General features: G+C 36.2%; 1 long non-coding RNA gene across 2 annotated transcripts; it reads right to left on the bottom strand.

Moving 5' to 3' along the window:
* Window positions 1-45822: 45822 nt before the first annotated feature.
* Window positions 45823-68764, bottom strand: LOC139032468 (uncharacterized). Of its 2 annotated transcripts, none has more exons than XR_011485022.1 (3): window positions 68245-68764; window positions 48851-49008; window positions 45823-48256 (listed from the first exon to the last, which is right to left on the bottom strand). It is a non-coding gene; the product is annotated as an uncharacterized lncRNA (long non-coding RNA). The 2 variants fall into 2 exon arrangements; XR_011485023.1 differs by lacking the exon at window positions 68245-68764 and adding an exon at window positions 53253-53392.
* Between the last annotated feature and the right edge of the window lie 3325 nt (window positions 68765-72089).

The raw sequence follows: 72089 nt of genomic DNA, 5'->3' as shown, positions 1-72089 counted from the left end.
TAATTTCATTCTTCTCTTTCACTTGGAAATGCTTTTTCCTTGATGTGTTTGAAAGGACAGTAGTCTCATAACCCTTTCAGAAGAAGGCTTATTCCAAGTTGGGTAGATGCTGCTGAACTCAGGCTTGGAGTACTGGGCTTGAAAAGCAATTCTAACTTACAAGTTTAAACTTCTGAAATTACCAGCAGAAGCAATTAGAGACAAAATATTGTAAAACTGAGATTTCCAACGGAATGTGACATTGCTTACACCATCTTGAATTGAAGATTGATTGGGTTTCTTTGTTGTAACAGCTTTAATATTACTTCTAATTCTATTTGTGAAAAAACTCATTTTTATAAGAATAAGGACTTCACAATGAAATAAATGAACATAACATTTGCTGTCTTTTTTCGGTCCATAATTGGAGAGATTAGAAGTTAATTTATGCCAGAAACCAAAGTCTAGACATGGTTGTACAATAAACATTATCAGCAGCAGTAATCACGCCGTGGATTAACTTGATCCCAAGCACTCACTCGTTTTGTAATCCAGGTTTCTGAATCCCAGCTTCAAGGACGTTTTATAAATTAAAACATGTGAGTACTGCCACAAAAAAAGAATATATCAAATAAATCAGTGAGGGAGGTAAGGATTCTGCTTTTTAAATCTAAAAATATATTCATATCTAGACCTCTCTTTAAACCCATTATTTCTGTGTGCTGCAAAAAAAAAAAAAAAAAAGGTGCAAATGTTTCCTTTGTTAGTCATGACAATTACGTCTGACTGCTTTGGAGTTTAGAGCCAATAGTTTCTCCTTTGTCTATTGTGGTGCCAGAAAACAATGTATATAATTCTCCCATAGCTATTGTCTGTCTTATTCTCCAGACTGTGTTTACTCTAGGATTACATAAAAATTACATAACTTGGTTTGTATGTTTAACTTATAACATATAAGTTGAATCCCCATTGTATGAGGAATGGGGCAGATATATTGGAGATTTATCTCCAGTATATAACCAGGGGCTTCCTGCTGGCTCAGATGGTAAGGAATCTGCCTACAGTTTGGGAGACCCAGGTTCCACCCCTGGGTTGGGAAGATACCCCAGAGAAGGCAATGGCAACCCAATCCAGTATTCTTCCCTGGAGAATTCCATGGACAGAGAAGCCTGGCAGTCTCTGGGGTTGTAAAGAGTTGGACACAGCTGAGCAGCTAACATATATATTAAAGATAAAGATACATATTTAATTGAATAGTCATATTTAACTATGATTTTTTAAAAAGAACTGCAGTACTTTCTCAAATTATTTGCCTATAAATTGAAATTGTCTAAAAATTTTCACATAAAATAATATATACTATAGAAACTATGGTAACTATGAAAAAATTTAAAAGAAAAAAATTTCAAAGTATCCAAGTAGACAAATTTTTCATGCTTTGATGTAGTGGGACAAAAGTTATCACTTTGTTTCAAGTCACAAATATACACTCATGTTATGTCACTATCATTCCAAAGGAATTCCAAACAAGAATCAGTAATGTGGATTAATCTCAGTAATAGAGAACAATATAACGACGCACTTCATTTTTGATGACTGATGATACTTCCTATATTAGTAGTGACCCACTTGCTATTATGTTTTTAGCCATGATTTTAAGAGTAAAGAAATTAAAAACTCCCTAGTAAATGATGTATTTTCATCATTTGTCCTCTGTTGCAGTATTGCGTTCACATTACTTTTATTTCTGCAATTCAGACACAGTTTTCTACATTTATATAGAGTTCAGATGGGTTTGAAACATATCCTACTCCTTCTCAAAGAAAAGTAGCTAATGCTCTTTTTGCTGGTACACCTAGTACTTTGATATTGTTTTGAAAAATATACTTTACTTTCTAGAGCAGTTTTAGGTTCACAGCAAGATTGACCAAAAGATACACAGATTTCTCATATATACCATGCCTACACACATGCGTTTGTTGTTTAGTCTCTGAGTCCTATCCAACTCTCTTGCAACCCTATGGACTGCCATGCTTCTCTATCTATGGGATTTTCCAGGCAAGAACACTGAAATTGGTTGTCCTTTCCTTCTCCAGAGGATCTTCCTGACACAGGGATTGAACCCGTATCTCTTGCATTGGCAGGTGGTTTCTTTACCACTGAGCTACCTGGGAAGCCCTTCCTTCACACGTGCCTATCCTCCCCCTTTCCAATATCCACCCCCCAAAGGTACGTTTGTTACAACTGATAAACCTACATGAAACCCATCATGATCATGCAATGCCCACAGTTAAAGTTCACTCTTGGTGTTGCATATTCTGTGGGCCTGGACAAATAATAGCATGTAGCCACCATTATGTTATCAGAGTAGTTTTACTGCCCCCAAAATTCTCTGTACTACCTTCCTCCTTTATCTCTCCCCACTAACCTCTTCCTCTGGTAGCTCAGCTGGTAACGAGTTCACCTGCAATGCTGGAGACCTGGGTTCAATCCTGGGTTGGGAGGATCCCCTGGAGAAGGAAAAGGCTACCCACTCCAGTATTCTGGCCTAGAGAATTCCATGGACCGTATAGTCCATGAAGTCACAAAGAATCGGACACTGAGCAACTTTCACTTCCACTTTTTCCCCAACCTCTAGCAACTGCTGATTGTTCTTTTTATTGTTTTCATAGTTTTTCTTTTTCCAGAATATCATATAGTTGAAATCATACAATGTGTAGCCTTTTTATATTGGCTTCTTTCACTTAGTAATATCCATTTAAGGTTCCTTCATGTTTTTTCTTGCTTGATAATTATTGTTTCATTTTTAGTGCTGAATGAATCCCACCATTAGGATGCATCACAGTTTAGTTATGTTCACCTACTAATGGACATCTTGTTTGTTTCCAGGTTTTACAATACTGAATAAAGTTGTTATACATAACCATGTGCATGTTTCTATGTGGACATAAGTTGTCAACTCCTTTGGATAGATACCAAGGAGCAGAATTACTGGAGCATATGGAATGAGTATGTTTACTATTGTAGGAAACCGTCAAACTGTCTTCCAAAGAGGATGTACTGCTTTCCATTCCCACAGGCAGGTGAACGATTGTTGTATCACATCCTCACCAGCATTTGGTGCTATCATGGTTCTAGATTATGGCCATTCTAATGGGTTTGTAGAGGTAATTCACCGTTTACATTTCATTTCCCTGGTAACATGTGTAACATTTTCATATGCTTAATGGCCTTGTGTGTCTTTGAAGTGTCATTTAAAGGCTTTGGCCTATTATTTGATCAGGTTGTTTTTTCTTACTGTTGTTTTTTAAGGGTTCTGTGTATATTTTGGATAGTGGTCCTCTATCATACATCTATTACAAATATTTTATCCCAGTCTGTGGCTTACCCATTTATTCTCTTGATAGTCTCTTTTCTAGAGCAGAGAATTTTAGCTCTAACAAAGTCTATCATATCAATATTTTCTTTCATTGACTGCCTTTATATTGTGTCTCAAAAGTCATCACCAAACCCAAAGTTAATTGAATTTTCTCCTATGTTATCTTCTAGGAGCTGTATAGATTTGCATTTTATATTTAGATCTGTGGTCAATGTGTAGTTAATTTTGTTTGGGGTATAAGTTCTACATTTAGGTTTATTTTTTCACATGTGGATGATCAGTTTTGCTAACTCCATTTGTTGAAAAGATTATCTTTGCTTCATTTTATTGGCTTTTCTTCTTAGTCAAATATCAAATAAGTGTATTTGTGTGAGTTGACTTCTGGGCTGTCTATTCTGTTCTACTGATCGATCTATCTGTTCCTTGACTGATTTCACACAGTCTTGATTACTATAGTCTTATACGAATCCATGGAGTCAGGTAGATGCAGTCCTCCAACTTTGTTCTTTTCCTTCAATATTGTGGTGGCTCTTTTGGGTCTTTGGCTTTTTCATATAGACTTCAGAATCACTTTGATGTCCATGAACTTGGAATTTTGATAAGGGTTGAATTGAACCTGTAGATAATACTGAGAGAAGCTGACATATTAACCGCACTGAGGCTTCATATCTGTGAACATGGAATATGCCTCTGTTTCTTCAGTTCTTCATTGACTTAGTGCATCACAGTTTTTAGTTTTTCTTATGTAGAAAGTGTACATATTTGTTAGATTTGTATATACTCATTTGGGGCTGTGCTAATGTAAATGGTAAACATCTTCATGACCTAGATAATCACCTAGAGCCAGACATCCTGGAATGTGAAGTGTCAAGTGGGCCCTAGGAAACATCATGAAGAACAAAACTAGTGGAGGTGATGGAATTCCAGTTGAGCTATTTGAAATCCTAAAAGATGATGTGATGAAAGTGCTGTACTTAATATGCCAGCAAATTTGGAAAACTCAGCAGTGGCCACAGGACTGGAAAAGGTCAGTTTTATTCTAATCCCAAAGAAAGGCAATGCCAAAGAATGTTCAAACTATCACACAATTGCACTCATCTCACATGCTAGTAAAGTAATGCTCAAAATTCTCTAAGCCAGGCTTCAACAATACATGAACCATGAAATTCCAGATGTTCAAGCTGGTTTTAGAAAAGGCAGAGGAACAAGAGACCAAATTGGCAACATCCACTGGATCATCAAAAAAGTAAGAGAGTTCCAGAAAAACATCTATTTCTGCTTTATTGACTATGCCAAGCCTTTGACTGTGTGGATCACAATAAACTGTGGAAAATTCTGAAAGAGATGGGATTACCAGAACACCTGACCTGCCTCTTGAGAAACCTGTATGCAGGTCAGGAAAAACAGTCAGAACTGGACAGTCTGGTTCCAAATCAGGAAAGGAGTACATCAAGGCTATATATTGTCACCCTACTTATTTAACTTATATGCAGAGTACATCATGAGAAATGCTGGACTGGATGAAGAACAAGCCAGAACCAAGATTGTGGGGAGAAATATTAATAACCTCAGATATGCAGATGACACCACCTTTATGGCAGAAAGTGAAGAACTAAAGAGCATCTTGATGAAAGTAAGTGGAGAGTGAAAAAATTAAAGCTCCACATTCAGAAAACTAAGACCATGGCCTCTGGTCCCATCGCTTCATGGCAAATAAATGGGGAAACAGTGGAAACAGTGGCTGACTTTATTTTGGGGGGGCTCCAAAATCACTGCAGATGGTGATTGCAGCTATGAAATTAAAAGACGCTTGCTCCTTGGCAGGAAAGTTATGACCAACCTAGACAGCATATTAAAAAGCAGAGGCTACAACATTGTAAAGTAATTAGCCTCCAACTAATAAAAATAAATGGAAAAAAAAAGCAGCGGCATTACATTGCCAACCAAGGTCCATCTGGTCAAGGCTTTTTTTTTTTTTCCAGTAGCAATGTTTGGATATGAGAGTTGGACTATAAAGAAAGCTGAGCACCAAAGAATTGATGCTTTTGAACTGTGGTGTGGGAGAAGACTCTTGAGAGTCCCTTGGACTGCAAGGAGATCCAACCGGGTGGTGTTGGAGAAGACTCTCGAGAGTTCCTTGGACTGCAAGGAGATCCAACCAGTTCATCCTAAAGGAAATCAATCCTGAATATTCATTGGAAGGACTGATGTTGAAGCTGAAACTCCAATACTTTGGCCACCTGATGTAAAGAGCTGACTCATTTGAGAAGACCCTGATGCTGGGAAAGATTGAGGGCAGGAGGAGAAGGGGATGACAGAGGATGAGACAGTTGGATGGCATCACCCACTCAATGGGCATGAGTTTGAGTAAACTCCGGGAATTTGTGATGGACAGGGAGGCCTGGCGTACTGCAGTCCATGGGGTCTCCAAGAGTCAGACACAACTGAGTGACTGAACTGAATGTAAATGGTAGGACTTCCCAGGTGGCACAGTGGTAAAGAATCCACTTGCCAATGCAGGAGACTCACGGAGGTGTGGGTTTAATCCCTGGATCAGAAAGATCCCCTGGAATAAGAAATGGCAACACACTCCAATATTCCTGACTGGAAAATTCCATGGACAGAGGAGCATGGCAGGCTACAGGCCATGGGGTCATGAAGAGTCTGACATAACTAAGTGATTAAGTACATAGCACAGTGTAAGTAGTATTGTATTTTTAATTTCAAATCCCACTTGTTCATTGCAGGTACATAGAAAAGAAATGACCTTTTACATACTGATCTTGAATCGTGCACCTTGCTATAACTACTTCTTCAGGAGGTTTTGCTTTTTCTTTCAGATATAGTCTAAATATAGTCATGATATCTGTGAATAAAGACAGTTTTATTTATTTCTGTCCATGCTCTATACCTTCATCCTGAAGCCTTTTTCTGTGTTATTGCATGGGACTTAAAGTACTATATTGAAAATGAGCTAGGAGAGGGGACATGCTTTGTTTTTAATATTAAAGGGAAAGCTTTTTGTTTTTCATCAATGAATATGTTTAGCTGCATGTTTTGTAGATACTCACTATCCAATTGAAAATTTCTTCTCTATTTTTGTTTTTCTAAGAATTTCTAGTACGAATGCATGTTGAATTTTGTCCTAAGTTTTCTACAGTACTATTGATATAGTCATGTGATTTCTTTTTTTGCTTGTTGTTGTGATGAATATCTTTAATTGACTTTTCAATGTTGAACCTTGGATACTTGCATACTTGGATAAATCCCTCTTTGTTGTTGTGTTTAATTTTTTTCTTGCTGAATTCAGTTTGCTAAAATTTTATTGATGGTTTTTGTATCTATGTTCACGAAGGAAATTGGTCTATAATTTTTTTGTATTTTATTAGTTTTGGTATTAGGACAATGTGGGCCTCATAGAATGAATGAGAAAGTATTTTCTCTTTCTGTCTTGTTAAAGTAGTTGTAGAGTGTTAGTGGATTGTTTTCCTTAAATATTTCTGAAAATTTACCTGTGAATCCGTCAGGTACTTTCTGACTTTGAAGGTTATTAATTATTGATTTAATTTCTTTAATGGATATAGGTCTATTCAGAGTTTATTCTTCTGTGAGTTTTTGCAAATTATGTACTTCAAGGAATTTGTCTATTTATGTATCAAATCTGTGTGCATAGAATTGCTGTATAGTATTCCTTTTCTGGTCCCTTAATGTGGGCTTCCGGGATAGCTCAGCTGGTAAAGAATCTGCCTACAATGCAGGAGACCTGGGTTCCACCCCTGGATTGGGAAGATCCTCTGAAGAAGGGAAAGACTACCCAATCCAGTATTCTGGCCTAGAGAATTCCATGGACTGCATAGTCCATGGGGTTGCAAAGAGTTGGACAGGACTAAGTTACTTTCACTTTCAATGGATGGTTCTGTAGTCTTGTCTGCTTATTTCTGATAGTAATTTTTCTGACTCCTGTTTACTTTTTAGCATGGGTAGAGGCATATCATCTTTATTGATCATTTCAAAGTATTTTTTAGTTTTTGTTGATTTTTTTTCTTTTACATTTCAATGATTTCTGCTTTTGTTTTTTATCTTCCTTAATCTGGTCTTTTTCTAGTTTTCTAAGGTAGAAAAGTTTGATTTTTTTTAGGCCTTTCTTCTTTCCTAAGCATTTAATATCATAAATTCCCCAGTAAGCACTGCTTTTACTGCATCCCACAAATTGATTAACTTTATTTTTTATTTAGTTCAAAATATTTTGTAATTTCTTATTTTGATTCTGTGCTAAACAGAAGTTGTTTATTTCATTTCAAAAAATGGGATTTTTCTACCTATTTTTCTGTTACTGTTTTTTAGTTTACAGTTAACCCATAAACAAAGTAGGAGTTAGAGATCTCAACTCTTCAAAGTTAAGTGCATGTAAACTTTATAGTTCATTTTCTGCATTCTCAAATTCAACCAATGGCAGATGGTATAGTGCTGAAGGTGGTATGAGGGTCTATGCAATTCAAACCTATGTTGTTCAAGGGTCAATTATAATTTCCTTGTGTTTTGAGAGCAGGCATTGTATGATTCATAGTCTTAAAATTAAAAAAAAAAACAAAAACTATGGCCTGGAATGTAGTCTGTCTTGGTGAATGTTCCAAAGGAGTTTGAGAAGAATGTGTATTCTGCTGTTATTGGATCAGGTATTCTATACATGTCTGTTATATGCAGTTGATTGTTGAATTCAACCATGCTGTTACTGACTTTATGTCTACTAGATGGGTTAGTTTCTGACAGACAGATATTGAAGTCTCTAACTGTAGTAGTGGACTCATCTATTTCTTCTTGCAGTTCATTTTTTTGCTCCAATTTGTTTTATAGTTATACACATACATGTAAGAATTATTGTGTTTCAGAGAGTTGATCCTATTGCATTACTGTATTGCCTTTATCAATCCCTGATAACTTTACTTGCTCTGAAGTTTGCTGCATCTGAAATTCTCCTGCATCCATTTTATTAGTATCAGCATGGAATATCTTTCTCTATCCCTTTATTTCTTTTTATTCTTTTGGCCATTCCACTCAGCATGTGGGATCTTAATTCCCAACCAGGGATTGATTGAACCCATGCCCCATACGTTGAAAACAGTCTTAACTGCTGAATCACCAGGGAATTCCTTATCCCTTTACTTTAAATCAATATGTCTTTATATTAAAGTGAGTTTCTTGTAGAGAACATAAAACTGGAATTTTGGGGTTTTGATCCACTCTTAAAAATCTGTCTTTTAACTGATGTATTTAGACCATTATATTCAGTAATTATTGACACAGTTGGATTACAATTTGCTGTGTTTGGTACTGTTTTGTTTTCCATTGTTTTCTGTCCATTCTTTATCTTTTGTGAGTTTTTGGTGTTTTTTTTTTTTGTAAGTTTTGATTGAATATTTGATAATTCCATTTTTCTCCTGTCTTAGAATAGCAATTATACTTTTTTAGTTGTTGACCTAGAGTTTGCTCTATACATACAACTACTGGAAATTAACTTTTAAATGACACTACACTGCTTCGTGGGTAGAACAATTACCTTATAAAAACAAAACAGCCCCAATTCTCCTTCCTATCTCTTGTGACACTGCTGCAGTTCATTTCACTTATGCATAAGGATACAAGAGTGAATAAATAATTAAGTGTTTTACAGTCAAATATAGTATAGCTGTAATTGTTTTGAATGAACCTTTAGCTCTTAAACCAATTAAGAAAAATAAATTTTTCTTTTGCCTTCATTTATTGCTGCTTTAGTGTTCTTCCTTGCTTTACATAATTCTCACTTTCCAACCTTTAGTTTGCTTTTTTCTATAGAACTTTTAACAATTCTTGTAAGAAAAGTCTACTAGCAAAACATTTTCTTCTAAAAAAGTCTTTGTTTTTACATCACTTTCAAAGAATGTTTTCATAGGGTACATAATTCTAGGTCAGCCGATTTTCCCTCTAAATCATATTTCATCCTACTCTCCTAGCTTGTGTGGTTTCTGAGGAGAAGTTGAATGTGATTTTTATCTTTGTTCCTCTACACAAAGGTGTTGTGGTTTTTTTTTTTTTTTTTGCCTCCAAGAATTTTTCATCTTTGATTCTGTGTTGTTGTAAAATAATATGCCTAAATATCTTTCTCTGGCATTTATGCTTGATGTTATCTGAGTTTCCTGGCTCTGTATTTTGATGTCTTACATTAATTTGAGGAAATTATCAGTCATTATTGTTTGGAATATGTATTTTGTTTCTCTTTCTTAGCCTTCTTGTATTACCATTATGCATTAGGTTTCAGTCTTTTGGTCAGCCTATGCCTCTGGACTGTGTACTTTACAAGCATTCTCAGTTCACCTCCTCCTCTGTCCCCTTAAATGGCACAAGACAGCTAGAGTGAGCTGGAGTTGAGCATTTCCCATCCCTTAGTATAATTAGGCTCTGATAAAATCCCAGCAGATTAGGCCTTGGTTAGATAGTTTCTCCAGAGGGAAAGCCTTGGTAAGAACAGAGAGCTCTGATGTTTTTCAAAATGTTTCCTTTTCCTCTCCCCTGCTGGAATCATGAGTGAATTTTTCTCTGGATACTCATTGTTGGGTCAAGTTCATAGATGTAAAACTCAGAAAACTGTGTTGTCCTCCCTCTGACTGGATCCTCCTGGAATTTTTATTTTTTACTCTCAGTACTGTCCTCACACACTGAGCATCCAACAGTTAGTCAGTCACAGTTTAAGTTTTCCTACCTGGCGCTGACTTCCAGAGAGGTTTCTCCTCCCATGTTTCTCCTTTGGTGAGTTGTGATCTCGGTGTCTGCCTGTCTGTCTCTCCAATTTGGGGGGGTTGGGGAGGTGCCGTGAATATGCTATAACCTCACTTTTCTTAGAGACCTAAAAAGAGCTGTTGATTTTTCAGTTTGTTTAACGTTTTCCTTGTTAAAACAGAGTAACGGCTTCCAAGCTTCTTACATGCCAGATGGGAAACCAGAAGTTCTGTGATATCTTTTTAATGTCTGTTTTACTTTGAGGACAATTGCAATGATAAACTATACTTTAAAAGAAATTACTTGAAATCCTTCCTCTATGTGTTTATAGATGATAGTAGAAAGCCTGATAAGTGACAAAGCATTTATCATTCCTCTGAATTTGAATACTGTTTTTACAAAATGATGACTATGGAACTGTATATGATCAAACAGAAAGCATTATCACTGATAGGCTTTATTTTCAACCCAAATATTAGTATATAGAATCTTGGTTGTATGAAAAATTTTGCTTATCATGAACTGACTTTCAAATAATGCATAATACTTAGATGTAGAGTTAAATATCAATGAACAATTAAATGCTTTTAACCAGTAATTTGAGCCTGGAGAAATGCTTATTATAAAGGAATCTTGTTTGATAGGACTTTTGATAGTAAAAGGAAATGATGAAATATCAATTTTATTATTTATATACTTGAAAAGGTAGAAATATATCTTTCTGCAGCTTACCTCTACTAACTTTTTTTGTTAAAAAGTAAATTATGCATATATATTTGCAGCTTCCTTTCTAATGTTTCCATACTATATTTCTCTTTTGTTTTCTGAATTATTTTTTAAGATTACCTAGTTTTTAATAACACTAAGTTTTGAAATAAATTGCTCTAATCAATTTCATAATTGGCATACTGATGTATTCCAGAATTTTTAATTCTTATGTTTCTTAAAAGTTCTCTGTTTTAATATCTTTCTATTCTTAATGTTCAATGCATAAATACATTTCTTACATGTTCTTTTCTTCTACTGTGATGCCAGTGTAGCATGTAGCATGAAAGGAAGAAATAAGCCTTGTTACATTACTCCATTCATGCACTCTGTGAACTAGAATAGTCAGGTAGGATCCACCCAATTCATCTATTTATGAATAACATATCTAGATAGGTATTTATGTATCTGTGGCTTTTTAAAAATTTTTCCCAATTAGCATTGAATGAGTAAAAACGTGGTAAAATGAGTTTCCTACACTTCCTGCACATGACACACGATGATTTTCAGTATCAGTAGCTAGTTTTTCTCACGTGAACTACTGATGAACTGAAGGAGGATAATTCAAGAGGGGTAGTCCAAGTGGTTTTCTTGCAGAGTCTAGGGAGCAATAAGCCTGTCCTCCTTGGAAGTCATATGTCCTGGATATCTGCCTCTTGCCTTAGAATATTGACCACCTATGGTGAATGGTGCAAGAGCACTTCATTTATACAATTTCTTAAAGTTCTGCTGTTGAAAATATAGTCATTAATTTCTCTGAAAATACTGCTTTCTTTAAAAGTAATGTTGCTAATATTGGCTGCTTTATTTACCTGCTATTCCTAGAATGGTTGAAGAGTGTGTGTTAGTCATTCAGGCGTGTCCAACTCTTTGTGACCCCAGGGAGTGTAGCCCACCAGGTTCCTCTGTCCATGGAATTCTCCAGGCAAAATATTGGAGTAGGCAACCAGTCCCTTCTCCAGGGGATCAAACCCTGGTTTCCTGTATTGCAGGCAGATTCTTTACTGTCTGAACCACCGGGGAAGCCCCAGAATGGTTGAGGAGTACTGGTCCTCTTTTTATATTTAAATCTAAGCTCTCCAGGCCTCTGATTTTCTTTTGCTTTCACTCTCCCACATTTTGGTTTTTGGCGATATGAGGGTCAATGTAAACGCATTTTGAATCATCTAAAGGATTAGTTATTGCTGTTAATAGGAAGGTACTTAATATCTTAAAAAAAAAATTAAAAAAACCTCACAACTTTAACTTCAACATCTGCCAAATTCATTCACTTCAATTCTAACACTTTCTCTTTAATTTTTTTATTTCTGTTTTGTTTTAAATCTAAATTAGTCTGGAGAAGATTCTGCAGTGGTTCTGGAGCAGTGGTTGTCAAACTTGAGAATTTGCTTTTCTAACAAACTCTCACATAATGTTCATGATACACTATCTAGGGACCCCATTTGGGAAGCCATACTTCTGGAAGAAGAGGCAGAGCAGATCTTTTTTTTTCTTTGAAGAGAAAAAACTCAGCCAATATGTATGTCAGTAGTGTTTCTTCTTTACATTTACTTGTTAAACTTGCTAACCATAAACTATAAAGCATTCATAGAGTTGTAGTGCTTTTAAAAAATCTTAAATTTCATGTTTTCTTGTTTGTTTTGCCTTAGAAAACTAGAACACTTAGTAGCCAGTTATAAATCTGAAATTAAACCAAGGTTTCTTGACTCTCCAGTTCATTGGCCTTTCCTCCCATAATTCTTTTTTTTGCTTTATGTGGTTACTACTGTGTAACACCAATAATAGATGAAATGCTAACTTTAATTACCATAATACTTTGATTTTTCCAGAGTCATAAAATGCAGTTTCTTGTCGGCTTTTAGACAGAGTCACTGTGAGGTTTATTGTGGTTCTCATCTCATGCTTTCTGTGAGTGATAAAATTAGGAAGGTTTACTAAAATATCTTTATGTAAGCTTTACACTGGAGATTAAAGGTCACAGTATTAAAAAAAAAAAAAGTTACTGCCCAGGTAAACTATAATACTAATTGGCTGTGAGAAATTAAATCCCTTTCCTGAGAAGTTTTACTTTTAGGCCCTGCTTGGTCTACTATATCAGAGGTGTTTAAATGCATCAGAGAAACCCAGAAACATTTCACCACATCTCCTGTCCTGTGTCTTTAATTACAAGTCAAACATAATCAAATGAGGTGAAGATGTGTCAGTTGTCCCTCTGAAAAATTGAAGGTGGACACTGCTTCAGGGTCTAGGGAGAACTTGAATGGGCCAAGTGCATGGATAAAAGGCAGACTAAATTGTCATAGCTAGGAGAGAGAAAGCCTTCCTCAGTGATCAATGCAGAGGAAAATAATAGATGGGAAAGACTAGAGATCTCTTCAAGAAAATTAGAGATACCAAGGGAACATTTCATGCAAAGAGGGGCACAATAATGAACAGACATGGCATGGACCTAACAGAAGCAGAAGATATTAAGAAGAGGTGACAAGAATACACAGAAAAACTATACAAAAAAGATCTTCATGACCCAGATAACCAGTGATGTGATCACTCACCTAGAGCCAGACCTCCTGGAATGTGAAGTCAAGTGGGCCTTAGGAAGCATCACTACAAACAAAGCTAGTGGAGGTGATGGAATTCCAGTTGAGCTATTTCAAATCCTAAAAGATGGTGCTATGAAAGTGTTGCGCTTAATATGCCAGCAAATTTGGAAAACTCAGCAGTGGCCACAGGACTGGAAAAGGTCAGTTTTCATTCCAGTCCCAAAGAAGGGCATTGCCAAAGAATGTCCACACTACTGCACAATTACACTCATCTCACACTCTAGCAAAGTAATGCTCAAAATTCACCATGCCAGGATTCGGCAGTATGTGAACCATAAACTTCCAGATGTTCAAGCTGGTTTTAGAAACGGCAGAGGAACCAGGGCACTAATTGCCAACATCCGTTGGATCATTGAAAAAGTAAGAGAGTTCCAGAAAAACACCTACTTCTGCATTATTGACTGTGCCAAAGCCTTTGACTGTGTGGATCACAACAGACTGTAGAAAATTCTTAAAGAAAGAGGAATACCAGATCACCAGACCTGTGTCCTGAGAAGTCTGTGTGCAGGTCAGGAAGCAACAGTTAGAACTGGACATGGAACACCAGACTGGTTCTAAATAGGAAAAGGAGTACGTCAACACTGTATATTGTCACCTTGCTTATTTAACTTATACACATAGTACATCATGTGAAATTCGAGGCTGTATGAAACACAAGCTGGAATCAAGATTGTCAGGAAAAATATCAATAACCTCAGATACGCAGATGACACCACCCTTATAAAGTGAAGAGCTAAAGAGCCCCTTGATGAAAGTGAAAGAGGAAAGTGAAAAAGTTGGCTTAAAACTCAACATTCAGAAAACTGAGATCATGGCATCTGGCCCCATCATTTCATGGCAAATAGATAGGGAAACAATGGTAACAGTGAGAGACTTTATTTTGGGAGGCTCCAAAATCACTGCAGATGGTGGCTGCAGCCATGAAATTAAAAGACACTTGCTCCCTGCAAGAAGAGCTATGTCCAACCTAGACAACATATTAAAAAGCAGAGACTTTACTTTGCCAGCAAAGGTCCATCTAGTCAAAGCTATGGTTTTTTCCAGTGGTCGTGTATGGATGTCAGTGGGACTATAAAGAAAGCTGAGTGCCGAAGAATTAATGCTTTTGAACTGTGGTGTTGGAGAAGACTCTTGAGAGTCCCTTGGACCACATGGAGATCCAACCAGTCCATCCTAAAGGAAATCAGTCCTGAATATTCATTGGGAGGACCAGTGTTGAAGCTGAAATGCCAATACTTTGGCCACTTGATGTGAAGAACTGACTCATTGGAAAAGACCCTGATGTTGAGAAGCATTGAAGGTGATAGGAGGAGGAGAATGCAGAGGATGAGGTGGTTGGATGGCATCACTGACTCTATGGTCATCAGTTTGAATAACCTCTGGTAGTTGGTATGGACAGGGAAGCCTGTTGTGCTGTAGTCCATGGGGTTGCAAGGAGTCAGACACGACTGAACAACTGAACTGAACTTATCATATTCCTTCTTGCATAGAGTATGATTGCGGTAGCCTCTTCCACAAGAAAGTGTCATTTTCTATTAGTATTGAGTGTCCATTTTTCTTGACTTTCATTATTTTAAAGGTATTCAATTCAACAAATGAATGTACATTCTCAATAGTAGCAGAAGATGGCTAAGGAATGTTTGGTATTATTAATTTATATTCTAAAATTTGTATTTATGTAGGTCTGGATGTAACATGTTTAAAGAATGATGCCAGTCTCTACATTGGTCACTAGATGAAAAACAATGGAACTGAAAGCTAATTTGTATCTAGTACAGTTAAATTTAGTTAAAAAGTAACTTTAAAACTCAATTATTTTAAATAATTACAAATATTATTAGCTACAAATTTATAACAATGGCCTTGGCTTTCTTGGGACTCTGTCTGCAAATGCAGAAGCTTACTCTATATGTGTGAATGTGCCATATATTGCATTTAGCTTAAATTGCTTATGGGAGTCATGACCTCAATTGTGCCTATAATGATGACACTTTTTGGAACAATTTGTAGATCTAGTATAACATAGTCTGAATTAAAGATGAGATATCTTGACAAAGGAAAGCATATATCAAATTTGATCTTACATACATTCACAGACACAAAATATGTCAATGAAATAATATTAAAGCAATTTGATTATTTTTCAAGATGCATGAGAAAATTTATAGAAATGATAGATGATTGTTAACAGCAAATTGTAGTTTCTATTAACTGTAAATTATGCTCATTTTTTTCATACTTAATATTTGTCTTCTTTAGTAATGAATTTACGATGTAGAAGCTTGTTGTGATACTTAACAGTTTATAATGTCCAGTAATCTTGCAGAACTGAGCCCTTAACATTCATTGTAAAATGAATTTTCTTTCCAAATCTAGGTATAATTATGTTAATTTTTAGATACTTCAAGTTGCTGTTTTCAGGATGTTTTATCATACTGAAATATTAAAAATCTGAGATCTATATAATCAAAAATTTTCTAATTGTCATTATTCTCAACCAAGTACAAGTTACACAGAAATCTTAATTAAAGCAAGAATTACATATTTTCTGAAATTAAATACCGCAGTTTAGTGGACCTATGAAACAAAAATATGAATTGTTTTTATTACTCATCAGACACCACCAGAATACCTACACATGTGTAATAATCATTAAATTCACTTATTTAGAATATTTTACCAAGGTTAATCATCTTAAAACTATAGGCATTAAAAGATTATTTTGACAGTTACATATTGTCCAGAAAGAAGGATAAAATATGCTTTACTTAAAATCTGTGGCTTCATTCATAACTCTTAAAGCTTTAGGTATATAAGGTTCTATATTTACATTTTTGTCCAAAGCTCTGCAAATGCTAAAGGGAAACTTGCCTTATATCTTCGTTTCTTCAGTAAAAGTGGTGTGTTTGATATTCTCTGTCTGCATCATACACGTTTTTTGTGTTCATAAAGAGAAGAATGTTATCCTTGGCCTTTCCTGAAGGAGCCAGCTGACTCAGGGCCTCAAACTTCTCATAGATTTAGAAGCATTTTAATTAGTGCCAACTAGGTCATGATGATTAAGTTCTCTCTTTCTCTTTTTCACCTTACAGTGTTGTGCCGGTCTCTATTGTACAGCAATGTCAATCAGTCATATATATATATGTACACACATATATACCCTCCCTCTTGGACCCCATCCCCCATCCCGTCCTTCTAGATCATCACGGAGCACCAGGCTGGTAATATACAGCAGCTTCCAGCCAGTCATCTGTTTTACACATGATAGTATATATATCTCAGTGCTGCTTTCTCAATTTGTCCTACCCCCTCCTTCTCCCATGATTAAGCTCTCTTCATCTTGCACATTTCTGGTTCTGCAAAACCCAACCATGCAGTTAATTGAAAAAATAAGATTCCCACTAACATTTATTTTTTCATGGAGATATCATGGGAAACACTCAGATTTTTTTGACTTGATATTTTTATCTACTGTGGAATAATCTCATATTTCTTTAAGTTGTTTAAGTAGTCTCAAATCATTTGCTTTTGGGTTCTTTCAGGGACAGTGAACTACCACAGCTTCAAGTCTCTGCCCCATCCTAGGCCTGCTAATAGTGACTACATGTAGAGCAGAGTATGAGTTCATTTTAGATATTTTACTTCAAAGGGTAATGACAAGTAAGGACTTTTGTACCTCAGGGATAAGTAAAAGTAAGATTTAAATGGGGTGTTTTCTATCAGAGACTGAGTCTCATTCTCCAGCTTCCGATTCTGGAAACAAGCAAATAATCAGCGAGATTTCCTTCTTTATTCGAAATTACTGTATCCTCCTGGGATATATTTCCATAGTCTTACTATCAAGCAAATTGCAGAACTAAGCCATTTTCTTTGAGCATGTCAATAGAGAAATAACTAACTTCTTGTGGAGTGGCTTCAGGACTCTCGACACAAATGGAATTTTCTGATTTGCTGCCAAGAATAGCATCCCCAAATTAATACCCACTGAATGGATCCACTAGTTGCAGATGATTCCATTTTTATTATATGAATTTTTAATATCATTAAGAGACTACAGGTATTTTTGTTGTTTGAGATTATCACACTGCTCTGATGATTGAAATGACTTGCACTTCAGCCTTTACTCTTGTAAATATTCTATGGAGACAGAGGAAGGCACTTACTGTCAATGTCTTACTGCTCAATTATGAAGCACAGAAATTGCTCCTATGTGGGTAGTACAAGAACAAAATGGGCTCATACATAATAAATCAGGAAACAGGTCCTACTCATGTTGGTAGAATTCACATACAAAAGAGAAATTATACATTTATTTTTTTAGTTAGAGAATCTGCATGAAATCAACTTTGAAAATGAAAAAAAGTATATTGGTACTGAAACACTGGTAGATGTATCACTGTGCGGTAAAACTTAAATTAACAATTGTGTTCACTGAAGAATCACTAGGAAAGAGATGAGATAAAAATGAATTCATATCTTACTTTAATTGTAATAAGCTACATTACTAATACCACTGGACTCAATTTCAGAATGATAATCTTTTAAAATCCAAAAGTCTGCTTTGCAGACTACCTAGGAAACAAGTTCTAGAGTGGAATATAGTCATCTTTCAAAAAGTTTGTTTCATGAACTCATGTAAAGTCTTATTTATTACCTATTAGTGCCTGTTTGGCCTGAAGCAATTTCAAGGAAAACAGTTTCAGGTCATGTTTTTCCCCTGTCATGCTAAAAGAGATAATGAAAGTCTTCTTTTCAGTCATGTAAGTTACCGGGGACCTGCAGGTTTTCCGGCCTGGTCAAAATTAGGCTTGACGTAAAATGAATTAAAAGCTAGAAACTTGGGAGTCTTTATTCAAGTGATCAATTAACACTTCCACAGATATTTGAATATTATGTTCTACTTGCTGAAATTTTAGTCAGCATTTCTCCCGTCATCATGAAGATCATGTTTGTTTTTGTTGATTTATTTAGTATTGACTGTTCCACCCAATACATTGTGAGTTCAATGTCTTCCTATTTGTACCAAAATTCATGGCAGTTGTCACAATGCTTGGCAGTGATACACTGATTAAAGTGAGTAAACAAATAGTGTTGTTAAAGCTACGATAATATTTTCCTTACTTTTCAACACTTTCATTATACTAAGATTTATAGCTATATTTCACTTAGAATGAATTCAGAGTTGATTTTTTTTTGATGCTGTTCCTTGGTCTTAGGCATTTCTGGCTGTGTACTACCAATTGGATCTTTTAAAGGCTTAGGAATTTTATGAGGGGGAGTTCTCCCTGCCACTGCACTATAATGAGAAGCATGGGGAGCATAGGTTTTTCCTACTTACCAAGATAGTATTTTTTTTTTTTATGTTACTGAAAGCAGACAAAATGCTAGAAATGTTTATATTTCCTAGAGTACGGATGAGTGGGAACTTAGGAGATAAGAGTTTCACTTCTAAACTGAAGTTTTCATGTTCCACACAGACAGAGCACAAATGATGTTAATCAGTGATGACAGTACATCCCCTACCACTGGGAGGATGTTCCGCATGAGATAGAATTTGCTCTAACTCCTGTGATATCAACAATACTCAGTTAGCTCATCTGTCCCATTTGATAAACTCCTCTTTATCCTTGGATCAGGCTAGACCACTGAAAAGCCTTGAATTTGTATTATACCAGTTGACTGTTTCATATAATTGCTTTTATCAAATTGAGTTCTGGTTTTATGTTACCAGCTAACACTGAAGGGCATGAAAAAAAAAAAAAAGTGAATGTTGTAAACTAGTAATTAGGTCTGTTATAGAGATGCTGCTGAGAATACCCTGCAGTGCATTTTTTCTCTGTCCTGAGGAAGATAGTGCAGGGTCTTTTTACCTCCATCCCTCCATCCAATATCACCGGTACCCCCTTTCCAGTATCACCAGTACACAGTTCTTCTACTGTGTGCTGGGTTAATTTCCACCATATAATTAATAAAAACACTTTCATCAAAGCTTTCTACCAATTATCTCTTTCTCTGTCACTAGACTATAAACTCTTTGAAGGCAGGGATTAAATTATCATGTATGTCTTAAAATCAAGAAACTTACATAACTCCTGGCATATTATGCATATTCAGTGTACTTGTCATATGAATACTGGGTTTATGAATGAATATATAAACGTATTATTAAATACTACAGAGTCTGTGTTAAGCATTGTTGTTGTTCAGTTGCTAAATTGTGTCCAACTCTCTGTGACCGCATGGACTGCAGCATGCCACGCTTCCCTGTCCTTCTCTATCTCCCGGAGTTTGCTCAGATTCATGTCCGTTGAGTCAGTGATACTGTCTAACAAGCTCATCCTCTGTTAAGCATTAAAGTTTTACTAAAATGAAACCAGAGAGTAGATGAATGATTGCTCATGCTGTGCTCCTCTTTCAGTCTATGGAGTATACTATATGGAAATCATGAGAACAATGACTGCTGCTAAAATATACTATGACACATATTGAAAGAACAAATTTATCTGCCTAATTCTAAATTTAAATATGAAATAAAAAATAATGTATTTGTGAATATATACACATAGGAATATTCAGTTATTGTATAAATGACAAAATTCATGTAAATTTAGACAGGACCCACCTATTACTAATGTTTGATTTCTTGGGGCTTCACCACCATCATATTTGCTTTTCATTTGAAGTCATCATTAGGATTGATGCTTTGACATATGTTGCTGAACAAAAATTTAGGGCTATGAAACCCAAATTAAATATCTGGGGTAAGGTCAGTCCTTGGTAGAAAGAAATGATGCATGTAAGTATATCTAAAATTTTTTATTTTGTAGAAAATTGATCTGAATTCCGTTATTCTGGTTTTCAGCTGTTTTCAAATATGGATAAGTAGATGAAACCATCAGTAAATATATTTCCAACAGATGTTTATTTGGGGACTTTCCTGGTGGTCCAGTGGTTAAGACTCCACACTTCCACTTCATGAGGCACTGGTTTGGTCCCTGGCTGGGAAACTAAGATCTTACATGCCATGCCACTGGTGCAGCCAAAAAAGAAAAAAAAAATTTATTTTAAAGGCATTCCAGGAATACACGGGTATGAATTGTAATACTACTGTATGCTAGAAAACATACAATGACCTTTTATCGAAATTTATGCTTTGTTCTAATAAATGTGATTTTTAAAGCTTTCAACAGATGTCTTTATAAAAATATATATTTACGACTGTGTTGCATCTTCCTTGCTGCTCAGTCTTTCTTTAGCTGTGAAACATGGGCTTTTCATTGTGACGGCTGCTCTTATTGCAGAGCACAGGCCCCAGGGCAGTCGCACCTCAGTAGTTTTGACACCCGGACTCAGTAGCTGTAGCTCACAGGTTCTAGAGCAAGGGCTCGGTAGCTGTGGTGTCCTGCAGCCTGTAGGATCTTCTCAGACCAGGGATTGAACCCATGTCCCCTTCATTGGCAGGTAGATTCTTAGCCACTAGACCACCAGCGAACTCCAACATACATAGTTTTCAGACTCCTGCAGTATCACCAAGACTCTGAATGTAATAGTTCTTCAATCGTGGATTGTGAAGATTGTGTGTGTATGTTTGCTCAGTCACTCGGTCATGTTCAACTCTTTGTGACACCATGGACTATAGCCTGCCAGGCTCCTCTGTCCATGAGATTTCCCAGGCAAGAATTATAAGTGAGATTGTATAATCTTACATTATTCTGTATTGAAGGAATCTTGTCACTCTTGCCTAACCTCCATTAATATTGATTTAATTATAACCCAGATAATTAAAACAACTGGTCAAATCTTTCAAAAATTGTATGGTTTGGGAAAGAAAAGTGAATTCCTAGCCATAGATAAATGCCTTAATTTTGTTTCATATGATAGTATATTAATCCATTCTTCATTCATGTAGTGTATCAATAAAGTTGTGTCACATATACAAGTCAAATTATCAATATATAATTTAGACCATAGGAGTAGGGATAATAAAGAACTATTCTCACTAGTACAAGATTTATAGAATTGACAATTTATATTAATATATGAAAGGTACGTATATATGTACCTTTCATATATATGAAAGGCACTCCATTTTGTCAAGATTAATGTTGTTCAGACTTTCTTTTTAATTCTTCTCTGAAAATTGAGAACTTCAGGAATTTTGATTAAAACTATCAGTAACTATTAAGCACACACTGAAATATTATTTTCATACTAGATTAAACAATTACAGTAAATATAATTAAAGAAGTTAATAGATTAGGGGATTAATGCCTATATAAAATTCTTGAAACTGGTAACGAATTATATAGATTAGCTACCCAGTATTAGTGATGGTCTTATATTTCCAAGTATATTTTTCTTTTATTTCTTAGACCTGTTAGGGCCATTTCAATTATGTTAAAGAAGGCAATGAGTGTAAAATTCATATAATTTTGAACTTGGTTTTTAAAAATACCATTTTTAAGAAGTAAAATTATCTTTTCATAGATAGCTTGATCTTACATGTAGGAATCCCTAATGAGCTGGCAAAAAAAAAAAATCCCTATTAGAAATAATAAATTCAACAAAGTTTCAGGACACAAAATTAACACACAAGTCAGTTGAACTGCTATACACTAATAATGAACAGTCTGAAAGGAAAATTAAGAAAATAATTTTATTTAAAATATATGAGAAAGAATAAAATAATTAGGAATAAATATGACCAAGGAGGTAAAATACTTGTATATTGAACTGGAAAAATTATTGAAAGAAGACATTGTTTTTGCATAAATTGGAAGATGTGATGTGATTGATAGTACCCAAAGTGATCTACAGATTGAATTCAGTCTCTATGAAATTCCCAGTGGCAATTTTTACAGAAATGGGAAATAGTAAATCTCATCCTAAAATTCATATGGAATCTAAAGAGACCAAAATAGCCATAACAATCTTAAAAAAGAAAAAAAATTGAAGGACTCATACTTCCTGATTTTGAAAGAAGCCTACAAAACAACAGTAATCAAAATAGTATGGTACTGGCATAAACACAGGCAAACAGATCAAAATAATATAATAGAGAGCTCAGAAATAAACTCATATGTTATATTATCCCCTGGAAAAGGGCATGGCAATCCACTTCAGTATTCTTGCCTGGAGAACCCCATGGACAGAGGAGCCTGGTGGGCTACAGTCCATGGTGTTGCAAAGAGTCAGACATAACTGAGCGACTAACACAAAACAGCAACAATATATTATACATTCAACACTGGTGTGAAGACTGCATCATAGGGAAAGGACAATCTCTTCAAAACACTCTTGGAGAAAACTGGACCTCCACATGCAAAAGAATGAAGATGGATCCATCTCTTATATACAAAAAATAATTGAAATGGGAAAATGAGATCTGTTACAGCTAAAACTATAAAACTCCTAGGAGAAAGAATATAGGAAAAGCTTTGTAACATTGGATTTGTAAATTATTTTTTTTGGATGACACCAAAACAAACATAGACAAATGGGACTATATGAAACTTAAAAACATTTGTGTTTCATAGGATACAATAGGTAGAAAAAGCAACCAATGGAATGAGATAAGATACTTGCAAATTGTATATTTGAGAGGTACTAAATATCCAGAATATATAAGAACTACAACTCAAGAAAAAAAATTGCATTAAATATGGTTAAAGTGTCTGCACAGACATTTCTCCAAAGATGATACACTAATGGTCAGCAAAGATATGAAAATATGCCCAACATCACCAATCATCAGAGAGATGCAGGTCAAAACCATAATAAGATCCCACTTCATACCCATTAGGATGATTAACTGCTATCAATAAGCAGAGAATAACAATTGTTGACAAGGATGTGGAGAAATTGGAACCTTTTGTACTAGTGGTAATAATTGTAAAATAGTGCCACTTCTGTGGAAAACAGTGTGGGGGTTCTTCAAAAAATTAAAATGAGAGCTATGTATGATGTGGCAATCCCACTCCTGGGCATATAGCCAAAACCTTTTTTGACATCTGGGTCTTGAAGAGATGCCTGTATTTCCATATTTACAGTAGCACTAGTCATAATCACCAAGAGGCAGAAGCAAGTTGACTGATAAATGAATGAGCAATGTTGTGTATACACAAAATGGAATATTATTCAGACTTCCAAAGGAGGGAAAACCTGTCACATGCTACAACAGGTTGACCTTAAGACATTATTTTAAGTGAAATAAGCCAGTCGCAAAATGACAGTGTATGATTCTACTTACCTGAGGCATCCAAAGGGGTCAAGTTCACAGAAGCAGAAAGTAGAATGGTGGTTCCTAGAGGCTCAGGTGAAGAGGAAAGGGAGGGAGAGTTGTTCATTGGATATAGTTTCAGATTTATAAAGTGCTGGAGCTCTGTTTCGTAACAATGTGAATATATATAACATTACTGAACTGTACCCTAAAAAGGAATAAGGTGGGAAATTTTCTAATTTTTTTTACTATAATTAAAAATATATATTTTTATATGTTAATGCTGTACATATTTCCCCTTAATTCAGTATCATTGTTTTCTTGAAATATCCAGTAATCAATATAAACTGAAAATAATAATTGATTCTGTATATACTCATCTCATTGTAAAATATGTGGTACGAAGATTAACATCTAAAGGAAGCTCAAATAAGAAAGACACGTGTGCATCGTAAATTTTGTATCATGTACATTGTGGTTCCAGCTGCCTGATTACAGCATATTCAGTTGCTTAGAAAAATCCCTGAAACATTTTGTTTCACATGCAAAATTGGAATGGCTAGTAATCTGGAAATACAAAACTGTATATAAAAGCAACATGAAAAGCATAGAGAAGTAACTTAATTTTACACATACATGCACACAAAGTTTTTAAAAAATCAGTGTCAGGTACATGAAATAAAACTGTGATTGGAAAAATAAGCAAATTTGTTAAGCTGAACTATATCAAATTTACCAAGAAAAATATTTATAAATTCATCATTTCAGGCTTCAAATTGTATATATCAGCTTTCCTGGAAGTAATATGAAATCTGTAATTTAAATTTGATTGCTTTAGAAATCTTTAATTTTCTTCTTGAGTAAAACTTTGTAACAAGGAACTCTTAAATGAATTCTGAAAACATAGACATTGAGAAAATTTTAAATGTATTTAAAATCATACTTTTCTCTGACCTTCTACCTTTCTAATGCTGTTGACAATAATCAAATACAATTTATTAGCATTTGAAGCCTCCTCACATTCTGGGCATTTAAAAAAATTCCATTTGCAAATGGATTTCATATACAATCTGTGCTGTGAAACTTTTTAACATAAAAGTGAAACCTCTAAAAGTTCATAATGGGAGTCAATGCTTCTAAGAAAATCTTTCTTATTTTCTCCCAGCATCAGTTCCCTGTTACATGACTCAATTAGTGTTAATACTTATTAATAAATTGAATAGCATCATTTTAAATAAATTTTCTTGTGTCTTTGTCTATTTATTTTTTACAGAAAAAAAACAAACTTTTGAAATAGGTGGAAGTCCACAATGTATTTTTTGTAATCTTTTAATTTTTTTTTTATTGGAGTATAGTTGATTTACAATGATGTTAGTTTCTGCTATATAGCAAAGTGGGTCACCTAGACACACACACACACACACACATATATATATATATATCCACTCTTTTTTAGATTCTATTCCTGTACAGTATTGAATATTGTGTCCTGTGCTATACAGTATTGAATAAAGTGCCCTGTGCTATACAGTAGATTCTTACTAGTTTTCTATTTTGTATAAGCAGAGTGTACATGTCAATCTCAATCTCCCAAGTTATCCTTCCACAAACTTGGAACCCATAAGTTTTCCTTCTACATTGGTGATTCAATTTCTGTCTTGTAAATAGGCTCATTTGTACCATTTTTTTTTAGATTCCACACATGAGTGATATCATGTGATATTTGTCTATATCTGATTTATTATACTTCAATATTATACTATACTATGGAATTATTCTTTCTAGCTGAATAATATTCCATTGTCTAAAAGTACCACATCTTCTGTATCAGTTCCTCTGTTATGGACATTTAGGTTGCTTTCATACCCTGGCTATTGTAGTCAGTTCTGTATTGAACATTGGATTGGAGTGCTTGTATCTTTTCAAATTGTGGTTTTCTCTGGATCTATGCCCAGGAGTGGGATTGCTAGATCATATGGTACTCTAGTTTTGTTTTTTTTAACGGAACCTCTATGTTCTCCATGGTGGCTGTTGTTATTGTCGGTCACTAATTCATGACCCCATGAATTGCAGCATGCCAGGCTTCCCTGTCCTTCTCTCTGTCCCTCAGTTCGCTCAAACTCATGTCCATTGGTTCAGTAATGCCATCCAATTGTCTCATTCTCTGTCGTCCCCTTCTCTTCTTGCCCTTGATCTTTCCCATCATCAGGGTCTTTTCCAATGAGTCAGCTCTTTGCATCAAGTGGCCAACATATTGGAGATTCAGCATCAATCCTTCCAATGAATAGTCAGTGATGATTTCCTTTAGGACTGACTGGTTTGATCTTGCTGTCCAAGGGACTCTCAAGTTTCTTATCCAGCACCATGGTTTGAAACCATCAATTCTTTGGTGTTCAGCCTTCTTTATGGTCCAATTCTCACATCCATACAAGACTATTGGAAAAATCATAGCTTTGACTATATGGACCTTTGTTGGCAAAGTGATGTCTCTGCTTTTTAATACGCTGTCTAGGTTTGTCATAGCTTTTCTTCAAAGGAACAAGTTTTTTTTTTTTTTTTTTAATTTTGTGGCTACAATCACCATCTGCAGAGGTTTTGGAGCCCAAGAAAATAAAATCTGTCACTGTTTCTACTTTTTCCCCATCTATTTGCCTGAAGTGATGGGACCAGATGCCATGATCTTTGTTTTTTTTAAATATTGAGTTTTAAGCCATCTTTTTCCACTCTCCTTTTCCACCTTCATCAAGAGGCTCTTTAGTTCTTCTTTGCTTTCTGCCTTTAAAGTGATATTGTTTGCATATATAAGGTTGCTGATATTTCTCCAGGCAATCTTGATTCTAACTTGTGAGTCATCCAGCGCAGGATTTTGCATGATATACTCTGCATAGCACTTAAATAAGCAAGGTGACAATATATAGTCTCGATGAACTGCTTTCTCAGTTTTGAACCAGATTTGTTCCATGTCCAATCCTAATTATTGTTTCTTTTTCTGCATGCAGGTTTCTCAGGAGACAAGTAAGATGAACTGGTATTCCCATCTCTTTAAGAATTTTTCACAGTTTGTTGTGTAGCAGTTTACATTCCCACCAACAGTGTAGGAGAGTTCCCTTTTCTCCACACCCTTTCCAGCGTGTGTTTGTAGATTTTTTGGTGATGGCCATTCTGACTGGTGTGAGGTGATACATCATTGTAGTTTTGATTTGCATTTTGCTAAAAATTAGTGACGTTGACCATCTTTTCATATGCCTGTTGGACATCTATATTGTCATTTTGGGGAAAATGTCTACTTAGATCTTCCGCTCACTTTTTTGATTGGGTTATTTGTGTTTTTTTTCTTTTTTTTTTTTTTTTTTAACTTTTGCTGCATGAGCTGTTTGTATATTTTGAAGATGAATCCTTTGTAGGTTGCTTTGTTTGTGAATATTTTCTCCCTTTCTGTGAGTTTTCTTTTTTTTGTTGTTGATTTCCTTTGCTCTTCAAAAGCTTTTAAATTTAATTAGGTCTCATTTGTTTATTTTTGTTTGTATTTTCATTACTCTCATCAAAAAAATATGTTGCTGCAATTTATGTCTCTTTGATTTCTACTTTTAGAGTAAAATTTATCCTTAGGACTCAGTTGCTTATAAAGATGTATAGGAAAAGAAATTAGTATTATAAGAAGAAAATAGACCAGGGCACCTGAATAAAGGTTGCAAAGGAACTCTCACATTCTAGGGCTCTTTCCTTCCCATATTCTCAGAATGCAAATTTGAGGAGTGCAAACTTTCCACTTGATTAATCAGTGATTCCCTCAAGAGATATTTAAAGCAATCTTTTACCTCCATTACCAAGCCATTAGAGGAAATTTATAATTCCCAGACCTTTAGGTAATAAGCCACAGGCCACTTAAAGGTACTACTGAGAGTAGGAGTTTGGCATCAGAACATTCAGTCACAGATGGTAAATGGAATTTCCACTGTCTACTGCATCCCAGGTACAGAGATTAAATCGCTAACTTGTCTCCACATCTCTTAAACTATTTTTTGTCCTGTGAAGTTTATTTTGTTCTGCAGTATTTGAAGCTTCCGGAGAAATTGATATTTCATTTTCTGGAGGGAAAAAGTGATAAATTGCATTGTAAATGAAGACTCATGCTGTTATTGTCTACAGTACGTAGTAGTCATGTTAGATTGAACAGCATTGTGTTGTGGGCTTCTTATTAATTATGATGCTTCCTGCTGCCATGCTGATTCTTTTTCTCTGATGACTTCACTGTGGAAAGCACAGCTTCTTCAAAGAAGCCCATCACGATGCACGCAGCTCATTAACTTCAGCCTTCCCCCCGTTTTCTATGACAAGCTGAAAAACCTTCCCTAACTAACTTTAGAAAGAGATAATAAAGTTTTATTTCCCTTTCACAGAGTTTCAAGGGCAGTTTATCATGTACTTTCTTTCCAGACAGAATTTTGAACAGAAGTACAGGGACTGAGAACTTTATTTTTTAATGTTCTGGATGTTACTAAATTAGAAGTAACTGTAAATGACAGCTCCTTACATTTGGTAGCTTCCATATTTTAATTTCAAAAAGAGTAGGTATGTCTCCATGTGTTACTTGCTTCAGAGAAAAATAAATGAAATTCCTAGGACTCTCTTTCCAGATCCAAGTCCTATGACTATTTTTCTTTAGTTTTCTTTTGTTTGCTAACAAGGAGGAGAGTATTTACCTAATGTGAAACCCTTCAAATATGAATATTTTTTCAGTTCAGTTCAGTCGCTTGTGTCCAACTCTTTGTGACCCCACGAATTGCAGCACGCCAGGCCTCCCTGTCCATCACCAACTCCCGGAGTTTACTCAAACTCATGTCCATCGAGTTGGTGATGCCATCCAGCCATCTCATCCTCTGTAGTCCCCTTCTCCTCCTGCCCCCTATCCCTCCCAGCCTCAGGGTCTTTTCCAATGAGTCGAAGTGTTTGAGTCAACTCTTTGCATGAGGTGGCCAAAGTACTGGAGTTTCAGCTTCAGCATCAGTCCTTCCAATGAACACCCAGGACTGATCTCTTTTAGGATGGACTGGTTGGATCTCCTTTCAGTCCAAGGGACTCTTTAGAGTCTTCTGCAATACCACGGTTCAAAAGCATCAATTTTCAGCGCTCAGCTTTCTTCACAGTCCAACTCTCACATCCATACATATTCTTTAGTCCTCTCAAATTCCAAAAATTCACAATTAATGTTCTTTTCTTTTGATTGTTTCTCCAGGCAATTTCTAACACTGTAAACATCTTGGGATGTGGGTACATACCTGGATGATTTAGTGAATGCACTTGATTCAATCAGTATAGGCTGTGTTATACTGTAATAATAGACAACCCCTAAAATCTCAGTGGCTAAACACACATATCACACACACACACACACACCATACACACATACATTTCCCTTGCTACAAGTCTGATGTGGGTTGGCAGTCTGCTTTAGCCATCATATTCATTTAAGGATGGAAGTTGAAGGAAACTCCGTCTCCTCATGTGTTTTTCCATGACTACTAGAGCAGGAGAAGGAAAGACACTGAACTGAACACTGACTTTCAAAATTCCTTCAAGGAGTGGTTGATGCCTCCAGCTCACAGTTGGTCAGCCAAAGTGAGTCCCGTGACCATGTATCACTTTAAGATGGTTGGAAAGTGTGCATCTACCCAGAAAGAGAAGGAACAGCACATTTGTGAACGACCCCATTGATCAGCAGTACACTGTTGTAAATTAGTTCATTATACCACATTCTGGCTGATGGCTAGTGGGGTGAGAACTACAAATCTGTATGCTTCTGGATCATAAAAAGCAAACCTGGGAGGCAAAGTAGAAACATGAGGGTAGGCACCTGTCTCATATGCAGAAGCAATGTCCCCGTTCACCAGCCTTTGGTGTTCTTCTCTAAATAGAGCAATCTTCAACCATGGTAAATTTTCTGAGTGATCAAATGTAATGCACTATTTCAGTAAGACATATATGCAAGCAGTACAAAATAAATGCCACTTGTAAGGCTTTTTAAACGGGACCTTTCTTAGGAAGTAACACTATAAATTGTTGATGAAATGGTTGCAAACTCCTGACCTATGGTATAAGAGTTACTATTCCCTAGAAAGAGAGACTGTGTCTTACATTTCTCTATGTCTTCAGTTGCTAAGTTACAGCTGATAATATTCATTGTAGAGCATAAAAAAAAAAAATTACTGTGGGAACTAAGTAGCCTAAGTTTCGGTCCTTGCCTGGCTACTTATTTGCTGAGTAACTATGAGCAAGTAATTGCTTTTGGCTACTTCGCATCGATCTCTCCATCTGTGAGCAATGTCGTCATTCCCCATTCCTGTTTCTTAGATGACCCCAAACACAAATTTAGTCTCTGGTTCCATTGGAGTTCCATCTTATGGCTCATGGACTAGCGCATATCTCACCAGAACCCACCCCTGTGCTCAGTGATTTGTTTCAGAAAGGGGTATGCATTTTCCAGAGAGATTTTTTTAACAATTAGGAAAGAAAAACTGTTTTTATCTCATGGCTGCTGAAACTATATGATGCAAATCTAAAATGTTTGGCTGTCATATTACCCCTGAAAGGTAAAACCTGTGTGAGAAAGGAGGCAACACAGAAAAACTCTAAACTGAAATGTAGAAACCAAGAGATGGAGAAAATAGGACTAATAGACTGAAGTGATGGTTTGAGCCCTGCATGATTTGACCCTGTGCTTTCAACTACAGGACATAATTCATGCCCTTTTTATTAAATCTAGTTAGAGTGTAGGCTGTTTGAAATACCAGGCACCATGACAAATTAAACTTTCTGAGCCTGCTTCTACATGTATAAGATGAAGTATTGCCATAATATGTCGATTTCCTTAAAATAACTATACTTTCTTAAAAGTGCTATATGCAGTGAATTTGTGGATGAAGATTATAAGTCCAGTTTGTTGGAAATGTTGGGTTTGAGATGTCTGTGGTACACTTTAGAAGAAATAAAAATTTGAGCTGGATATCCTTGTCTGTAGCCCAGGAAATAAGTATCAGAGGGAGATAGAGATTTGGGAGTCATCAGCAGAGAAATGATAATCCAACCCAAGGTGATAAATAAAAGTCCCTTGTCAGAGTGTGTTTACACTAAAAGGCGAAGAAGGGAATGCTGTATATTTTAAGTTTGATAGAGTATGAGCTTCAGTGGGGCCCGGGGCAAAGCTACATTTTGATCTAACATTGGCAAGGAAGTACAAGGTCCAGTTTATTTATGACCTGGACCTGGTGTGAGTTGCTAAGGAGCTTATTTATCACTTATGCAAATAAATGAGAGTAAATCCAGGATTTCAAGCCAGAGACAGAATAACATAGCAACTTTTACTAAGATCAACCTTGTGGAAGAAGAGGCAGTGAATTATAAGTAGAGGTGAATGATGTCAGGTCATACTAATTCATTATTCCAATTCTTTAAATGAAAGATTATGATGACCTAAATTAAAGCAATGGCAGTGAGAATTAAGATGAGAATAAATTTGGAAGGAGATTTAGGAGAGAGAATCTTACACTTTTAAAGGTATTTTAGGGCTAAGGGAGAGAAGCAAATCCAGTGTAAAGGTTTTTGCTAGGATAATTGAGAGAAAAGTAACAATTCAATTAAGAGACAATACAAAATGAGTAAGTTTGGAAAAAAAAATTGCAGTTTTCAGCAAGGTGATATAAAGATCTGAAAGCAAAAGGATTTCAGGTTGATTTGTTAACAAATACATAATAAAACCCCTGAAAGATGTGAATAAAAAGGTCTAACAGGTGTTATGATAAAATGATAAACTCCAAGTTCTAGCAACAGCCAGGCTCTGAGGGTACTTAATAATAAAAGAACATGAAAGCAGAAGGAGAAACCAAAGATTTGAATGCCTCCCCCCCAAAAAAACACTAGAGAGGGAATCAAGTATAACGTAATGGCAGGTTTGGCTACTCTAGGTCCTGAGTAAGATTTAAATTGGGGGAGAAAATTGAGGAATCAAGCATTAGCTAATAATTTAGGTCATCTTTAGGGTAGCTATCATTCTCAAGTTTTTCCTCATTTACTCACTGTTTGCATAAACTTCTTTAAATGTTAATAAATCTGCCTATCTATGAGAAAAGGCTATACTTCTATAAATTATGAGATTTTTACATCACATTTTCTAAGACATTGCTCAACTTTTCAATCCTTGGGAAACTCCGTGCTCTCTCGTCTGCCCGTTGAATGTCAAATATCCCATTATCTGAGTTCTTATAACCTTCGTGCATGTCTTCTTCACACTTAAACTTTTGATTTTAATCATTGGCTATATTATTTTACTTTTCTAACAAACTACTAAGCCATTTAGGATTTATTTTCTTCATAAATTTCTTCAAGAGCACTAAGCTCTTGGCTCAGAAGAATGTTCATTGAATGTGTCACCCTAACATCTATGGTTTCTTTTCTAAATGCAGTGTCCACTAACCTACAAGGCAATATATTTTTGTTGTTCAGTCGCTAAGTCATGTCCAACTCTGCCACTCCATGGTCTGTAGCTTGCCAGGCTCCTCTGTCCTCAACTGTGTCCTGGAGTTAGCTAAAATTCATGTCCACTGAGATGGTGATGCTGCCCAACCAACTTATCCTCAGCCACCCCCTTCTCCTTTTGCCTTCAATCTTTCCCAGCATCAGGATCTTTTCCAGTGAGTCATCTTTTTCGCATCAGGTGGCCAAAGTATTGGAGCTTCAGCATCTGTCTTTACAATGAATATTCAGTGGTGATTTCCTTTAGGATTGACTTGTTTGATCTCCTTGCGGTCTAAGGGACTCAGAGGGATTAACTTTCCTCTTTCCTAAGTATTAGCCCTCAGATAACTTTTTTGTCATAAATCATTGCCACCACTAATGGTGGCCACTCATCTTCATGGTGTAATCCACTGAATAGCTCAACATACTTTATTCTGTTGAGCCCTGAAGAAGACTTGATGGAGCAGAAGCCAGCCATTTTATCATGTCAAATTTCATAAGACCAGTGATTGAACTGTAATTCAAATGTATTATTATTCATTAATAATCCATAGAACTACAAGATAAGAGGAACTAGGTAGAAATTCTAGTTAACTTCAGCTTTTTCTAGTACTTCATAAAGGTAGAAAGGTTTTTCCTTTTACTGGACTACAGTTGATTTACAATAGTGTATTAATTTCAGGCGTACAGCTGAGTGATTCAGTTAAACATATATATTGTTTTTCAGATTCTTTTCCATTACAGGTTATTATAAGATGTTGAATATTGTTTTCTGTGCTAGATAGTAAGTCCTGCTGCTGCTGCTAAGTCACTTCAGTCGTGTCCGACTCTGTGTGATCCCATAGACGGCAGCCCACCAGGCTCCCCCGTCCCTGGGATTCTCCAAGCAAGAACACTGGAGTGGGTTGCCATTTCCTTCTCCAGTGTGGGAAAGTGAAAAGTGAAAGTGAAGTCTCTCAATCATGTCCAACTCTTAGCGACCCATGGACCGCAGCCTACCAGGCTCCTCCATCCATGGGATTTTCCAGGCAAGAGTACTGGAGTGGGGTGCCATTGCCTTCTCTGATAGTAAGTCCTAGTTTTTATATATTCTAAACATAATGGTATTTATCTATTAAACCCATACTCCTAATTTATTCTTCTCCCACTCATTTCTACTTTGCTAAACATAAGTTTGTTTTCTATGTCTGTGAGTCTGTTTCAGCTTTGTAAATAAGTTACTTCATATTATTTTTAGATTTATGTAAGCTATGTCATATAATATTTGTCTTTCTCTGCCTGACTTAGTGTGACAGTCTCTAGGTCCAACCATGTTGCTACAGATAGCAATCTATTCATTTTATGGCTGAGTAATGTTCCATTGTATATGTGCACCACATTGTCTGATCTATTCCTCTGTTAATGGACATTTAGGTTGCTTCCATGTCTTGGCTATTGTAAATAGTGCTGCTATGAATATTGAGATGAATGCGTATTTTCAAATTAGATTTTTCTCCTGATATGTACCCAGAAGTGTAATTGCTGGGTAATACATAACTATTTTTGTTTTTTAAAAGAACCTCCATGGTGTCCTCCATAGTGGCTGTACCAATTTACTTTCCCATCAATGGCCTAGGAGGTTTCCCTTTTTTTCACACCCTCTCCAGCATTTATTATTTGTAAACTTTTTTATGATGGCAGTTCTGACCAGTGTGAGGTAATATCTCATTGTAGTTTTGATGTACATTTCTCTAATAATCAAAGATGCTGAGCATCTTTTCATGTGCTTCGTGGTCATCTGTGTGTTGTCTTTGGAAAAATGTCTGTTTAGATCTTCTCAATTTTTTTGTGTGTTGTTTGGGTTTTTTTTTTTTTTTTTTTTGTATTGTCGTTATTGTTACTGAATTATATAAGCTGATTTTTGGAGATTAAGCCTTTGTCAGTTAATTTGTTTGCTAATATTTTTTTCTAATCCATAGGTTGTCTTTTCATTTTGTTTGTGGTTTCCTTTGCTGTGCAAAATCTTGTGTTTGATTATGTCCCATTTATTTATTTTTACTTTTATTTATATTGCCTTTGGAGAGTGACCTAAGAAAACACTAGTATGATTGATGTCAGAGAATATTTTCCCTATGTTCGCTTCTAGAAGTTTTGTGGTGTCATGTCTTATGTTTAAGTCTTTAAGCCATTTTGAGTTTAACATCTCCAAAACATTGAATTATTTTCTCCTGATACATCATCATCTAGAAAAAGTAGTGTGAACGGCTTATTGTCTATTCTACCTGGGACTTTTAACAGGTAAAGCCGCCTCTATTTATTGGCCATTTTCTCATCAGAATCTATTTTGATTAAATTATTTTGATTCAGAATCTTGCAATAATGTGGAGACTGTTTACCAAATATGAACCCTGAGAATGAATGAATGTGTGAATGGATCTTTTTATGTCAGATGTATCTTATCACATTAAATAATTGTTATATACTTACATCTGCTGTTCTTTAGTGGTTGCATGTGATATTGGCACACCAATAACTCATTTAGCTGCAAGTACTCTGTCTCTAATAAAACTGGTCTTGGCTCCTTAAAAAAATGATTTAATGGGAGGGGACATTTATTATACGTGCAAACACACTTGCCTACTGGGATTAAGTATTTAAAAAGATGAGGCAGCTGTAATTGTTTGCATGCTAATTTACCATGAAATGTTTTCCCAGCCCTAAGGACACAAAATCTTTATGTTTAATGTTTTAGTCCAGTGTAACAGATAATTTCAAAATTCATTAAGACCAAAAAGTTTTTTTTTTTTTGCTTTAATAGCTTCATATTTATTACTACTATCTTTGTGTTGACTCTTAACTACAAGACAGAAATCTAAGATTTATCCTTGGCTCTTTGCTTTCTTTTCTACCCTTGTATATGATTATGCCCAGTCTACTTTATTTTCTTAATGTCTCTAGAATTGGTAACCACCTTCATCATCAGTGACCTACTTAATTTCATGCCCTTATTATTGACACTTGAGTTATTATATTATTTACTGGCCTCATTGTTTCTGATCTTATACATTTCAAGGCATTTTTTTTTTCATATAACAGCCTAATCACCCTCATATAAATCCTTGATTGTTGCCTTATGAATAAATCCAAAGTCTTTCATTGTCTGATTCCTTCTATATTCTCCAGGTTCCTTGTAGCAACCCATTAATCCTTGACTTTGACCTTGTTCTCCAGCCATACCAACCACGTGCAGTTGTCAAACACTGTTCTGTCTAAGAATTGACAGAGAATGACAGACAGAGAGTGGTCTCTTCCCCTGCTCTGTACTTGGGTGACTTTCTCAGTCTTCAAGATATTTCAGCATCATCCTCATTAAGAGGCTGTATCATACCTCCTCCTTGGTTCTTCTCCCATATTCTGCATTGAGCTGTGTCTTAGTTGTTTCTCCAGTATTATAATTGCCTATTTTCTCCTCTATGTAAGCAGTAGAACCTATAGACACTAGAGTTCTGTCCTATTCCACTGTATATTCACAGAGTTAGCAGAGAAATGGATATCCAAAAATGCTTATGTGTGAATCCATGAGTTAAAGAATGAATGTTTACCTTTTAAATATTTTTGTTTGTTTGTTTGATCAATACTAAGACAGTAGGAGCAAGAAATGGCAACACACTCTAGTATTCTTGCCTGGAGAATCACACAGAAGAACCTGGTAGCCTATAGTCCATGGGGTCACAAAGAGTTGGACACAACTGAGCGATTAACACACACAAGACAAAATGACATTTGTCTTAACCAGTTTAAATGCCCTTTCTCACTGGAAGATTTCTATGAAGATCTTTATTTAAGGGAAAGAGAGCAAAGAATTTAGAATAGATAAAAGTTTCCAAATATGTATATGTATCATTCTGAATTCATCTTTCTGTGTCCTATAGAAGTTTAACCTTTGGCCAAGGTTTCTATAAATTACTAGAGGGGGCTATATTCTCTTAATCACTTCAAGTTTAAAGGCCTCCTGCATCAGAAAAGTTGTGTATTACATCTTCATCTTGAAAGTTCTTTGTTCAATTCTGTATAAACAAGGTGCATATTTTAAGTTTTGTCTCAATTTCTTAAATTGAGATTCACAGGGCATTTGTGAATAGAATAGACTTCAGTGAAGTTTTGTTTTATTTTCAAGAGAGGGGGGTGAATAATAGTGGTCATAAGAATGCTTTTTTAAAAAATTATTGCAGATGACCCTCTTGTTCCTTCAGTCATCCCTCCACTATAAATATTTATTTTTTAGTTCATTTCACTCTAAATTGTTGCTCTATCTTTGTACCATTTCACTAACTTATTTTTCCTGTCATCTCTATTCTGTAAATTACCTAGGAATTCAAATTATTTTCTTAGTATTTTGCAGAATAAATAATATTTCTCTAGTTCCTACTGCTAAACTATTTTCAAAACACCTCTCTTTCATATTGAAATCTATTTAGGAGTTCTATAGAAGAATAGAGCTTTTCATTAAATAAAGTCTACCTCTGCATTAACTAAGTTTCAACATAAGAAAACTGCCCTACCTGTTCTAGGCAGAGAGAGATTTCATATAGGAAATTATGTACTTATACATCCATTGGAAAGAATGAAGAAATGAGCTCTAAACTGATGCTTAAGAATTATTGCAAATTCTACAGAATTAATACACCAGGGAGATTACATTGACTTAAGCTTCCAAACTACAACCATAGCAATAAACACATATTCTAACCTAAAGTAAGAAATTATGTATCACCAAATAAAAATATAATCTATTTCTCCAAAATGGTGTATACAAAGTTCCAATAACAAATTTATTCTTTTCTGGCTGATGTTCATCCTCTTCTATTCAGAAACATTGTTGTTAATTATTCTGGTTCAGTCACTAAGACGTATCCAGCTGTTTGCAACCCTATGGACTACAGCCCAACAGGCTTCCCTGTCTTTCACTATCCTAGAGTTGGCTCAAACTCAATGTCCATGGAGTCAGTGATGCCATCGAACCATCTCATCCTCCATCACCCCCTTTTCCTCCTGCACTCAGTCTTTCCCAGCATCAAGGTTTTTCCAGAGTCCACTCTGCATTGACTGGCCAAAGTATTGGAAATTCAGAATCAGTCCATCCAATGAATTTTCAGAGTTGATTTCCTTTAGGATTGACTGGTCTGATCTCCTTGCTGTCCCAGGGACTCTCAAGAGTCTTCTCCAAAACCAAAATTCGAAAGCGTCTTCAGCACTCAACCTTCTTTATGGTACAGCTTTCACATCCGTACATGACTACTGATAAAACCGTAGCTTTGACTATATGGATGTTTGTTGGTAAAGTGATGTCTATGATTTTTAATATGCTGACTAGGTTTGGCATAGCTTTTCTTCCAAGGAGCAAGTGTCTTTTGATTTCATGGCTGCAGTCACCATCCACAGTGATTTTGGAGCCCAATAAAGTAAAGTCTATCACTGTTTCCCTTTTTTCCCCATCTATTTGCCACGAAGTGATGGGACCAGATGCCATGATCTTAGTATTTTGAGTGCTGAGTTTTAAGCCAGCTTTTTCACTCTCCTCTTTCACCCTCATCAAGAAGCTCTTTAGTTCCTCTTTGCTTTCTGCCACTAGAGTGGTATCATCTGCATATCTGAGGTTGTTCATATTTCTCCTGACAATCTTGAGTCATCCAGTCTGGCATTTTGTATGATGTACCCTGCATAAAAGTTAAATAAGCAGGGTGAGTGTATCTAGCCTTGCTGTATTCCTTTCCCAATTTTGAACCAGTCTGTTGTTCTATCTCTGGTTTCAACTGTTACTTCTTGACCTGCATACAGGCTTCTCAAGAGACAGGTAAAGTACTTTGATATTCCCATCTCTTTAAGAATTTTCCACAGTTTCTGGTAATTCACACAGTCAAAGGCTTTAGCATAGTCAATGAAGCAAAAGTAGATGCTTTCCAGAAATCAGACCCATTAGTGTCTTTGTACCCTATTGCTTAAAGAGGAAATAAAAACAGTGCCCATATAGTATATAAAGCCACTAGAGGTGGAGGGGAATAAAATTGTTAAACATATTAAATAGGCAGAAACAAGGAAGGAAAGAAACAAATCAATGAAGAAAACAGCAAGAAACAAAACATTGTTATAAAAGTCCTCATATTTCAAAATGGCTTGAGAGCATAGCCAGAATTGCCATATATAGCATTCATCTTCTATCCCTTTTTTGTCCCCTTCATCTGCATCTTAAACCTCAACTGACCAAATTTCTCTACATCATAGTCTACCAATTTGTTTATTCTTAGTAAGTATGAGTGCTTGATATCTTTCCGATTTGCTAATTCTATAGATGTTCAAGCTGGATTTAGAAAAGGCAAAGGAACCAGAGATCAAATTACCAGTATCTGTTAAATCATCAAAAAAGCAAAAGAATTCCAGAAAAACGTCCACTCCTGCTTTATTGACTATGCCAAAACCCTTGACTGTGTGGATCACAACAAGCAGAAGAAAATTCTTCAAGAGGTGGGAATACCAGACCACCTGACCTGCCTCTTGAGTAATCTGTATGCAGGTCAAGAAGCAACAGTTCAAACTGGACATAGAACAACAGACTGGTTCCAAATAGGGAAAGGAGTACGTCAAGGCTGTATATTGTTACCCTGCTTGTTTAACTTATATGCAGAGTACATCATGAGAAATGCTGGGCTGGATGGAGCACAAACTGGAATCAAGATTGCTGGGAGAAATATCAATAACCTCAGAAATGCAGATGATACCACCCTTATGGCAGAAAGTGAACAACAACTAATGAGCCTCTTGATGAAAGGAGGGAAGTGAAAAAGCTGGCTTAACTTTACATGCAGTAAACTAAGATCATGGCATCTGGTCCCATCACTTCATGGCAAATAGATGGGCAAACCATGGAAATACTGACAGACTTTATTTTTTGAGCTCCAAAATCACTGCAGATGGTGACTGCAGCCATGAAATTAAAAGATGCTAGCTCCTTGGAAGGAAAGTTATGACCAACCTAGACAGCATATTAAAAAGCAGAGACATTGTTTTACCAACAAAGATCCACCTAGTCAAAGCTATGGTTTTTCCAGTAGTCATGTATGGATGTGAGAGTTGGACTATAAACAAAGCTGAGTGCCAAAGAATTGATGCTTTTGAACTGTGGTGTTGCAGAAGATTCTTGAGAGTCCCTTGGACTACAAGGAGATTCAACCAGTCCATCCTAAAGGAAATCAGTCCAGAATATTCATCGAAGGACTGATATTGAAGCTGAAACGCCAATACTTTGGCCACCTGATAAAAGAAGTGACTCATTTGAGAAGACCCTGATGCTGGAAAGATTGAAGGCAGGAGGAGAAGGGGACGACAGAGGATGAGATCGTTGGATGGCATTACCAACTCAATGGACATAAGTTTGAGTAAGCTTTAGGAGTTGGTGACGGACAGGGAGGTCTGATGTGCTGCAAACCATGGAGTCGTGAAGAGTCGGATATGACTGAAAGACTGAAGTGAACTGAACTGATAGATGTGTTGAAAGATTATTGCTGAGCCATGAAAGGTGCTGAGATTCTTGGCCTCTGGAGGAGAGGAATTCAGTCAGGGGCCAGTGACCAGCTTGATCATGTAGAGCTTTGAAAGAGATATAGAAAGCTTCTGACATAGACATCAGAAGGGGTCACAAAGAGTACCCCCTTGCTAGCCTCTAGCAGTATGTTATATAACTATCAGCAAGCTGTTAATTAGAGAAAGGAAATGTCTCAAATCTCAGAGTGGCACCAGGCCCCTCACAGCATGCATTTTGACATAACATTGGCACCAGGTGAGTCATCTCAGGCCATATAATGATTGACATGAATTCTTGAAGAAAGGCAGGTTTCCAAGTAAATAGATAGATTCATTAACATAGGTTAAGTGAACAATGTATGAGTAAAACAAACTGGTCTGTTGAGCCTTTATCTGTTCTGAGTCTGAAGCTGAAGGACTTGAGGAAACACAGTTCAGTTAAGTAGCTCAGTTGTGTCCTACTCTTTACGATGCCATGAATCGCAGCATGCCAGGCCTCCCTGTCCATCACCAACTCCTGGAGTTTATGCAACCTCATGTCCATTGAGTTAGTGATGCCATCCAGCCATCTCATCATCTGTCGTCCCCTTCTCCTCCTACCTTTAGTCTTTTCCAGCATTAGGATCTTTGCAAATGAGTCACTTCTTCTCATCAGGTGACCAAAGTATTGGTGTTTCAGCTTCAACATCAGTCCTCCCAATGAATATTAGGACTGATTTCCTTTAGGATGAACTGGTTGGATCTCCTTGCAGTCCAAGAGACTCTCAAGAGTCTTCTCCAACACCACAGTTCAAAAGCATCAATTCTTTGGTGCTCAGCTTTCTTTATAGTCCAACTCTCACATCCATACATGACTACTGGAAAAACCATAGCCTTGATTAGATGGACCTTTGCTGGCAAAGTGACATATCTTGTTTTTAATATGCTGTCTAGGTTGGTCATAACTTTTCCCCCAAGGAGTAAGTGTCTTTTAATTTCATGGCTGCAATCACCATCTGCAGTGATTTTGGAGACCAAAAAAATAAAGTCTGACAGTTTCCACTGTTTCTCCATCTATTTGCCATGAAATGATGAGACCAGATGCCATAATCTTAGTTTTCTGAATGTGGAGCTTCAAGCCAACTTTTTCACTCTCCTCTTTCACTTCATCAAGAGGCTTTTTAGTTCCTCTTCACTTTCTGCCATAAGGGTGGTGTCATCTGCATATCTGAAGTTATTGATATTTCTCCCAGCAATCTTGATTCCAGCTTGTGCTTCATCCAGACCAGCGTTTCTCATGATGTACTCTGCATATAAGTTAAATAGGCAGGGTGACAGTATATAGCCTTGATGTACTCCTTTTCCTATTTGGAACCAGTCTGTTGTTCTATGTCCAGTTCTAACTGTTGCTTCCTGACCCGTATACAGATTTCTCAAGAGGCAGTTCAGGTGGTCTGGTATTCGCATCTCTTTCAGAATTTTCCACAGTTTATTGTGATTCACACAGTTGAAGGCTTTGGCGTAGTCAATAAAGCAGGAGTAAATGTTTTTCTGGAATTCTGTTGCTTTTTCTATGATCCAGAGGATGTTGGCAATGTGATCTCTGGTTCCTCTGCCTTTTCTAAAATCAGCTTGAACATCTGGAAGTTCATGGTTCACGTATCACTGAAGCCTGGCTTGGAGAATTTGGAGCATTACTTTACTAGCGTGTGAGATGAGTGCAATTGTGTGGAAGTTTGGGCATGCTTGTCAATGCCTTTCTTAGGGATTGGCATGAAAACTGACCTTTTCCAGTCCTGTGGCCACTGCTGAAGAAAGACAGAGTCTAGGGTAAATACATAGTCATTAACATAGCTTAAGAAAAACATTTCCATAAGAAAAACGCATTGGTTAGCTCAAGGCTTGAGAAAAGTTCAGGTGCAGCCAGGTGTCGTCATGGCAACACAGAATACTAAGAGAAACCTCCTTTTAATTTTGTATAGAGAAGGTGCAAAAAAGTCAGACACTTGTAGTTTGTTTCCTCCTGCTGCTTAAGAGAGAGAGAAAATAACATGGGACACTAGCAGCCTGTTTCCTCCGTGTGGAGACCCCTAGCCTTCCTGCTGTTACCCGCTCCGTGTGAGCAGTTTGATCGTCTTGCACTAGATTTGACACTGACTGGGGACACGTGAGGGATTTTCCAGAAAACTGCTCAAGAAATACACATGATCTTCTCCCCTGCTCCCATATGTCGCAGTAATGGCATTTTTCCCTGGTAGAAGCAATAACCCCACCCTGATATTACTATTAGTACTTTTAAAGAATCAATCTGTGGATTTGGAAGCATAGGGAAATCCAAAAAGACCAGGTAGAATAATTGTTGTTATCTTGTTGGACTCACTGTTGAGTACTAACACCCCTAATGCAGAAAACCTCTAAATTAGAAAGACAGAAAGCAACAATTCTGTGAATAAATTATTAAGCGTAGCAGTATGAGGAAACATAGTTACATTCCCTTAAAAATTTCAGATTACTTAACTACCTCAACTATCCTTATTGATATCATCATTTTAATGATGTTTCCTATTGTAATACCTATTATAAAAATCACATGCACATTTCTGCTGGTTGTTAAGCTGCCATTTGTCTTCTGACATTCTAGAGTCTCTCATGCACAATGAAATAGAGATGCCTATTTCAGTGGTAGCATTGTTTGTCTACCTTCATACCTGTCAGCTAGAGGACCAGCATTATGGTGCTAGTCAAGGATGCTAGTGAACCCATCACCAGTGAATTTTTTCTTTTTAGTGCTTTGGTAAAATAAATGTCCTTTTAACCTTCTCAGGAAATAAATAGATGATGGGAAGGTGGATTGCATCCCTGCTGCCTAAACTTTTGACCTCTTCATTCACAGTAAACATGAATTTTTAGATTTCAGATCCATTTATTATAGCCACAGTTAGGTTTTTTTCAATTTTTGTTATATTATAGAAGTCTATTGCTATGCAATATTATAAATTTTGGGTATATGAGTTAGTGATTCACACTTTTAAAATGTATTCCATTTATAGCTCTAAAATATTGGCTGTATTTCCCATTTTATACAACATATCCTTGCACTTTATTTTATAATGAATAGTTTGTACCTTTTGGTTCTCCTATTGCTGTATCATTCCTTCCTCCTTCCCTCTCCCCGCTGGCACTACTAGTTCTCTTCATCTGTGAGACTGCTTGTTTTTGTTGTTTTTTTGTTACATTTACTGGGTTGTTGTATTTTTTTGACTCCATATATAACTGATATCATACAGTGCTTATCTTTCTCTGTTTGACTTATTTCACTTAGCATGATGGCCTCTAAGTCCATCAATCTTTCTGTAAATGGCAAAATTTCATCATTTTTCTGGCTCAGTAGTATTCCTTTGTGTATGTGTATCGTGTGTGTGTGTGTATTTGTATGTATATACTTCTTTATTCATTCATCTATTGGTGGACACTCAGGTTGCTTTCATATCCTGGCAATGATAAATAGTGCTTCATTGAACTTAAGAGTGCATGTGTTTTTTTGAATACATGTTTCTGTCCCCCACCCCACCCCAGATATACATCCAAAGGTGGAATCACTGGGTCCTGAAGTAGTTCTATCTTTAGTTTTTTCAGAAACTTCCACACTGCAGCTACACCAATTTACATTTTCCACCGACAGCGTACAAGGGTTCCCCTTTCTCCATATTCTCACCAACATTTGTTATCTATGCTCTTTCTGACGATAGTCATCTTGACAAGCCATTCAGTTCAGTTCAGTTGCTCAGTCGTGTCCGACTCTTTGCGACCCCATGAATTGCAGTACATCAGCCTCCCTCTCCATCACAAACTCCCAGAGTTTACTCAAACTCCTGTCCATTGAATCGGTGATGCCATCCAGCCATCTCATCCTCTGTCGTCCCCTTCTCCTCCTGCCCCCAGTCCCCCAGGGTCTTTTCCAGTGAGTCAACTCTTCTCATGAGGTGGCCAAAATATTGGAGTTTCAGCTTCAGCATCAGTCCAACAAGCCATAGTTAGATTTAAATTTCAGTTAACTTACCAGCCAAAGGCACAACTCCTACAAGCTGCTCTAGCTGCATCTCTAGTGCACCATTTTTAGGATGCACATGTGTCTTCCAGGATTCTACTAATATATCCACCACAGTTGAAAACAACTGTTTGGATATTTTAAGCCTTTGCTTCTTTAATCATGCTAGTATCTGATTTTAGTTTAAAATGTGGAAGAAATGAGATACAGTACAGAATAAGCATTAAGGAAAATAGAATTTGTTTGCAACCTAGTTATGCCCAGTATAATAATTTTGGAACCTTAAGACAAGTCAGGTCAGCCTTAAAAGATTGGAGACCTGAGGGATAAGAGTGAGAGTCTGCTTCTGCTGCCAGATAATTTGCTGGTTTTGAAATATCATCTGTATATATTCATCTTAATTAACCCAGTGCTTCATTCATTTCATTTCTGAGCACTTCAGTCATTCCCAGTTAATACATTAAATTTCACATAGGAAACCTTGGAAGAGTATGAATGAAATTGGTGTCTGATTTCCAGCTACATCAGTTTCTCTGACGACAAAGATAAGAGATTATGTCCATATAGTCACAGTAGCTCCTTGGACCTCTGTGTATTTCTCAAGCCAAGAACTTAAACCCCAATCAGGACATTTTCTTTCTGTACATTGATGAGCCATCCCATAGCACTTGTAATCACCATTCCTACTCTAATGATCTGTTGTTGCAACAGCCACATGGTTCATCAATATTTTGTCTTTAATAGGCACTTCATTCCAGGTGACTATGTAAGATAATCTAAGAAATTCATTAGCCATCTTATGCTGCGGAATTCTGGTAGAGTATATCACTTTTTCACATAAAGCAATGGAACACTATTTGTCGCTAGAAAACACATTTCTAATCAAGCACTAAATCAATCAGGTTTAGTAAAGAAAATATGAATCACTTTATGTATTTCAAAGGGGAGACAGTGTTAATGTAGGAGCTGGGTGTTTACAAATGTATTAAAAGGACTGGGAAAATGGAGGTTTCTTAGAATCATAGAAATGTGACATTTATCATCTAATCATCACTTAGTTTCCATTCTTTTCTCTAGCAGGCTGTCTTAAGTGGCATTCACTTGGGTTTCTTGAGTAGCCATTTTGGTTAACTTCTCTTTCCTTAGACTTCTTAGCCTTCAAATGTCTTGTTTACTTGGACTTTTACCCTTCAACCTCTTTTCAGACTCTACTCTGAATTTATATTAATGTAAAAATTAAAGAATTCTTTAAATATTTGCCAAGTACAGAGAGAGTTTCATTTTGATGTTGATGAAAGTATAAAGTTAAATTTTAATTATGAAATATCAGATGACCTTTATTTACTTCTAAAGTCATATCCTATGAAAGGTTCTCTTCTCTAGATACACATAAAGAAGCCATGTAAATTTCATTATATTAGGCTTTAGGATTTTCAATTGCATTGTGAATTTCTGATGTAGATATTATTTTAACTGTTTCCAAGTAGAAAGATGAAGTGAGGAAGGGTTATAAGGAAACTGGTTCTTTGATAATAATGTCCCTTATTTCGAAATCTTCAATAAATCCAATTGTTTTGATGTTTTGGAAGGAACTAAAATATGTAGGCAGAAGAATCAATCTCAGATCCTGAAAGTACTACCTCAGGAGGGTCATAAAATTTCTCCAACCATCACATTCCTCTTCATTAAATTAGCAATAGAAATATCAACTTCTGAGTCATGTTATGAGATATAATAAAATGGTTGTAGAAGCTGACAGCATGGTGTCTAGTAAGCTTATAAATACAAAATAACTGTTTTCCTAACCAGCCTATGCTTCTAATACACATCCCTAAGAGTAAGGAAGTTATCAAATAAGTATTTCTGGCTGATATGAGCAAGAAACTTAATGTTGGTGAATTTTAAAAGTAGTATATATATTTATTGAAAAACCTCATTTCCCTATGATGTACTTTTTGTTTCAGCTTACACAGTATGTATTTAAAATTCTACAAACAATAACAAGGGACAAAAGGACAGAGATAATACTGCTTTAAAATTTATTTCTTGATATTGTTCCATTAATAAACAGGGTGAAGCCCACAACCTTCAGAAGACTGACATGGACATCTCCTTTCTATGCAAATTTATATCATAAAAGAATGATTGGTGTAGGTTTCCTAGAGTGCAACAAATTCATTAAGTGGAACAGATTGAAATATCACGGCATTTTCTACAGACGTGGGACTTGTAAATCAGGTTGCAAGTAGAATGGGATCACAAGAATCATTTGAAAATAACTCTGAGACTGAAGATTAGAGGGCTGAATACAAAGACAGGCAGAAAGTTAAGTGCCAGCTATGGCTCAAGTAAATGATACACAGACCCTAACAAATGCTTTTTAATATTATCCTATTTCTATATTTGGAGAAGGAAATGGCAAAGCACTCCAGTACTCTTGCCTGGAAAATCCCATGAATGGAGGAGCCTGGTAGGCTGCAGTCCATGGGGTCACAAAGAGTTGGACACGACTGAGCAACTTCACTTTCACTTTCATTTCTATATTACCCTAAGAAAGGATCTGTGACATGTACTGTTTTAACAGTTTATATATATTAACTCATTTAATCCTTACACTATGAGATAGGTACTATTGCTCTCTATCTTTAACATGAAGAGACTACCATAGATCTGTGGTGATTTCATGTCTTTACTCATCTATCAAACCAAATTTAGGGAAATATAAAGGAAATATAATTCATGAATGATTATAAACAAATTAGAAAAAAAAAACTAATAGGTATTTTAATAATAAGCTGAAGAGATAAAACAGCAAATTGCTATAATAGGCAATTAAATTATTTGCATTCAGAAAAATGTAGAAACTTTACAGAGTAATCTTCTTTTCAGAGTTTAATTATCAGTATCATTCCTGTCTACAATAGAGGGCAGCTGGTGCTTTCTTGCAGTAGTTTTTGAACAGAAGGTTGCCTGGTTGGGCAGAAAGAACATGAGACAGTCATTAGAATAGTCTAGAAATAATTGGAGTGGGTTAACCCCATTGAGAATAGTGATGAGAGGGCATTGATGAGAGTTACCAGTGTAAGCATAACTAAAAAAGGCTTAGCAAGGAACTCTGTGTCAGACATTGTGGTTAGAAATAACAAGTGAAAGAGAATAAGCAAAGATGGTTCCAGTGTTTGGAACCTGTGGGTGATTTTAGAATGTTGATGTTACTGATGGAATTAGGATAGAAGGAGATAAGGAGGATAAAGAAAATTTTTTAAAATGCAGTATTTTTGGCTGATAGAATTACCAGGTGGAATCCTCATGTAGTAAGCTGTTAACTTCCTCTTAATTATCAGTGATATGACCACATGAAAATTCTAATGCAGCTTCCAGAGACATTAATTTTATACATTGAGAAAGATTTAGTCACCACGAGAAGTGCTACTAACATAATTAGTGATTGACTGTCAAGAAATGATGGCTAACATTATTTATCACAGGAAAAATCTGGCATATACTTTATTCTTATTTTAAAAACCCATTTTTAGGCTATCACCTAAGTTTGTGGTTTGGCATAAGCACTGTTTTATATATATTTCATGGACTCAGAGACCATTCATTCTATAGGGGGATAATTATACAAAATGTTATTTTACAAGACTTTCAGAAAAGTGAAAGCAGATAGAAAAAAAAAAAGAAAACATTTCTTCTTCCCAGACAAAAACTGCTGTTAGATTGACACCTTGTTTTAATTTTATTGTTAACCCTTAAAGTGAAAATTTTAACTCATCTGCTTATAGCAAAGATGATCTAAAAGAGTATCTATTAAGAATATCCTGGTGCTTTCTAGTGGCAGTTTCAGAAGACTCTGGTTTCATTACACAGTATATAATGAATTCTAAGTTGAGAAAATTACCCATGTTCTGTGATTCAGATGAGGAAGCCCATTGAGAAGGTTGCTAAGGCTTAAAGTCAATAGCTAATTAAGCTAATCTCATTTGTCAAATCTATGTAATTTTTGTTTCAATTTTGGTAGGTTTCTACATAAGCTGATTATTTTGATGTTTGTGTATGTTTTGCTTCCGGAAGTGAAATTGACTCAGAAGCTACTAAGTTTATTAAGAATACGTTAAAAAGTAGTGATGAGAGTTTTTAATTCTTAACACCAACTTATCATACAAATGTTTTCTGTGCATTTATTTGGATATAACATAGGACATAAGATTTAGCAATGGCAGTGACAAGGGTACTGGTGATCATTCTACTCAATGATGGGGCAGCTGGTCTGTTCAAGTTGTTGGGGTGATGTGTTCAAGACTGGAATTTCTTCTTGCCTTTAGCAGAATACTTTCGTATGTTCCTGGAGACAGCACTTGAGTAGGAGCTGGATAATGTTCACTGCTGAAATTCCGTAATGCTTTCCTTTACAGGGAGGTCAAGGATCATGAACACTGTTTTTACCTCAGTGCTGTCCAGTGCTGAGGAAGAAAATGCAGTTTTCAAATAGTGAGAAGGCAGATTGTTGAATTAAATCTCTTTTAAAGTAAAAATTGGGATGTGCTGTCTTTTTTCTTTGAGTTTAATACATGACATAAAGAAGACTTGTTGCTAAGTTTAATACTTCTGGAAATATCACCATAATGGAGTTAGTTTTTTGTTTTTTATTTTAATATTGGTCAAAATAGTAGCTTTATAGTGAAACATTGAACAGGCACAAAATTTCCTGTAAGTTACTTATCACTGGTCAGAACATATTGGATCTCCCTTGTGGCTCAACTGGTAAAGAATCTGCTTACAATGCGGGAGATCTGGTTTGATCCCTGGGTTGGGAAGATCCCCTGGAGAAGGGAAAAGCTAACTACTCTCAGTATTCTGGCCTAGAGAATTCCATGGACTGTATAGTCCATGGGGTCACAAAGAATCAGGCACAACTGAATGACTTTCACTTTTAAGAAATATGTATTGTATCAGTACTGAATTTTAACCTGTGTCCCAATATAAGGAAGTTACTGTTTTGAGATAAGGCAACCTTTTCTTTTCCTTGGGGGAAAAAAAAAAAGGTGGTAACTTACCCTTTGGCTAGATTGATTGTTACCCAAATTTCATTCTGTTCTTTTTTGAGTTCAACTATATTTGGGAGAAGAGGCTTCCCTGGTGGCTGGCTCAGTGGTAAAGAATTTGCTTGCCAGTTCAGGAGATGAGGGTTTGATCACTGGGTCTGGATGATCCCCTGGAGAAGGAAATGGTAACCCACTTCAGTATTCTTACCTGGGAAATTCCATGGACAGAGAGCCTGGTAGGCTACAGTTTATGTGGTCATAAAAACTTGGACAGGAAATAGTAATTAAACAACAACAACATTTCATTAATATTACCCCATTGAGGAGTAGCATGTATATCTATTGATTTTAAATATTCTAGTTGTATTTCCCTAATCATTTATTATGGACTTTTATTTTTCATTTTTATTTTAATTTTCTTTTCCCAATTTTTGAATTTTGAGTTAATTTCGCAGGAAATAAAAAGCCTTAAATACATTTTTTAGAAGAAAGGCTTTTTTTTTTTTTTGTCAGCAAGATGAAGTAGCTGAGAGTAATTGCCATGGAGATAGAATACCTGGAATTAAATCTTGAAATCAACATTGAGGTGTGTTATGTGTGATATTGAGCAGGTCGTTAGCCTCTCTGTACGTTAGTTTCTTTAACTGGTAAAATGAGATTTTAGATATATATGTAACAAGCCAGGGCTTCCCTGATAGCCCAGCTGGTAAAGAATCTGCCTGCAACACTGAAGACCTGGGTTCAATCCCTGGGTTGGGAGGACCCCCTGGAGGGGAGGGGATGGCAACCCACTCCAGTATTTTTGCCTGGAGAATTCCCAAGGACAGAGGAGCCTGGTGGGCTACAGTCGGTGGGGTTGAGAAGAGTCATACATGCTAAGTATCTAAGCACAGCACGCAGCATGTAACAAGCCATGCACAGCACCAATTGCTGAACATACTTTATATTGCCACTGCTGCCATTGTTTGGGAAAGACAGTCACTTCGCTAATTCAGAGAGTGACTTGGTTAATTGCAAAGACCATAACAACCTTTTGAAGGTCTGTAAGTAACAGGTGAGTGTGTGAGGGGCAGGGAGAGAGAGAACTGAGTAAAAGTTACACTGAAGTAAACTGACCTTATATATAGGATTCTGAATAGTTGCAAAGCTCTAATTATTGAACAGGCTTCCTCACAAATTTAGTTTGTTATATTAGCAGAGTTAGTCAAGCAGGATCAAATTACTACTGTCTGGCAATTTTGTTACAAGGAGTCATACACTTAAGAGCATTGGACTCAATGACCTCCAAGATCCATTTGAATTAAAAATTCTGTGAATTAAATACACATAGTAACCAACTGTTCTACAATAAAATTCAGTATCTCTGGCTCTTCTCTCTTTTAGCACCCATTAAATTAGAAGTGAAAGCTCCCTTGAGGCAGACTCTTACTCTTACCTTTTCTGAATCAAGTTAGGACATGAACACTCAGCTCTTGAGAACTGGAGTCCTGGGTCAGAGCTCCCCTACCATGAGGGCCAGCCTGCCACTTGTGAATCTGGCTTTTACAGAATGATAAACCCTGTGGCTGTGTATATCTTTACTTGGTAATAAAATTGGAAATTTTTGTAATTATTGTTTGTCAATTATATCACAATGAATATGTAAAAACATCTTGGAATAAGAAAAAAATCATGGGAATCATTATATGTTGTTTTTGTTTCATTGCTTAGTCATGTCCGATTCTTTTAGGACCCCATGGACTGTAGCCCATCAGGCTTCTCTGTCCATGGGACTTCCCAGGCAAGACTACTGCAGTGGGTTGCTATTTTCTTCTCCAGAGGATCTTCCTGACCCAAGGATCAAACCCAGGTCTCCTGCATAGACAGGCAGATATGTTGTTAAAATGTAGTAAATGGTCCCTGGGGGTATCGAAATACTTTCTGTGTTTACCTCTGAATAGACCATTATTTGTGCTTCTTTAAGTGTGAGCTTATCAAGCATAGTGTTTTGTCATGAGCATTAAAATGCCTAAGTCCATGCCAGGAGCAGAGAGTCTGAGATTTCATGGTAGGTGGGGCAACACTGAGGGGTATAATAGAGAATTTGGTGTTTGGACAAAGAGAAGGGAGTAAGGTTACTCACAGCGCTTATCTGGGCAACTAAAAAGCAGCATTAAGGAAGGGGACAGCTGAGGAATGAATAACACATGGGACAGTCTGGGAATGAGAGACAAGCAAGAAAAGGAAAAAAAGAGGGGAAACTAAGGATACAAAAGGTCCACAGTAATTCCAAAATTATATTTCTATCTTTTGTCCTGGATCACTCTGACAGCAAGGGATAATATCCCTCATGCTTTCTGAAATGGCTCCTGGAAGAGAGGTTTGTAAGTACTGAAACTGTGCTTGCTTGCATAATCCATCTAAAGATGGAGTAGGCTTTTGAGTGAAAAGCTGGAGAAATTTCATTCTGTAAATGTCATAATCTGTTTTTATCTGCAGGCTGTGGCCCAGTGTTTAGATTTATGCTGTTGTATCTGTAGTGACTCCTTGTAAATGTATTGACTCAACATAAAAGAGAAGAATAAAATTATAACAATTGAACCGCATATGGGAGCGGCCATATTGTTCAGTTTATTCAGCTCAATAGTGTCAAGTTATTTTCTTTAACTAGGAGACAGACTTGCCCTAATTTATATCTTAGTAAAATGTGTTAGTGGCCATTTCTTAAAAAATACAGCAGGTGTTAAGCAGCATAAAATTTGAAAAGTCAGGAAATTGAGATTCTATTTAAATAGAGACTAAGATCAGTATCAAGCAAGATGTTTATAATACTCATTCTGCTGAAATATGGCCATGGATGCCCCCTTTATGGTAGATGTTCCAATGCCATTCCTCATGTGAGCTACATCTATGGGCCCATCAAATTCCTGTGGATCTTGTTTTGTGAAATTTCCTAACCTCTTTCAACCTCCTTCCTGTCCTGCTCTCAGCAATGTACCCAGCGCCTCCTACTGTAGAAGATCCTTTACTCTAAAAAAAAAAAAAAAAAAAAAAAATTACTCTTTTGAGTGGGGTAGTTTTAACTTGGCTCAATCTTGGTTTCCTTTCAAACCATCCACCTAGCCCAAGAGGAAATCACATAGTGGGAGTGCAGGCTGTTCCACTTTTGCTACTTTTCCCCTTTCCCTTCCTTTTAATCACCACTCCAGGGAACTCTGAATTTTTCAGGCAAAAAGGTGTCAATCTTGGCACTCACATACACTCCCCAAGTTCTCGATAATTCTTCGACTGAGCTCCAGTCCGGTGGGAGCCCAGAGATATGACTCTGCATGTCAACTCTATGGAAAGCTCGAAGCATCTGGGCAATATCTTCTAGCTGGCACTGGCAGCCTCACTTTTTGGTTTTTGGAGCCTCCTCCTTACTTCCCCACTGCCCTCTGCTAACTATGCTTTCCTGAGACACAGCACTAGCTACCTGGTCCACACACAGTGCTCTTAAGTACCTCCACTTTAGTGAAATCCCTTCTCAGGTTTCTTTTATAGACTGGCTTGGAGAACAGGATTGACAGTGTCCTAGTATTGATAAATTTAGAATCATCTGGCAATCCCTTGAAACTGTCTTTAGAATAATGGTCCAAGAATAATAGGTCCTGTTTTCTTTACTTTTGGTTCTTAAGGGAAATCATGAGACAAAAAAGGGGGGGAGGGGACAAACCCTGTTGACATCCTATTCCAAGTGTTTTATGCTATTATTTTGGATTTTTTTCTCATTTTCTCATAACCATATGAGACAGTGTTTAGAAATACATTGTTCTACTCATTGAAAATGCTTGTAACCATTTTGACATAGTCCATTTTTCTATGTGTAGTAGAGTAACCAGACTTATGAAAAGTAGCAGAATGTGACTTGGTCATGATGAATTATTCTTGGAAGTCAGAAAGGGAAACTTGATGGGAAAAAGCAAGCACAGTGACAGTAAATGATAGGGTTTTACTCTCTGCATGAATAGTAGCCAAACTTAAGAGAATGAATGTGACATCAGGAATTGGAAACCACTAAGTGAGTAACAGAATCCTGTAGTGGATTGAAAACATAGCCACATTTTATGGCTTCTCTCATAAAGACATGATATCTGTTATCTCCACCCTTTAAATCTAGGCTCATGTGGTGAATGTCTCTGATCAGCTGCACAGGGTGTAAGGGACAGCGCTGAGTTCCTGGAGTGCTGTGTTGAGACCTCTATGTAAGGAAAACAGCCTAGCCTATAGGACCTAAGAGATCATGTTGGGGAGACACAGGTGCCCTAGCCAGTAGGCAGTATTAACTGTCAGAGACATTCACCTGAGTGGATCTAGACAAAACCAAAAGGTAAAACTGCCCAGACAACACATAGAATCATGGGACCACATATTTCCATATATATATAATACATACCACTGTACGTTAGGGCTTCCCTCATAGCTCAGTCAGTAAAGAATCTGCCTGCAATGCAGGAGACCCGGGCTTGATTCCTGGGTCAGGAAGATCCCCTGAAGAAGGAAATGACAATCCACTCCAGTATTCGTGCCTGGAAAATCCAGTGGACAGAGGAGCTTGGCAGGCTACAGTCCACGGGGTCACAGGATTTGGACACAACTTAGTGACTAAACCACCACTAGTGTACATTAGAAGATGTAGGTAAATACTGTCTCAAAACATTAGGCAATCAGAACTAGCCTCTATGGATTTAAATTAGTGGTGGTTCAGGAAGTGCAAACTTTGATCTCTTAGGACGAACTTCACAATTATTGACTTTCTTATGTAACTCAGAATTCTAGGGAGATAATTATCAGAAGACAGAATGGTTCTCCTAATGTCATGAGATATTATTTCATTTGATCACCCATTTGTACATTTGCTAAGTTTGTGTATTAGATTATTTTCCTATCAGTGGGCTTAACTGTCAAGTGAGGAGACAGATACTAAAGTCAAACAAATTAGATTATTGTGCAAATGTTTTGCAAATGGTGAACAGAGTGTGAAGGAAGCCCAGAGAATGGGTTTAATAAACTTTGGGACATTAAATAATGCTTGTGGAAATGTAATATTTAACATTAGTTTTAAAAGGTGTTTATGACCTTGGTTAAGTGGGGAAAAGAGATAGGTAGCATCCAGGCCATTGGTCAGTGCACATGGTGGGTATTAATGAGGTTAAGTGTATTTGACAGAATCCACACATCTAATTTTATTATATTGGTTTTTTTTTCATTGTCAAATGAAATAATTGTTTCATTAGCATAGTTTTCTGGCCAGAATCGTATCAAGATGTCTTGGCCTAAGACTTAGTAAATCCTGTGAACTTTGGATAACACAAAAAACTACTGAAGCACTAAATCTGAACACTTAATTATATTACAGTATTGATGTATTGTTATGCTTTACATTGAAAGAGATCAAATATCTGTATCTTTTTATCATGAGAGATTACTCACGATTGCTTAACAGGCTCAAGGTATAATCTATAGGTTGACTTTTAAAGTAACAAATTTATTATGTTCTCAAAATAGCTAAATTGATTTTACTTTTTTTGCTAATTGCTCTAACATCACACATATTTGCCTAGATTTGTAACTCGGCTAGAAGTAACCAAGAAAAGCATTTTTAAAAGATATAAGTTTATATGGGTCAAAATAGCTAAATTGATTTTACTTTTTTTGCTAATTGCTCTAACATCACATATATCTGCCTAGATATTTAACTCAGCTAGAAGTAACCAGAAAAGCATTTTTAAAAGATATAAATTTATATACATACAAGTTATTCAGTTATGAGAAGTCATTTGTTATTTATAGCTTAAAGTATCTGGGGACATTTTGTATTCATTTACATTTTAAATGAACTCAACTTCACCAAAAGTGATTTGTGTTAGATTTTAATTAAAATTTTCCATTATAAAATCCTCTAACATATTCTAAAGCTTCTCTTTACTAGGAATCAGTGAGCAAAACCAGTACATATTTTCAGATTCTCAACCATGTTTTGTCATGGCCCATTAACAACTTCAGAGAGCTCATTGAATTTTTTAAAATTAAGTTTCAGAACACTTTTTCTATATTAGTCAAACTGTCCCTCAAGCAGATCATTCAAATTATTCATGCAAGTCAAAAATTGATCTTCTGTGTTAGAGATAATAAGTACATAAGAAACATTTGTCATACCTTAAGACTCAAACTGTTTTTAAGTTGAAAAAATTGATTATGATTCTTCTTGCAGTAATAGGATTTATAAGCTGAATTGTTTTTCCCTCTTTAACAACTTGTATTTTCTTTTAGCCTTTTTCTGTATTTCATCCTTCTCTCTCAATACATGCATGCATGTGCTCATAATTAATTTACATTTTAAAATTATCTTTATTTTAGTCTTTTATAAAGTTGTAATATATTTTAAATACACTTAGAATGTTTGTATATAGAAATCACATTAAGACAAAAATTTGACTTGGAATCCTGTGTTCTGACTAAATTTCATGTTAGAAAACATTATTAAATGTCAACAAAATCAAATCATTTTATATATAAATTTAATACTATTGACATTGAAAATACTCTAAAACAAATATAAGCTGAAATACTCCCATGTATAATGAGATAAGAATTTGAAGCTATGTTAATCTTAGTATATATTGCATATATAATACATATATAACTATATGTAAGGGCATATGTATTACATTAATATATAATAATAATGTATATATTATACATGGCTATAATATATAGTATATACATTACATCAGTGATGCATATATATGACTATATATAACTTATATAACCATATATACTTACATATGTATTAAGATGAGGCCATGAGATGAGAGTGTCTAAAAATTCAGAAAATTCTAAAAATTATTAACATGCATAGTTAAGCTGGCTGTATTTCAAAGCTCTTCTTTAGTTTCAGCTCCAGTAAATGAAGTGCTATCTCTCCACACCTGTGCTCCTGCCAAATGACCATGGATGATTTTGTATTTTAAAAAAGGCAGCAAAACTAAAATATATATATATATATATATATATATACACACAAACTGAGATGGTGATAGCCTATTTAGAATACTTTAGTGCTAGATATCTCCTAAGATTGTCCTTTAATCTTCCATCTTTCATCCTCCATCTTTCATCCTTAATATTTTTGGTCAAACCAGGCCTGTCTTTTCTTTTATCTGTTTATTTCTCTTTGGGGAGTTAACCTTTCTTCTTCTAACTACAGGCCAAAATCCAATTGTGCTTACTTTGAACATTCACTTTATGAAGCTTCTGAATCATTACATACGCTAGTGGCTTCACCAGTGACTCAAATGATACAATTAGTAGGGAAAGGTTAAATAAAATACAGTAGGAAGAAATTTTGTTTTTGTTAAAATTGAAACTTTTAAAAAGCCACTTTCCTTTATAATCTTTTTAAACCATCTTTTCATGTTTATTTAATTTGCAAATATATTGGGCATAACATGTCTCATATTCTAGCAGACCACTTGTTTTAGCCGACAAAATACTGAAATCAGGTATTTCCTGATTCCAACATCATTAATTATGGCTAGGAGAAGTGGGAGGAAAGCAGCGATTTTCATCCTCCAAACGTATTCTATTTACTCATAGGGACGAAGCACAAGATTCCTAAATTTTCAGATCAAAAGAAATTGCCTCCTAGGTTTCCTGTGTATACATCTATTCCTACATACATAATCACTTTAGTCACATGCAATTCTTTGCAGCCCTATGGACTATAGCCTACCAGGCTTCTCCGTCTATGGGATTCTCTAGGTAAGAATACTGGTGTGGGTTGCCATGCCCTCCTCCCTGGGATCTTCCTGATCCAGTGATTGAACCTAGGTCTCTTAAGTCTCCTGTGTTGGCAGTCAGGTTCTTTACCACTCGCACCACTTTGGAAGGCCTAGGTCTCCTATAGACAATTTCTTTTAAAGAGGGAACTCTTTTTTGTTTTAAGATATAAACATTTACTACTATAATATCATAGGGTGGCTCAAACATTCCATTATTTATCTTTGAACATGAAGTAAAAATCTCTGGGTGAAGTAAGGAAAAGGAAAGGATAATTTTTTTTTGTCTTTAGCTCTAAATTATAGAAATAAACTCACTACATAAGTAGGAATGCCTTATAATTCCTCTAACATTTAACATTTTTCAAAGAACATAAATAAAAAGAAAATCAGAGATTACACTCTTAACTACATTGCCTGGGACTCTCATGCAAAATGTAACCAGGAAGAGGAGCATTAAAATTACTGTCACTTGTAGATTATCTTGATGACAATAGCCATTATTATTCTCAACAGTTTAAATACAAAGTGAACTATAATCTAAAACCTAATAATGGAAGCTATAGTGCCCCCAAACAAAAAGCACTCAGCATCACCAGCTAAACACATGTTCTCAGCACAATTCTGTGAGAAGTCAAGAATAATTGCATTTGATTCCTATTTATTATGCTTAGAAATGTAGCTCTCTACACATTGCACTCACTAGAGCCACGTGCTGTAGCTTAAATAATAGGTAAGGAACATAGTTAGAAGCTTAATTTTCATATATTATAATAATTACACACTTCCTGTTGTTACCCAATCCACTAATTAACCGTCAGAATAGCAGATCAGTGTCTGCTGCCTGGATTATTGTGATACCTTCTCTTGGCATGTTCCTGTCAGCAAGAAAAAAAAAAAATCAGCAAACCTCAATGGAAAAAACTTCTCAGGTGTTTTGAGTTGCCATTTAATAGTTCCCTATTGCTTCTGTGAAAGGAAATTACAGTACACTGTGACAGTGTTTTTGAAGAAAAACAGAGGGCTTCCCTAGTGGCTCAAGGGTAAAGAATCCGCCTGCAATGCAGGAGACCCAGATTTGATCCCTGGGTTGGGAAGATCCCCGCAGACGGGAAAGGCTACCCACTCCACTATTCTTGCCTGGAGAATTCCATGGTCAGGGAAGCCTAGTAGGCTACAGTCCACTGGGTCTAAAAGAGTCAGACAGGACTGAGTAACTCTACACAAAGGAGGAGACTTAGTGAGAGATGATGGGAGGGAGGGAGAAGAGAGGAAAGAAGGGGGAAAAGCAGGTTATTACAGTGCTATGTTGTAAATATTTGCAAGATATGTCTTATATTTTTAAAATGTTCTCCTTTCATTCAAAGACATATTTTTCTCCTTTTTGACTTTGATCAGCCACTCACCATTAGGCCAATGACAAATTTTAATAGTTTCCGATCTGTACATTTCCACATATCAATCTAGTAACTGGGTTACTGCCTGTAAAAGAGTAGAATTTCAAACCAGTGTTCTCAACTGCTTGTCAAGGTTGTGCTAAAGGTCTGATCAAGGAAAAGGAAGCCTAAAGGGATTTATCATTTAAAATGCAAGTTATTTAACAACTGCAGAAAATCAACCAGTTGTCCTAAACTCAAAGCACAGTAAAAGAAATAGAATTAGCAGATGTCTCATCTGCTTACCGTATTTTTCATATTTTAAAGGCATAGATTGATTTCAATCTTTTTATTCCTTCTTTACCCTCCCTTCTTTAATATTGCAAAATTTGTGTCACTTGGCTTTCCTTGCCTCTTTTCCAGTGATTTCACATACTTACATTTAATATAAATTGAGAAGAAATGTGTTACCAGAGATGTTTCAATTTTAAAGCTTTTCAAATGTACGTGATTAATAGGGATGATCTTGTTCTACAATTTCACAATTTAAGCAGGAGAAATGGGTGTATTTAGTTAGTTGTATGTCTTCCCTGTGATTCTCAGATTCGTATCATAAAGGCCACTGGTTTCTAATGGAAGGTCACTCAGTCATCAGCAATAATATAGACCCTGATGCTGGGAAAGATAGAGGGCAAGAGAAGAAGGAGGTGACAGAGGATGAGATGGTTGGATGACATGACTGACTCAAAGGGCATGAGTTTGCACAAACTCCAGGAGATAATGAAAGACAGGGAAGCCTGGTGTGCTGCAGTTCATGGGGTCACAAAGAACTGGGCATGACTTAGCAACTGAACAGCAACTCTCCATATCAGGGTTTATTCCTCAAGCATGAAAACAATCATTACTAACCCAGTATCCACAAAAGCTCACTAATATTATATGGAGATGGGTATTAGAACCCCAAAGAATATGGGGGGAGGGAGTATTTGTTATAACAGTGCTATGACAAAAGGCAGAAAAATAAAAGGATAGGAAAGAGTGAGTCATCTTTTCTCATTAAGAAAGTTGGACCCTTTGTGGCTAGCATCAAGGACCTACCTCCCGAAATTATCTTATGTATGCTTTCTTACCTGTGCCCTAAAATGGCAGGAACAACAGCCTTACTGTTGAAATAAGTGCCAACTTTAGTATCACAGGAAAAAAAAAAAAAACATTAAAAAAAAAAATGACAAGGCAGTAGTATCTGCCTTATCTGCTTCAGCAATGTTCATATTAAAAGTTTAGAAACCAATATAATCTGCACATTGAATCAATGAATTCACAGAATATGTTGCTGAATTCACAGAATAGATTTGTTTATTTACTAAAAGTGTTCATAAAAGACCTATTAATACTAGAATGCTTAGATAACCTGATTACTTTCATTATACTTTCTTCCCACTTAGGAACTACCGGAATCACACTCCCCTCTGTAGAGCTGGGTGGTGATAACGTGCTCAGTGCTATTAAGTTGGTGAAAAAGTAATTGTGATTTTGGACTGTGAATTTTAAATCATTATAACTAAGCTCAAGGACATCTTTATTAATCAAAATAGAAATCATTATAATCGATAGAAATAAGTTTATTTATTCCTGTAGCATAAAAATCCATGCTTCAGGATTCTATGAACTCTTGGAAAGCGTTTTCTTCTTCCTGCTGGTTGTGGAAGCATTTTGCCTGCAAAAAGTTGTGAAGATTATTGAAGTGGTAGTTGGTTGGCGAGAGGTCAGGTGAATATGGTGGATGAGGCAAAACTTCATAGAAGTCCAATTTGAAATTAAAAAAACACACTTATTTTTAATGGAAGGAAAATTGCTTTACAATATTGCATTGGTTTCTGCCATACATCAACATGAGTCAGCCAGAGGTATGCATATGCGCCCTCCCTCTTAAACCACCCCCACCTCCCACCCCATCCCGCCACTCTAGGTTTTCACAGAGCCCCAGTTTGAGTTCCCTGAGTCATAGGCAAATTTCCACTGGCTGGCTGTTTTACATATGGTAGTGCATATGTTTCCATCGTACTCTCTCCATTCATCCCACCCTGTCTTGTGTCCATAAGCCTCTTCTCTATGTCTGAATCTCCATTTCTGCTCTGCAAATAGGTTCATCAGTACCATCTTTCTAGGTTCCATATATGTGTGTTAATATACAATATTTTTCTCTTTCTGACTTAGTTCACTCTTTTTAATAGGCTCTAGGTTCATTCACCTCATTCTAACCGACTCAAAGGTGATGCTTTTTATGGCTGAATAACATTCCATTGTATGTGTGTGTGTATGTGTATATATATATATGTATACTAGTTTCTTTATCCTGTTGATAGATATTTATGTTGCTTCAACATCCTAGCTATTGAAAAATAGTACTGCAGTGAACATTAGCGTACATGTGTCTTTTTCTATTTTGCTTATCTCAGAGTATCTCCTAGAAGTGGGATTGCTGGGTCACATGGTGGTTTTATTCCTGATCCTTTAAGGAACCTCCATACTATCTTCTATGATGTCTGTATCAATTTACATACCCAACTGTGCAAGAGGGTTCCCTTTTCTCCACACTGCCTCTAGCATTTATTGTTTGTAATTTTTTTGATGATGGCTATTGTGACTGATATGAGGTGACATTTTTAACACACTTTTTATTTCCTTTACATACTTTGTTCAACTTTTGAAATGTTGGTTGTGTAATGTGTTTGGTGTTGTTGTAGAGATGCATTAGGCCCATGCTGTTGGCCAATGCTGGCTACAGACATTGCAGTTTTTGGTGCATCTCATCAATTTGCTGAGCATACATCTCACATGTAATGGTTTCACCAGAACTCAGAAAGCTCTAGCAGATCAGACCAGCAGCAGACCACCAAACAGTAACCATGACATTTTTTTGGTACAAGCTTGGCTTTGGAGCTTCTTCTCTGCCCAAACCCTGAGCTGATCACTGGGTGTTTTATAAAACCCACTTGTCGTTGCACATCACAATCTGATTGAGAAATGATTCATAGTTGTTGAGTAGAATAAGAGAGGATGACACTTCAAAATGAAAATCTTTTTGATGTTTGATCAGCTCATGAGGCACCCACTTATAGAACTTTTTCATCTTCCCAATTTGCTTCAAATGCCGAGCACAGAATAGTCAATGTTGAGTTCTTCGGCATCTTCTTGTGTAGTTGTAAGAGGATCAGCTTCGATGATGCCCTCCATTAGTCATCATCAGTTTCCAACGGCCAGCCCCTGTGCTCCTCGTCTTTAAGGCTCTCGTCACCTTTGAAAAATTTCTTGCACCCACTGCATCGTATGTTCGTTATTAGTTCCTGGGCCAAATGTGTTGTTGGTGTTGCAAGCTGTCTCTGCTGCTTTACAACCCATTTTGAACTCAAAATTAGAAAATTGTTTGAATTTGCTTTTTGTCTAACATTATTTCCCTAGTCTAACATAAATATAAAATAAACAGCAAGTAATGTCATTAGCAAAAAAAATAAAGCGAGAACTATGTATTAAAATGATATATACCATAATCACATTTATTTAATAATGTATCCTAATATCATATGGCAAAGTGCAATGCAAAACTTTTTTTGGTTTTGCAGTGCAAAATTACATTTGCAATGTGATTACTTTTGCACCAACCTAATATAATGTCTGTAGAATGTCATGGGCTATCATCATCATTATCTAAATATTTTAGTCTCCATAACGCATTGTGAAAACCTCTGATAAATAAGTGAACCAGAAAGACTTTATTGTATACCAAAAGCTAAAGTATGTCATAAATATTTTAAAGTGTGGAAATAAAATAAATTTGACAAGTTAAAAAAAAAGCATAATCTCAACAAGCTCAAAATAACCAGATACTATATAGTACACCTGATAAAATGCCAGTGTTCTTTAGACTGCAGGATAAGTAAATAGATAGATAAAAGTCACTTCCTTTTTAAGGAATATGTTTATGGCAATTATATTGATAAGATTTTAATGTTGATTAAGGTGCCATTATCCAAGCCATAGGAAATGATATTTCTTCTTAAGTATTTTTATTATTATTATCTATTTTCTGACATTTAAAAAAGGTCTCCACTTAGGAAATTGCATAAGAACAGATCAGCTTAAAATTATTCCACAGGGAAAAAAAATTCCCCAAATATTAAAGTTTAATTCAATTACAAATTAATAATACTGAAGACAATTAAATTTGACATGCATTTTATTCTACTACAATTAGTTGCCAGTTTTCATTACATTTGAATGCAGCTCACTGTAAGAATTTCATTAAAATTAACTTTTAAATAAGAAAAATATGCATCTGAGTTTTTGAGTTCTATTATTTACTTCTTAAGGGAACCTTTCATGTACATCTAGGCCAAAACTTTGCTAAAAGGGTTTTTCTTTTTAATTAGCTTAAGTTTAAATAAAGAATTTATTGAATATTTAAAGACAAATCTCATTAGATATTAAAACTATTCACCATGACTTTTTCTTGTCATAACATATTATTTTTGTGATTCTTAATTATTAAACATGGAATCTCTATATATTTTTGAAAAAGTGCAACTAGGGTTGTAAATACTGAATGTAAGAGAATCCAGTTTCATATTTTTGTCCCAGACGGTTGTGGCAAGACCATATTTAGATTAAAGCAGTTTCTTTTTCTACCCTGATGCACACAACCTTTTAAAATGCCTGCAATAGAGCTATAGGCTTCAATGTGAATTGCTAATGACCTTTTAAAGCTTTAAACTTTTACTTATATGTCTTAAGCCATTGCAAAGTTTCATAATAGGAAAATTTTTGCTTTCCAATATTCTTTACATTTATATTCATGTATTACCTTGCATATCTAATGTTCACTTATCCACATGTTCCTTACATTTTAAAAATGTAAGCATGCTACAAAGTATTCTTCTAAGTGGCTTGGGTGCCCAATAGAATCGTCTAACTCTGAAAATCATCCCTATGAGGTCTCCTGAGAATATCATAGCCAGATACCTGTACCAAATGCAAGATACAGAGCCTAGTTGCCATATGCCCAGTTGCAATGAACAGACAAGCTTATGTGCTTCAATCAGAATTCAGGAAATAATGTGTCTTATCATAGGCAGAACAGAGGAATATAAAATTTGAACAACTAAAAGGAATACTTTTTCTGTTTCTAATAACCAAAAATGAAAGACATTTTTCAAAGTCTCATTGAAATATTTATAGATATGGTAAATACATGTGAATGCTCTTTAATGGTATTTTAATATCAAATCATCAAGAGGAAGACTACAACATATTTCTACTCATTATAGCTATTAATGCTTTTAGATTAAATAAAGCAGTCATGCCATTATTTAATAATACTTTTAAAATACTGTAATTTCCACATATTGATCTGGAAACATTGTATATATTTGTGGTGAATCCAGAAAATGAAATGCACCAATATTGTTAAATATCTTATGACATGTCATTTTATTTCAAGTAAATTTGCCAGTTACAGAAAATTCTATTTTAAAATATATGATTTTCTATTTTAGTAGGTCGTAGTAAAGAAGCTGGAAGAGTACAATAATTGAAAGTGCTGGAATTAAGAAAAAATATTTTTATAGCAGTAGAAAACAGTTTGTTCACCACTGATAGACCATCTTAAATAAATTATCTCATTTATTACAGCAACTCTATAAGAGAAGTATTGTTATTATCCCTTCCCTTTTACATATGAGGATCCTGATACTAATAAAGGTTTTATAACTGTTCTCATGGTTAATACATTGCAGCATAAGTATTTGAATTCAGATAGTCTGGTGCCAGAGCCCATGTTCTTAACCTCTACAGTATATTTATCTTGAAAAAGGTCACATAAAAGCGTATAGGGGAAAAAAGAGGATGTGGGGCAAGGCATACAAGTGAGGCTGTAATAGGCAGGAGTGACCACTTCGCTTTGGAAAAGAGATAAGAAATGATTCAGTGATGATACACAGATATTGTAAGACACTGTGGAGGGGTTCCTGATTGCTGGAATTAATGAAAGCATGCCCTCAATTATCTATGAGGAAATAATTGTCTGTGAAAAAAGAGTAAGAAAGATGGAGAACCCATGGACCCTGATTCCACACCTAAGTACTGTCAGAAAAGATTTCAAGCAGTCACTTGTGGAGAATACAGTTGGGAAAAAATAAGAAATAAAGAACAGCTGAGAGGTGGTGAAGATCTGGACTTCCCTGGCTGATCAGACCAGGTAGCTCCCTGGTGAGGATTTGGTCAGGGCTGGTCAGCAAAGTGTAATAGTAAAAGTGCAATAAGGAAGTAGGCATGACTTCCCAGCAGTGAGGTGTTGGGGGTGGCCAGCCACAGAAGAGGCAGATATTTGACAGATAAGAAATGTTCTAAAAACATTTTTTAAACAAAGTGTAGAAATTGAAGAAATTAAGAAAAATGGTGTTGCATATGGGAAGAAAGCTCTGATGTTTGTGCTCTAAAATTTATATTCTTACCTGTTATAGAACCTAGGACCTCAAAAACATGGCCTCCTTGAGTAACTCAGAAAGAGCAGGGAACTAGAACTGGTGAGCAGGGACAAGGCCCGTTTGCCTTCTCTTTTGGAAACTCAGGCCGTAAGAGATTAACCCCCTCTTGGGAAATTTCTATAGGGAAGTGGCATTTTGGAAGACATTATATATTTCAGACAAGGAAATATGAAATAAATAATGGAGAGAATATTTCTGGTAAAGAAATGTCATTCTTCGAGGGTAGGAGGTGAGGTGGGGAGTGTTTGCTCATTTGTGATAGGTTCCCTGGTTTTCAGAGGAAAGGGGTAGACAGACTCATCACAGAAGAAATCACAGTTCAGTGGAGGAGCAAGGACAAGAATTGTGCCAAAGGGCAAGTTTAGCCGCTAGTGAATGAGTGCAACTAGAAGCTGGGAGTTAACCCGAGGATAGACAGGAAAAATTGGTCTGGTCAAAACGTGTCCATGGTAAAAAATTGAGTGGTTTCCATTTAACTGAAATTTTGGATGCCAAAATATTGGGGGGAGAGAGAGAGCATGCACAATGGGTACCACTTTGTAAGGCTAAACTACGGTAGGCCTGAGACACGGAAGGACTTCCCTGGTGCCTCAGATGGTAAAGAATCTGGCTGCAATGTGGGAGACCCAGGTTTTCGATCCTTGAATAGGGAAGATCCCCTGGAGAAGGGCGTGGCAACCCATTCCAGTATTCTTGGCTGGAGAATTCCATGGACGGAGGAGCCTGGTGGAGTCATGGGGTCACAAAGTGTCAGACATGACTGAGCAACCAGCGGTAACACTTGAAACATGGAAGTTTACCTCAAAATATTTGAAAAGGAAGAGAAAGATTGGCTAGTGACTATAGTGACATTATAGTGGGCTATAGAAGACTAACCTTCCTGTGAATCCAAGGCAACAAAGAAAGGCACTAGCCCATAGTCACTTTAGAATTCTATAAAACCATCTTATACATTCATTAGGATTTTAAATATTTTAGGTTTAGGTGACTTTCTGGTGTTTATGATCTGAAAACGCCATTTGTCCCCAAACAGTGACACTGTATCCTATCATATGTGATACCAGAAAATCTGACTCCATGGTAAAACATTTGCTATAGATTCTTTTTTACTTTTCATCTCACACAGTATGTAATCCTATATAGAAGTAGTTTCATACAACTACAAAAGAAATTTTATTTTGAGCAATGTTATTTCCACATTTTATTTGCCTCTGTAAAATATCAAAAGAGGCATTTTTCATCATTGGTTCAATTTTTCCATGTGGGCTGTTTCTGTGTTTGCCCCTAAGGCTCTTTAAAGTTTTTTTTTTTTTTTCCTCTGCTAATCTTTTGAAAGTCTGTGATTTCTGTCACCTAACCCATGTCTACATGACAGCAAACAAATGTTTCAGACAGAATAATTGGTTCCTAGAGGAATGTAGCATCTGATGTCCAAACAAAATCATTAAGAGTTCTTTGCATTTGGAAAAATGGAATGAAACATTTCTGAACAAAATATTTTTATAGCATTTCAATAGTCAAAAGTTATTGTATAATTTAACCAAGAAGCTAAAAAAGGATTACATACAGTACCATGAGCTCTTTGGGTCTGCCCACACCTACTTCTCCTACATCATGACCTCTAGAGCTTTTCTGGAAGCACCTACCCGTCTCTCTCCCACTCCACATCTTTCTTTAAAATCCCCAAGGTTAAGCTCTGCCTCAGAGCCTGAATTAAGATTTTAAATGTAGTTAGTAAGTACAAATAGCGTGAATTCTTTGTTATTTTGACAAGATTGAAATTGCTCTGGTGATTCATTAATCAACTTATCAAATATGGAGTGGGATAGTGAATACACTAATTGAACGTCAAGAAATAGAGCTTAATTGTTTAATGTCAAAAGCTCAGGGGCAGATTGCAGGTAATTGCTGTGAAGCCTATTCACATGAGTTTTAAAATACGAGCACTTGATCTAGGTTAAACTAAAGAAACGTTCCCATTATTTGGAAAGGGCTTCTCGGGCACACACTTCAATTTGGATTAAACAAGTAACTTAAATAAAATGATGAGCCTTATTGTGTGTATTTAACTGAAGTCTAGTACAGAAGTACAAAAGTGAACACAAATTACATGTATGCAAAAAAGAAAATTGCTCAGTTAAAAACAAATTATATTCTCAGAAGAAATCAATGAATTTCCTAATTTGAAGACATAATTTGTTTTTAATAATACACTTTAGAAGTGACTATTTATTGTTATATTTGTAGCATATATAAAGATAATAACGTCTCTAAAGTTAAAAACTGAACAGAAGAATTTAAACAATAGTCTTAATTAGGAAGGACCCTAATTTCTATTGAAACACATAAAAATTGCCTACAGAATTTAATATACTTTGATTTTTTTTTTTACCCCCATGAGTCATAAGTCTAGAAAATGAAAGTCCTAAAGAACTTTGAAGGTTAGGGAAGTAGTTTTAAAATACAAAATCCTAAATGACTTCAGTAGTCACTTCTGCTGAGAATAACTTCCATAAAGTTCTGATATATTTCTAACAATTGAGCTTCACATTTCAACCTGCCTTATATGCCTTTCTACTGGGATGTCTTGCCCGCATGTATTTTAACAGGTTCCAAAGTAAACTTTTAACACAGCTCCTCATTCACACCCAGCTCTCTATTCTTTATTTTTATTTTTTTTAATCCATGTTTCTAACTGGCTACCTCTTTGGAATGGAAACTCAAAGACATGGACGTAGAGAACAGACTTTGGACACAGCAGGGGAAGAAGGTGGACCAAACTGTGGGCGTCGCATTGACATATATACACTACCAAATGTAACATAGATAGCCAGTGCCAAGCTGCTGTCTGGGCACAGTTCAGCCCGATGCGCTGTGACAACCTGCAGGGGTGGGGAGAAGGTTCCGGAGGGAGGAGACAGATCTATACTTGTGGTGGAGATAAATGTATACATTGTTGTATGACAGAAGCCAACACAATATTGTGAAGCAATCATCTCCAATGAAAAAGGAACAAGGAAAAAAAACAAGTTTTTAAGAAATAAAAATACAAAATTACTGCCCATTGTTACCCAGATCCGTCCTATGCTTTCTGTTTTCTCTCTTGTTATTTATCTATGGTTTTCGATCATGAATGCCTTGTCCTATATCTCCGTATCATGAGAATCTATCCACCCTTTACATTTTATGGTTTAAAGTTCTAGTCAGTTGACATCTCATCTTTGATCATCTGCATCTTTCTGTAGAATCTTTCTCAATTTCAAGTAATAGAAGTAAAACCTATCTTCTGCTTGTATAAAATTAGTAAGTTTAGTGTCTATCAGTGTTAGCTTCATAATATAATTGTTAACATATATAGCTTACTGTTTTTTTTCTAGCATGTGAGTTCTTGGAACAAAGTTTGTTTATAGATACATACAGTTGACCCTCTCTATTGGCTGGTGTAGAACACAGGGATAGCAAGGACCAACTGTACTATATCATTTTATATAAGGAGCTTGAGCATCTGTGGATTTTGCTATCCATTGGAAGTATTGGAACCAATCCCCCAGCGATACTGAGGGACAGCTGAACTTAGTATAATTCATATTGCATAGTAAAGTATGTTGGAGTTATTAAATAACAAAAGGGTGTTTATCACCCATAGTTTTTGGGAAATATTTCAGAAGTTAACCAAATGTAATGCTTACCATAATGCCCTTTCCCATGACAGTCAAGCACATATTGAGTTCTGGTCACCAACAAAGTCCATTCACAGTCTTTTACATTGGTTGTTTTTCAATCTCTCAGTCATGTCCGACTCTTTGTGACCCCATGGACTGCAGCATAACAGGTTTCCTTGTCCTTCACCATCTCCCAGAGCTTGCTCAAACTCATGTCCATTGAGTCGGTGATGCCATCCAACCATCTCATCTTCTGTCATCCCCTTCTCCTCCTGGCTTCAATCTTTCCCAGCATCAGGGTCTTTTCCAGTGAATTGGCTGTTCACATCAGGTAGCAAAAATATTGGAGCTTCAGCCTCAGCATCAGTCCTTCCAGTCTTTCTTTCACATAGTGGAAATTTTGTACCCTTTTCTCCTCAGCAGTGTCAGCAAAGACCTTCCTTGATAATCACTAGAAATATATCAATTACCATGAAACCAAAGAAAGAAAGTGGAAAAGTATCAACCCTTTTCTTTCAGGAAGCTTCAGTGTCCCTAAAGACCATGAGTTGTGGTGTGGTGCAACTTTTATGAAGCCAAAAAAAAAAAAAAAAACAAAACCCTACATAGTCACATGTGATTTTAGAGAGTAGATGCATTGTTTTCCCAGGAATTATGTGGATTCTTTGTCTTCTCCAGTTTCCTTTGTAGTTAAAAAAAAAAATCAAGACAGCTTTGGAAATTAGACTTTGAGTCTATGAATAGAGAAGAGCGAGGCTACCCAGCAGTCCTCTGTTATCCTTTCCACATATATTTATAAGGTTATTTTAAAGAGTGATTTTAACTCAGGTTCACTATCTGAGACACAAAGCAACACTTAAATCACTTCTCAGCCAGAAGAGTGTTAGTAATGCATCCACTTAACACATTTTTTTGTGTGTGTGAGGCCCTACTTGGTGTGTGACTGAGTTTTATCTCACAACAGCTTGACTTCGGTAGGATAGTAATGACATTGACAAATGAGGAAGATTATATAGAGTGTAACTGACTTAACTCTGTTCCTTAGTTGTAGCAGGTTTAAGAGGAAATATTGCCTTACATTTTAACAAATCTGCTCAGTCTTTTACTCTGTTTCCTTTTTGGCATGTTGTCTTGTCACTGAATATAAACTCTTTAAGAGCAGGGACCAATTTTTTATCTTTTCTGAAGTACTATGCACATGGGATGATTCATTGATTTATTACATTAAATATAGTAAATATATTAAGTATATATATTTCACCTGTATTATCTTTAGCTGACTAGGGAAGATAAGTGCTTCTTAAAATATATAATTATAGCTTGCTTTTTCACAAGTAAAAATACATAAGTTATGTATGAAACTATATAAAATTTAAAAAATCACCTTTACACTAAAATATATTTTTGGTACACATAGGATAGTAATTTTCTATGTATACAGACAATCATGCATTACATTTCAATTACAATCTGCATGTCACTTTTCAACCTACCTTTTAAATTGTTCACCTAATAATTTATAACCATTCTAACCCACTATTAATCATAGGAACATACTAAAAATGAAAACATTTAAGAGTACCTATTGGAATACATCTGACTGTGGCTCAGATCGTGAACACCTTATTGCCAAATTCAGACTTAAATTGAAGAAAGTAGGGAAAACCACTAGACATTCAGGTATGACCTAAATCAAATCCCTTATGACTATACAGTGGAAGTGAAAAATAGCTTTAAGGGACTAGATCTGATAGACAGAGTGCCAGATGAACTATGGACGGAGGTTCCTGACATTGTACAGGAGACAGGGATCAAGACCATCCCCATGGAAAAGAAATGCAGAAAGGCAAAATGGTTGCCTGAGGAGGCCTTACAAATAGCTGTGAAAAGAAGCGAAGCGAAAAGCAAAGGAGAAAAGGAAAGATATACCCATTTGAATGCAGAGTTCCAAAGAATAGCAAGGAGAAATAAGAAAGCCTTCCTCCACAATCAATGCAAAGAAATAGAGGAGAACAACAGAATGGGAAAGACTAGTGATCTCTTCAAGAAAATTAGAGACACCAAGGGAACATTCATGCAAAGATGGGTTCGATAAAGGACAGAAATAGTATGGCCCAACGAAGCAGAAGATATTAAGAAGAGGTGGCAAGAATACACAGAAGAACTCTACAAAAAAGATCTTCATGACCCAGATGATCACGATGGTGTGATCACTCACCTAGAGCCAGACATCCTGGAATGTCAAGTCAAGTAGGCCTTAGAAAGCATCACTACGAACAAAGCTAGTGAAGGTGATGGAATTCCAGTTGAGCTATTTCAAATCCTGAAAGATGATGCTGTGCAAGTGCTATACTCAATATGTCAGCAAATTTGGAAACCTCAGCAGTGGCCACAGGACTGGAAAAGGTCAGTTTTCATTCCAATCCCAAAGAAAGGCAATCCCAAAGAATGCCCAAACTACCGCACAATTGCACTCATCTCACACGCTAGTAAAGTAATGCTCAAAATTCTCCAAGCCAGGCTTCAGCAATACGTGAACTGAGAACTTCCAGATGTTCAAGCTGGTTTTAGGAAAGGCAGAGGAACCAGAGATCAAATTGCCAACATCCACTGGATCATCGAAAAAGCAAGAGAGTTCCAGAAAAACATCTATTTCTGCATTATTGACTATGCCAAAGCCTTCGACTGTGTGAATCACAATAAACTGTGGAAAATTCTGAAAGAGATGGGCATACCAGACCACCTGACCTGCCTCTTGAGAAACCTGTATGCAGGTCAGCAAGCAACAGTTAGAACTGGACATGGAACAACAGACTGGTTCCAAATAGTAAAAGGAGTATGTCAAGGCTGTATATTGTCACTCTGCTTATTTAACTTATATGCAGAGTACATCATGAGAAATGCTGGTCTGGAAGAAGCACAAGCTGGAATCAAGATTGCTGGGAGAAATATCAATAACCTCAGATATGCAGATGACACCACCTTTATGGCAGAAAGTGAAGAAGAACTAAAGAGCCTCTTGATGAAAGTGGAAGAGAGGAGTGAAAAAGTTGGCTTAAAGCTTAATATTCAGAAAACTAAGATCATGGCATCTGTTCCCATCACCTCATGGGAAATAGATGGGAAGACAGTGGATACAGTGCCAGACTTTATTTTTTTGGGCTCCAAAATCACTGCAGATGGTGACTGCAGCCATGAAATTAAAAGACACTTACTCCTTGGGAGGAAAGTTATGACCAACCTAGACAGCATATTAAAAAGCAGAGACATTACTTTGCCAACCAAGGTCCATCTGGTCAAGGCTATGGTTTTTCCAGTGGCCATGTATGGATGTGAGAGTTGGACTGTGAAGAAAGCTGAGTGCTAAAGAATTGATGCTTTTGAACTGTGGTGTTGGAGAAGACTCTTGAGAGTCCCTTTGACTGCAAAGAGCTGACTCATTGGAAAAGACCCTGGTACTGGGAAAGATTGAAGGCCAGAGGAGAAGGGGATGACAGAGGATGAGATGGTTGGATGTCATCACCGACCTGATAGACATGAATTTGAGCAATCTCCGCTAGTTGGTGATGGACAGGAAGGCCTGGTGTGCTGCAGTCCATGGGGTCGCAAAGAGTCGGATACAACTGAGTGACTGAAGATTTTGAGAGCAGTGAAACAGTTCTGTACGATACTATAGTAGTAGGTACATATAATTTTAAATGTATTCAAACCCATAGCAACGTATTATACAGCACAAGTGAACCTTAATATAGACTGTGGACTCTGATGATGTGTCAATGTAACAAATATTGTAACAAATGTACCACATTGGTGCTGGATGTTGATAGAGAGGTTTTCTCTGTGTGTGTGTGTGTGAGAGAGAGAGAGATGGT

This window comes from Odocoileus virginianus, chromosome 3 (assembly GCF_023699985.2).
Source record: "Odocoileus virginianus isolate 20LAN1187 ecotype Illinois chromosome 3, Ovbor_1.2, whole genome shotgun sequence".
Lineage (NCBI taxonomy): Eukaryota > Metazoa > Chordata > Mammalia > Artiodactyla > Cervidae > Odocoileus > Odocoileus virginianus.
The sequence above is the reverse complement of the archived record's forward strand: the minus strand, read 5'-3'. Positions and strand labels throughout refer to the sequence as shown.